The sequence below is a fragment of the Dromiciops gliroides genome, chromosome 2 (assembly GCF_019393635.1).
Source record: "Dromiciops gliroides isolate mDroGli1 chromosome 2, mDroGli1.pri, whole genome shotgun sequence".
Classification (NCBI taxonomy): Eukaryota; Metazoa; Chordata; class Mammalia; order Microbiotheria; family Microbiotheriidae; genus Dromiciops; species Dromiciops gliroides.
Window position 1 is genome coordinate 346,222,922 of NC_057862.1, and position 72,089 is coordinate 346,295,010.

The following is a 72,089-nucleotide window of genomic DNA, read 5'->3' on the forward strand; positions in this document are numbered from 1 at the left end:
CCAAGCTGATTACACATTAACTCTTTCTCATGCTTGCTTGTTCTTCAGTCTATTGTTCATTCTTAGTCCAGTCAGACCTTTTATCATTCCATTTTGGAGTTTTCTTGGCAAAGATAGTGGAGTGGGGGGCAGCTAGGCAGTGCAGTGGATAGAGCACTGGCCCTGGAGTCAGGAGAACCTGAGTTCAAATCCGACCTCAGACACTTAACACTTTCCAGCTGTGTGACACTGGGCAACTCACTTAACCCCAACTGCCTCACACACACAAAAAAAAAAGATAGTGGAGTGGTTCGGCCTTTCTCCTTCTCCAGCTCATTTTACAGATGAGGAAACTGAGGAAAACAAGGTTAAGTGACTTATCCAGGTTCACACAGCTAGTATCTGAGGCCAGGTTTGAACTCATAAAGATGAGTCTTCTTGATTGTGAGGCCAGTGCTCTAGCCACTGCACTACTGAGCTGTCCAAGCTTCAGTCAAATCCACCTATTTGCCGTTACCCATTGGACCTGTAGTCAGAAAGAATAGAATTCAACCAAGTCATTCCCCAATTGAGAAATGGCCAAAGGATATGAACAGGCAATTTTCTGATGAAGAAATCAAAGCTATCTATTGCCATATAAAAAAAAAATGCTCTAAATCACTATTGATTAGAGAAATGCAAATTAAAACAACTTTGAGGTACCACCTGACACCTATCAGATTGACTAATATGACAAAAAAGGATAATAATAAATGTTGGAGAAGCTGTGGAAAAATTGGAACACTAATGCTTTGTTGGTGGAGCTGTGAACTGATCCAACTATTCTGGAGAACACTTTGGAACTGTGCCCAAAGAGCTATAAAGCAGAAATACCACTATTAGGTCTTTTTCCCAAAGAGATCATAAAAAAGGGAAAAGGACCCACATGTACAAAAATATTTATAGCTGTTCTTTTTATGGTGACAAGGAATTGGAAGTTGAAGGAATGCCCATCAATTGGTGAATGGCTGAACAAGTTGTGGTATATGAATGTAATGGAAGGCTATTGTGCTGTAAGAAACGATAAGCAAGTGGATTTCAGAGAAACCTGGAAGGACTTACATGAACTCATGCTGAGTGAGATGAGCAGAACCAGGAGAACATTGTATTAGCAATATTGTGTGTTGATCAACTGTAGTAGACTAGATTCTTCTCAGCAATACAATGGTCCAAAATAGTTCCAAAAGGTCTCATGATGGAAAATGTTCTCCAAATCCAGAAAAAAAGAACTGTGGCATCTAGATGCAGATTGAACCATACTATTTCTTTTTTTTTTTTTTTTGAGGTTTTTCCCTTTTGCTCTAATTCTTCTTTCACAGCATGACTGGCACAGAAATGTGTTTAATGTGATTATACATATATAACCTACATCAGATTGCTTGCTGTCTTGGGGAGGGGAGAGGGAAGAGAGGGAGGGAGAAAGATTTGAAACTAGAAATCTTATGAGGGCAAATGTTGAAAACTATCTTTACATGTAACTAGAAAATAATGGGATGCTTTTATGATTTAAAAAAAAAAGAACAGAATTCAAATTCAGCCTCAGACACTAGCTGTGTGATCCTGGGCAAGACACTTAACCCTATTTGCCTCAGTTTCCTAATCTGTAAAATGAGCTAGAGAAAGAAATGGCAAAACCACTCCAGTAACTTTGCCAAGGAAACCCCAAATGGGGTCACAGAGAGTTGGACACAACTGAAAACAATGGAGCACCATAGGCAGACATTCAGTCTTCACCTCCATGCCTTCACACAAGCAGTTCTCCAAGTCTATGACGTTCTTCCTCATCGCTTCTGCCTTCTGTAATGCCTAAAGTCCTTCAGGGCTCAGCTCGAGTGATGCTTCCTTGAAAAGGTCTTTTCTGATGGCCCAGTTGTTAGTCTGTCCCTGCCCCATCACTATGTATTGATTTTATATCTATCTTGTATTTACTTACTTGTAAATATGTTTTATCTCAGTAGAGCAGTGGTGTCAAACTCCAATAGAAACCGGAGCCACTAAACCATAAATGAGCATCCCTGAGGCTGCACACTGACTTAGACAAGTACATATTAATCTATGTCATGTTGTCTTTTGACTTATTTTGTTTAATCTTCCTCAATTACATTTTAAGGAGGACCTGAGTGCTGTGTTACCCTGGGAAAGTTACTTAGTCCTCTTGGCCTCAGTTTCCTTGTCTATAAAATGAGCTGGAGAAGGAAATAGCAAATCACTCCAGTATCTCTGCCAAGGACACCCCAAATGGGGTCACAAGGAATTGGACACTAGTGGGAAAAAAAACTGAACAAGAATAAAAGAAGAGAGGGTAGAAAGATCATAGGATAAACGATTTAGAGTTGGAAGGGAAAATGGAGATTATAAATCCCAACCCCTTCATTTTACAGATAAGAAAACTGAGGCACAGAGAAGTTAATTGATATGCCCAGTGTCACACAATAATTTTCTGAGTCAGAACCAGGTCCAGTGCTCTATCCCTGAGGCCACACTGGTCAGGGAAACAGAGAAAAGGATAATCTGACCTGTAGGTGCAAGCCATAGAGCTGGAACATTGGGCAACCTGGCCCATGTTCCTACTGGCAACCCAGAGGTAGTTGCACCACCTGGCAGTGTGGGCTGAGGAAATGTCAGTTTAATTAATCAGCCAATCGACATGCATTTATTAGCAACTACTGCGTTTGGAGTAATGTGCTAAGTACTAGAAATAAGAAGACAAAATGGAAATCAGTCCTGTCCTCATGGAGAATGGGGGCATCTTCTATTCACACAGATGTACAGCACCCCCTCTGAGCTATTCGCCTCAACTTGTACTCATTTTCTTGGGTTGAGCCCTAAAAGGTTGTCTGTTAAATAGAATTCTAGGGGTACCTTGTGGGTTGTTAAGTCATTTTTCAGTCGTGCCCAATTCTTTGTTACCCCATTTGGGGTTTTCTTGGCAAAGATATTGGAGTGCTTTGTCATTTCCTTCTCTAGCACCATGCCAAGAAACTGAATCGCTTCCATTTGAATTGCCTTAGGAAGATTCTGAAGATGACCTGGAAGCATAAGATACCAGACACTGAGGTCCTTTCTTGAGCTAAACTGCCAGGCATTCACTCTACTACAGAGAGAACAACTCCAATGGGCTGGCCATGTTGTTTGAATGCCAAATGTATGCTTGCCTAAAAGACTATTTTATGGAGAACTCACAGAAGGCAAGCACTCACATAGTGGTCAGAAAAAGCAATATAAGGACACTCTCAAGGTCTCTCTTAAGAATGTTGGAAATGATTGCATCACATGGGAGACCTTGGCACATGATCACCTAGCATGGCATGCCCTCATCAGAGAAGTTGTTGTGCTCTATGAGCAAAGTAGAATTGAAGTAGCTCAAAAGAAATGTGAGATGTGCAAATTTAAAGAATCCAACCCATGTTCACATGGATTATTTGTGCCCAACCTGTGGTAGAGCATTCCTAGCTCATATTGGTCTGATCAGCCACAGTCAGTCACACTGCAATTTGACTCTAACATAGTGATGTCATTTTGGTCCACTTCAAGAATGAAGGACAACTATCCAACCAACGGATGAGGAAACTGAGGCCAACGGGGTTAAGTGATCTATGGGTACCAATTCTAAAAATATCGACTATGATCTCCCCAACCAGTATGCTTCCACTTGTCAAGATAATGGAATGTGATAGATGAGATTTGGCAGATACTCAGGAGCCCACCTGAGTGGACTACTGGCTGATTTGACTGGATTAGTAGTTGACTAGATTCTAAGCACATCTGGCTGGTACTTGAGAGTATTTAAGAAAGCATGGTTCTCAGAATCTAAAAAAACTTTGAACTTCTGGCCCAGTCAACCAACCAGCTTGAAAAACCTCCCATTTCTGGGAGGGGACTGGAAGGAGGTAGGGGAGCCTACGCAGAGAGCAAGGTGGCTTTTTGGTTTCTGACTTCACCGTGGTGGCGGTGCAGAGACTCCTGAGTACTTCACAGGAAAATTGAGGAAAGATAGGATTGCCAGGCTGTAGGAATTCTGTTCTCAATCTTTCTCTTTCTATCTTTCAATAAACCCTTAAAAACCTAAACTCATTTTATCAGTGATTTTAGTCAGTTTCCCCCCAAACTGGGGGAACAGATTAGAACCCACATTTAGAATTTTAAATTACACACACTTAACAATAAACCAGGAGAGGGGGCAGCTAGGTGGCGTAGTGGATAAAGCACCAGCCCTGGATTCAGGAAGACCTGAGTTCAAATTTGGCCTCAGATACTTGACACTTACTAGCTGTGTCACCTTAGGCAAGTCACTTAACCCCCATTGCCTGCCAAAAAACAAAAACAAAAAATCCCACAATAAACAGGAGAAAAAAATAGATTCTTAGCAAAGACATTTATTAAGGTAACTAAAACCCAGGCAACTCACAACTCAAGTACCACAGGGTTCTAACCCCAGGTGCAAACCTCTCTGTTGGGTAGATTGTCCAGCCCAGCTCTTCTTTCCCTTCTTTTTCCCTCTCTTTTCCTTTCCCTTTCTCCCTTCATCTCTCTTCTCTCCTCCCTTCTCTATTCCTCTTCCTGCCTCTCTTATTCCCTCCCCACCCTCTCTCAGGGTACTTTTCAGCATAACCAGTTTCAGGTTTCTCCTCTAATGTCATCAAAGACAATGTTCATACTTTATGAAGGAGTCACTGAGTGTTAACACCTTGTTCATACGTTAGAATGCATTCTTAATTATATCCCTTATGAAAGCATATACAGAATATATGCAAAATCAATACAAAGTCATTTTGGAAGGGAAGGTATAAATGAATATTGGGAGGGGGCCATCAGGAAAGGTTGCATACTAAAGGTGGCATTCAAGCTTGTTTTGGGGGAAAAACCAGGAATTCTGAAAGACAGAGATAAAGGGAGAAAGAATTCCAGGTAGAGGGAATAGCCAGTGCAAAGATAGGCAGATGGCAGGCAGAATATCAGATGAGAATAGTAATTAAGCCACTATGACTAGTATTGTAAAGTTCATGAAGAGTTGTTGTTGTTCATTTGTTTCAGTCATATCCAATTCTTCATGACTCCATTTGGGGTTTTCTTGGCAAAGGTAGTGGTTTGTCATTTCCTTCTCCAGCTCATTTTACAGATGAGGAAACTGAGACAAAAAGGGGCACGTTATGCCCACGGTCATACATCTAGGAAGTGTCTGAGGCCAGATTTGAACTAAGAAAACTGAATCTTCCTTACTACAGGCCCAGGATTCTGTCCACTGTACCACATTACTGGTAGTAATGTGTAAGAAGACTAGAAAGCATGGAAGGGACCAGGTTGTGAATAGCATTAAATGTCAAAGAAAAGAATTTCTATTTGTTCCTAGAGGTAACAGGAGCCATTGGAGTATATTAAGTAGGGGGGATAAAAAATGATATGGTCATACCTGAGCTTTAGGGGAAAAGAATCACTTTGGTGATTACATGGAAGGTAGATTCAATTGGGAGGAAATCAATTCAGGGAGACCAAATAGAATGCTATTACAATAGTCTAAAATGGTGGTTCCCACTGGTTCTCAATGATGACCTAAGAGTTCTCACCAAAAATTATTCAATGGTACCATAAACAGTAAATAATTGCCCAAATTATGCTACAAATGGGGAGTGAGGTAGTTCAGTGGATAGAGTGCTGGTCCATCAGTCTTGAGTATATATTCTTGCAGTTTCTCAACCTGTCATCAAATTGTTTCCAAACCATCACAAGGGTTCAACATTTATAAATCAATTTCCAATGGATGGTCCAATGTATGCACTTACCCTCATTTGTTTTCTATTCATTGTACCAGAGTAGCTCCCCTTTCTTACCATCTCTTAGTCACACCTCATTAGCTGTGTAATCACATGATCAAGATGTTATATTCTTACAGAGGAAATATCAGGCTATTTGAAAACTATGATTACTGGACTTATGCATTACAAGTCATCTTGAAACCATCATAAACCATCTCATATTCAACAAAATGTGTAAGATAAATTTAATGTGGTCTTGCAGATAATAGTAAGGATATGAAGACTTACTGGATTCCTTCTTTTAATTCTTACAGAATGTTCCACATAAAATGCAGGGCAAGAAAGGTTAACAAAGGGGAGCTATTCTAGTGCAGTGCATAGAATACACATGAGGATATGTGCATACACCTGACCATCCACTAGAAATTGATTTACAAATGTTGAACCCTTATACTTTAATAACCCTTGAGGTTCACAACACATTTTTTGTTGTTGTTGAAAGGGTTTGCACAACAAAAACATTGGGAACCACTAATCTAGGCTGAGAGGTGACAGTGGCCTGAACTAAGGTGGCAACTATGTGATCAGAATCCAAGGGATTTGGAGAACTACCATGAAGGAAGAAATGAAAAGATGTGGCAACTGATTAGATATGTGGGGTGAGTGAGAATGAAGTGCAGAAGATGACACCAATGTTGTGAAATTGAGTGACTGGAAGGGTGGTGGTACCCTCTACGGTAATAGGGAAGTTCAGAAGAGAAGTGGGTTTTGGAGGGAAAAGATAACAAGTGCTGTTTTGGACATATTGAATTTAAATGCTCCTCAGACATCAAATTTGGGTGGTCAATTGTCAGTTTGTGATATAGGACTGGAGCTTAGGAGACATACTGGGGCAAGTTATGTGGGTCCAGAAGTAATATGCTTAGAAATGATAACTGAACCCATAGAAACTCATGAGGTCACCAAGAGGGAAGATGAAAGGAAGGGAATGAGCATTTCTGTAACACTTAATATGTGCCTGGTACTGTGCTAAGTGCTTTACAAATATCTCATTTAATCCAAGACCAAGAGTATAGAGGGAAAAGAAAAGAGATCTCAGGACAGAGCATTGGGGAACACCCATACTTAGTGGGCATGGTATGAGGGATGATTATGCAAAGGAGACTGAGGGCCAATTCTGTCTAACTCTCCATCTAGATTGCCCTATATATTGGCAGGGGATCCACTATAGACACGTGTATATTGTCCTATGTGCTAGAGTGTCCCATAGAGGAATTTTCATACAGGACAGTTTGGTTTCTCACTTAAGAGTGAGAGGCTTCTGTCCTTGTTTATGGGATTTTGTGAGTCCTTTGGGTGCCTCATATATTTTTGTATATGTTTATGATAGGTTGCTATTTCATGTTTTAAGTATTTGTCAGTACACACTTATAGCCTTTTAGGTTTTAAGCATTTTTTTTCTTGGTTGAGGAAATAAATACCTTTCCTATACTTGATATCTGCTTTATATATGGAGTGACTTTTCTAGAAAAGATATCACATCTGTTAGTCCCTTTTGAAGGGGCCTGCTCCTATCTCTCTGGCCCTCATTATTGACCCCGAGTTAAATATAGCTCTACTTCATACCACTGCCCAATGTGAGAGTCAAAATTGGATATATAGAGCATTAATCTCCCCCTTTTATATATATATATATATATATATATATATATATATATATATATATATATATATATATATATATATATATATATCTCCCAGGCCAATAAGAAAAGGAGCCTCTGAGCTTTAGTTCATAAAAGATCAGGTTTTATTGCTTGGGAATAAATTAGACCAAAAAGGTGAAACCAATTAAGGAAATAAGGAAGTAGAAATACAGATGAATAGTCTTAGATCTAAGCTTAGTCTATGGGATCCCAGAGATTAAGCTAGTTCAAAGGAATTTAGGATTTTCCTTTATAAAACTCACCAATCCCAAACTGACTGCCAGGCCGAGAACCAGCACACCCAAGACCTAACACCAAACATGTGCTTCTGAACTCCCTTCACCAAATCGCTGCCAGAGACTCTTCTCTAGGCCGAAGAACTCCACGACTAAGTCAACTGCCAGAGAGAGAGAACTTCTGTTCCCTCTGTCACTTAAGAGTTGGCATTCCAGAAATTCCTCATGTTTTTCTCCCCAAAAGGGGAGGTCCTTCAAAAGCCGCTTCAGTAGCATGTACAAACTTTTGATATTAATCTTTACCACAAATGATTTTCTTTTTGTGGGGGGATATGGGGGCAGGGTAATGAGGGTTAAATGACTTGCCCAGGGTCACACAGCTAGTAAGTGTCAAGTATCTGAGACCGAATTTGAACTCAGGTCCTCCTGAATCCAGGGCTGGTGCTTTATCCACTGCACCACCTAGCTGCCCCCCCCCACCCCTGCCCTCCCAAGTAGTCATAATAATGTACTACTCTGTTTATGTCATTCCCCTACTCAAAAGCCTTCAGTGGTTACCATTGCCTAATGAGTAACCCATGTCACTGATCCTAGCATTCAAAGGCCTTCCCAGCCTGGCTCCTATCTTGTACTTAGTTCATACTATTCCCCTTCATATACTCTGCATTCCTGCCAAACTGAGCTGTTCTCTATTCTTATCTTGCCTTAAATGGACTCACTCAAGTTCCTCCCTTCCTTTAAGGCACAGCTCAGATGCTACTTCTTCCCTTCTTCCAACACCCCAACAGAGAACTATCTTTCGCTCAGATTTCTCCTTGCCCTTGATCTGGGCCCTTTCTTTGCCCTTATCTTACTCTCTCTTGATCATAGTTTTTTGTGCTATTAGGTTAAAAGTAGAGCAGGAGCTGTACTATATCTATCTGTATATCTTTAATCCCTGTATCTTGCACGTACAGCAAACCTTTAATAAATGCTTATAGAATTGAATTGTTGAAGGAATCAACTGAACTAGAATACGGATTTTCTCCATCTAGGGTTCCAGGATTTTAAATTTTCTCTCTGCTTTTCCCCAGGACCTAGGCATAATCCATCAGCCTATTTGTTTACCTTAGTTGTGTCTCCTCTCCTCTCTCTCTCTCTCTCTCTCTCTCTCTCTCTCTCTCTCTCTCTCTCTCTCTCTCTCTCTCTTTCCTCTTTCTGTCTGTTTAAATCTATCTCTCTGTATGCCCGACATTCTCCAAGTGATTTTTAAAAACAAAAATTTGTTCAATGTGATGAGTTGACCCAAGAAACCCTTTACCCGCCTCTGAGCTCTTTTAAAAAGGAGTCTTTGGGGGCAGCTAGGTGGTATAGTGGATAAAACACCAGCCCTGGAGTCAGGAGTACTTGAATTCAAATCCGACCTCAGACACTTAATACTTACTAGCTGTGTGACCCTGGGCAAGTCGCTTAACCCCAATTGTCTCACTAAAAAAAAAAAAAAGAGTCTTTTGCTCATGCCTTTTTGCTCATTTTCTCTCTACCTACTTCCTTTTCCCACCCTCTTGCAGTTTGTACAATGCTAAGAACTTAGCAGGTCTTTGGTGCTACCTGTTAATCAATGTGGTTTGCTAAAATACTTCCCTCTTAATCAATCTATCAGTCATTCATCAAACATTTATTAAGCACCAACTCTTTGCCAGGCACTCTATAGGCTGCTATGGATACAAAAAAAAATCCCTCAAAGAGCTTATATTCCACTGGGGCAGGGGGAAGTTTCTCTCTGATGCCTCCGTCCAGTGTAGGGGTGGCCCTGGACTCTCCAAGGTTATGGCAAAGCTAGCTTGGTCCTACCAAGCTAGAAGAGTTTCAAATATAGACTTAGGTAGAGATTGGGTGTCTGTTATACAAGAACCAACCTAGGTAAGTGTGGACAGGGTCATCCTCCTAGGGTTGGTCACTAGCTGGTAGAAGGTTTGTGATTTTAATCTAAAACAGAGTAGTTACACTGACAAAATGAGTCCTTGAAGCACTGATGTAAGACTTTGAAATGCCAGTTTTGGGGAGGTAAATCAGCCTTTACCACTCAGATTCCAGACTACCAGGGCTTGAGCTAATATCTGAAGTCATCTTGCCGCTGGCCATTGACCATCCCTGAAGGTTTCCCTAGAATTTCCTTTGGTTTAGCATGGATCACTTCCTGCCTGAAATACCAGATTACAAGTTTCCCCTTAAATTCCTCAATCAACTTCAGGTTAGAGATAAGGAAAACAAATACATTTATGACAAGATAGTAAAGTCCCTATCTCCCCATCGCCTGCATGCTGATCAGCATTTCAATCACCAAGGAAACTTCCCTAACAACCCCCCTCAATATTTAGACAACACAGGTTGGCCAGCTGCCTTGTTCAGCAATAGCGCCAGCCTGGGCACATCAGTAATGAAGCAGAGGCGGGAACTCAAAGACTCATCTAATCAGCTGCAGGGCAGGAAACTCAGCATCCAAGGAGGGAAGATCTAAGGATTCTGGACCCAATTCCAAGACTCTTAAGCAGCACTGTGGTATAGTATTTCTACTAAATTTAGAATTAGCTTCAGACCTGAGCCCTGATGCGGCAACTCACAGTAGCTACTACCGCAGCTTCTTTGGGCCTCAGTTTTCTCACCTTTAAAATGGGAGCTAATAATCCTTGCACCTACAGAGTTATGGTGAAGAAAATGTTTTGTAAGCCTTGAAGCTCTATGAAAACGTGTATTGTTAGTATTTAGCAGATTAAGCTCAAGGTGGCTAAACATTTAGGGTTATTAAGAAAAATGTCTTTTCAGTTTCTGTCTGATCATTTAGAAAGCAAATTTCTTACAAGCTATTAACAGGTGCTGTGAGCAGGGTAGTAGCGCGTAAATAATCCTGGATTTGGAATCCAAGGACCTGGACTCAGATCCCAACTTATCCACTTCTTAGCTGACTGGACTTTGGCAAGTGATTCATTCTCTCTGGACTTAAGTTTCCTTATCTACAAAGTGATGAGTTTGGCCAAGTGACCCTAACATTTAGAACAACCCTTTGATTTTTTTTTTTTTTTTGGTGAGGCAATTGGGGTTAAGTGACTTGCCCAGGGTCACACAGCTAGTAAGTGTTAAGTGTCTAAGGCCAGATTTGAACTCAGGTACTCCTGAATCCAGGGCCGGTGCTCTATCCACTGCGCCACCTAGCTGCCCCTCTGTTCTTTGTTTTCAAAGAGAACCAATGACATCATGGGTGATGCTCTGACTTGCCCTCAAATTGGATTTAAGTGAGGCAGAGTTGTGAAAAGTCATTAACCTCACCATCTCTTCCAAAATCATTGAAGTCCAGTGGCAGGACAAAAGTCAAGACGACTGGTGACGGCCCAGGATGCAGTGGATGATGTTGGCATCTTTGATGTCTACCCAAGCCCTAAGTGCTCCACAGAGCCTGCATCAGCAGCCTTCGTGACTGTGGGAAGAAGTTGTCCTCATCTGCCCATTCTGCCAGAGGAAGTCTTCACATGCTCGGGGTAGACATCTCCCCTCGCTCTCTGATGAGTTTGAGACCTGTTAGTTTTGCTGAGATGTGGCCCCTGCACATGCTCCAGCTTCTTGGAGTCACAGGTGAGAGCTTGGATGACGGTGGACACCTACGTGGATGAGCAGCCCTGAAAAGGGCTCCACAAATGCTCACACCAGAGGTGCTAGTCCTCCCTGAATACCCCATACACTTTTGTTTGGGTTTTTGGTTTTTGGTGAGGCAATTGGGGTTAAGTGACTTGTCCAGCTAGTAAGTGTTAAGTGTCTGAGGCCAGATTTGAACTCAGGTCCTCCTGACTCCAGGGCTGGTGCTCTATCCACTGTGCCACCTAGCTGCCCCCCCCATACACTTTTAGGACCAGAGAAGGTCAGGGGTGAGCTTGATGTCAAAGGAAAGAACCCTGGACTAGGACTCAGGAGTCCTAGGTCTGAATCTTGGATGTGCCACTTACTATCGTTTGACTTGGAGCCACACACTTCACTTCTGGGGGCCTCTGTTTCCTCCACTGTAAAATGATGGACTAATACTGCATGATCTCTAAGATCCCTTGGATCCCTAACAATCTTTGAAACTAGACTGAGATCAGTGAGGGCTAGAAGACCGAGAGAGCTTCATTCGGGAGGCAGGGCTTGAGTTGGTTCTAAAGGATAGGAAGCTAAAATGATTACAGGGTAAATAAGTGATAGGATATCTATTCATAAAATAGGTGACTCCAGTAGAATATTTTTTCCATGAAAACTCAACTAAAAGGATGGGTCACTAAAATAACCCAAGGGTCAAACAGACCTAACGTGTCTATTCACACCAGGGTTATTCCAGTAGAGTTTTTGCTGAAGTTCAGGGCTTCATATCTACACAATGGGAGTGTTTATTTAGCTAAATCAGGAGGGGAGCAATCCAAGTAAGTAATACTCTGGAGACCTGGATTCTCCAGGCTGCATGGTATAGTGGAAAATAACTGAACTTGAGTTGGAAATTTGGCTCCGATACTTTATAGTTAGGTGACCATAAGCAAGTCACTCCCTATCTGAGCCTTGATTTCTTTATCTGTAAAATGGGGATGATTAACACTTGACTACCTACCTCATAGGGTAATGAAAGCACTTTGTACAGTAGAAATATGAGATGCTATGGAAATAAGAAATGTGAGTTATTGTTATCTATTTGGGGGGGGGTTCCTAGATTTGTGAATCTATCATTGTAGGGGATTCTCAGTGTAGAAAGTGCCTCTAGGTGAAGCTAGGTGGTGCAGAGGATAAATCACTGGGCCTGCATTCAAGAGAACCTGAGTTCAAATTCAACCTCAAGCTAGTATGCTAGCTCTGTGACCCTGGACAAGTCACTTAACCTTAATCGTCCTGCCCAAAAAAAAAAAAGGCCTCTAATGACAAACCAGCAACTCATCTGTAACTTAAAGACTTAAGAGAGCTGCTTAAGGTTTATTCCTTGCCCAAGATCACACAGAAGCAATAGTTGAACCCAGGTCTTTCTGCCCACAAGGCCTACCACTCTACATTATACTATGCTGCTCCCCATGATAATCACCATTATTCTTCTTATCTGTATACTAGTTCTTGTCCAGGCCTTAGTTTTCACTTCCTGATGCTGTCACCTGTCACTGATAACCCTTCTCACCCCCCAAAAACAAAGGAATCAGCATCAGTGGATGTGAGCTGAGGAGTAGGCAGGAGCAGACAGACAGAGCTGGAGGGGAGCCAGAGAGGGTGGGTAGGACCTGGAGGCCACCAGAAGTAGAGAGGCAGAAAAAAGGAAGTAAGGATGGGCAGGGCCAGACAAGGCAAGGCTCCAGCAGGGTCTATACTTCCCCTGCTCCTGTCCAAAAAAGAACCACATAATCAAGAGAACCAAATAGGTGGGGACGGGAAAGGGGAGGGTCTGCCTTAGTTCCTTGTTCTTTAAAGAGTTTACTTCCTCTTGGGAAATCTATGCTTTTGGCTCTGCTTAGTAATAATAATAATAATACCTCACATTTCTGCAGTGTTTTCTATAAATTATCCCACAACAGCTCTATGAAGTAGGTAGAATAAATATTATTGATCCTTTTTACAGAGGAGGAAACCGAGGCTCAGAAAAAGAAACTTTTTTCAGGTCACACAGGCATTTATTTAAACTGTAGCTAGGTGGCACAACACTGGGCCTAGTGTCAGGAAGACTTATCTTTCCGAGTTCAAATCTGGCCTCAGATACTTACTAGCTGTGTGACCCTGGGCAAGTCACTTAACCCTGTTTGCCTCAATTTCCTCATCTGTAAAATGAGCAAGAGAAGGAAATGGCAAACCCCTCCAGTATCTTTACCAAGAAAACCCCAAATGGAGGCACGAAGAGTTGGACACAACTGAAAAATGACTCAACATCAAGATCTCAAAGTCCAGTCTTCCAACTCCAAGTATAGCACTCTTTCTACCATATTTTATTCTAAGATCTTCTAACTCTAACCTTAACTATTTTGAGCCAGACTGGTCTATCTTTTGTTGTTATTTTCTAGCTGACTACAACCAAGCTACATCAAGGTAAACCATGATTTTAGTATTTCAGAGGATCCGGATCTGACTGTTACTTACTACCTGGGTGATCTTGGGCAATTTAAAATTGTGTTATTGTCTTTGAGCCTCAGGTTCCTGATCTATAAAATGAGTGGTTGGGTTAGATCTAGGTCATGGATCCTCTTTGCAAACAAAGGACAAGGGGCAACCAGATGGCACAGAGGATAAAGCACTGGCCCTGGATTCAGGAGGACCTGAGTTCAAATCTGGACACAGAAACTTGACACTAGTGTGTGACCCTGGGCAAGTCACTTAACCCTCATTGCCCTGCAAAAAAAAAAAAAAGGAAAAAATAGAAAACAAAGGACAAGCAACAACAACATCAACAATACTGACTACAATGGCTGGACCCTTCTGGCTCTAGATCTATGACCTCATGAGCTCCATTATGTTCCTTCTGCGTTGCTTCAATTGGTCATGATAATAACTACCTGACCCAGATGTCACAAATCCTCCAATTATATGGGCATGGTCATTGCTTTTTTGCTTCCAGTCTATCACAAGATTTTAGTCTTAGATTTTAGATTAGTAAGGAGCCTTAGAGCTCATATAGTCCCTCATTTTTACAGACGAGGAAACTGAGGCTTAGAGGGAGAAGTGGCACTTCCCCAAGCACAAACCAGGAATCAGTGGCAGAACTGAGTTTTGAACCCTTGTCTCCCAACTCCAAATGAATTTCTCTTTTTCATTCCAACATGCTGCTTCATTAGTATTTTATTATTCAGTCATTCATTCATTTAGTTAGTCATTCATTCATTTGTTTGTTTATTTTATTTATTTGTTTGTTTGTTTGTTTTTGTGGGGCATGAGGGTTAAGTGACTTGCCCAGCATCATACAGCTAGTAAGTGTCAAGTATCTAATGTAAAATTTGAACTCAGGTCCTCCTGAATCCAGGGCTGGTGCTTTATCCACTGTGCCACCTAGCTGCCCTGCTTCATTAGTATTTTAAGGCTATTGTTAGTTATCCTGCCCTTTGAGAAGATATTTTAAGTAACCAGTTAAGTAGTCCAGAAAACCACATATCTGCCATTTTGGCAGGTTCAGCTCCCACAGTAACCTAGGAAGTTGGATATGACCCCTGTTTCATAAGCTTTTTTTGATACCTTCTTTCTTGCTCTCTGTCTCTCTGTCTCTCTGTCTCTTCCTCTCTCTCTCCCTCTTTCTCTCTCTCCTTCTCTCTCTTGAATGCAGCAGACACTGTGAAGTCCTTTCTATCTCTTCTTCCATCTAACTTGAAGCATTTCTCTATTCTGGGCTGAGAACATACTTGATAAGATCATGAAACAAGGTAAGAAAGGGGATATATAGACCATGTCTACACTGAATTCCTCTTCAACCTTTGGAGCACTGATGAAATTTTACCAGTTATTAAAGGTATCACTAGTGCCTTCTGCTTCAACAAGAAGAGATGAGAAGAGCAACTGTGGAATCTGTATGTTTCTGCTCTCCATTGCTACAAAGAGCCTGGGTAAATTCCTCTTAGATCAACCCCAGGAATTTAGGGTTTCAGAATCACAATCTGGATTTGTGGCCACAACACTCCACAACGAACCATATCAATCTCTTTAATGTCTAGTGATTCTCAAGAGCACATCTAGCAATGTTACCAACCCAAGGTTCTGGACACCATTAGATAATTTGGCTTCTTTAAAAAAAACTCCCAGGATCTTAAAGTCTCTCTATGTTTGTGTGGTTGGGACACCAAATACAAGGTGTCCTGCCTAACTTCTTTCTCACCATGAATAGAGATAAACAGAGAGAAAAGATAAGGAAAAGAAAAAGAAGATCAAACCCAGATAAAACCCTAGTATCCCAGCCCACAGAATAATTCCAAGCTTACTCAATGTCAACCAGGCCTATGAAATCAAGGTACTTAGGAGCTTGAATACTCTAAAGGATTGGTGAGCTCATTCATTTGGATGTTGCTTCCAAAGCTGCAGGTCACAACCCGTTTTTTGTTCCTACCTATCCCACATGTCCTCCCATATATTCACCACAGGGAATCCTTTCATCATGCTGAAGTCCTTCCCCTCCCAACATTAGAAGTTCACCACTGGACCACTCATCATCCACTCTACAGATATCCCTCACTTTTTTTTTTTTTTTGGTGAGGCAATTGGGGTTAAGTGACTTGCCCAGGGTCACACAGCTAGTAAGTGTTAAGTGTCTGAGGCCAGATTTGACCTGAGGTACTCCTGACTCCAGGGCCGGTGCTCCATCCACTGTGCCACCTAGCTGCCCCCTATCCCTCACTTTTGCCACATGACCAGCCCCTCCTACATTTCCCTGATGACCTCCTTTATACCGCTTCTTCTTCAAAGCTTTTTTGTTGTTGTTGTTATATTTTACAGCCCGATCATCCTGTTAATGAATCTTTCTACTGCCCTCTTGGTGGTACTCATTCTTAATTCTTCAGAGACTATAGAAGAAAGAATATTGGTGCCAGAATCATAAGATCCAGGTTCAAATCTCATATGGGACATTATCTGTGTGACCTGGGGCAAGTCACTTCATTTCTCAGGGATTCAGTTTTCCTAACTGTAAAGTGAATGCATTAGATGAACTGGCCTCTGAGGTCTCTTCTAGCACTAGAGCTAAGACCCCAAGACCACAGGACTACATTATTCATTCAAAACACCATCTAGATATTGGTATTTTAAAATGAGCCATTGGGGCAGCTAGGTGGCACAGTGGATAAAGCACCAGCCCTGGATTCAGGAGGACCTGAGTTCAAATCGGACCTCAGACACTTAACACTTACTAGCTGTGTCACCCTGGGCAAGTCACTTAACCCCAATTGCCTCACTAAAAAAAAAAAAAAAAAAAAAAAAAAGAGCCATTGCTTCTGGGAGATGTTTGGGGATCATTCAAGAAGCTGCATGTATCCTGAAGAGAACCAAACTCATTCCCTTCCTCCTGTTTAATTCTAGGTTTAAGTCCTCCTTTCATACTGGCTGTCACATATGTGTGTATGTATGTGTATGTGTGTATGTAGATGTGGATATATGCTCACATGCACGTACATGTGTCTGTGTATAGACTCCATATCTGTGTGCATATATGTACTTACAAGTATACACACATGTATATACATATATATGTATACACAGAATGCAGAACAAGACTAGAAAAGTATTTGAGGTCAGATTGTGGTCTTTAAAACACCTAAGTAGAATTTTAGATTTGATCCCAGAGGAAATAGGGCAACATTATAATTTATTGAATAAGGTTCAGATATGTATATGCATGTGTATTCTTTTAAAACTTAGTGATATATTAAGCTATTAAAGCTTAAAACTGCATGAAAACTTTTAGGACAAGGGGCAGTTAGGTGGCACAGTGGATAAAGCACTGGCCCTGGATTCAGGAGGACCTGAGTTCAAATCTGACCTCAGACACTTGACACTTACTAGCTGTGTGACCCTGGGCAAGTCACGTAACCCCAATGGCCTCACCAGAAGAAAAAAAAAAACAAACACACAAACAAACAGAAGAAAAACCAAAAACTTTTAGGACACCCCATAATGAATGGTCATAGCATGTACAGACCCCAGCCCACCCCACCATTAGCTAGCATAGTACAGGGCTTCTTAAATGTTTTCCACTTGTGACCCCTTTTTGCCCAAGAAATTTTTACATGACTCCAAGTATATACATATATAAAATAAGTATACATAACCTTTTACTGTTGCCAAATTTTTCATGACCTCCATATTCAGTTACATAACCCCACATGAGGTCACAACTCCCAGTTTAAGAAGTTTTGGCATAGGAGACTCTAGCTACTTCCAGGAGAATTGTGACAATGTATGGGAGAAGTACACATATGGACATTCTGTAACTTGTTCTTGGCCTATGTCCCCATTGGGAGGAGCCTTTTTTTCCCATTGGTTGCACAACCAGAGCTGTTGACATCTTCAAAAGTGCCTAAATCAGCTCAATCTGTCTCTTAGCTACATTCTCATTTGTGAAAATGAGGTGATTTCTTCACTCACTGTATCTGGAGAGAGTACCATGCTAAAAGGGGAAGGCCCTTTTGAAGATATTTACAGTTCCAGCTACATGGCCAACGGGAAAAAGAGTCTCCCAACCACATGGTAGGACAAATGGAACCAGTTACAAAAATCCCACAATTTCCATCCCTGGCACATCATGATTCTCCTGGCTACAGCTCCCTAGTATCTTCCATTTTAGCTGATGGGTTCTTCACATAGACCAGAACTTATATACACTCACACACACATATACACACACGCACACACATATACACATGCACACACACACATACATACTTAAGGACAAACTCTATATATGTCATAATCTGGGCAATGGACATTCTTCAACCATTTGGTCTTTCCTGATTGTAATCACTCTTTTGAGTTATTACCAATCTCTTCCAAAACTCTCTGCAATATTCTAGGGCTTGATGCAGCCATAACAGTGTCATCAGAAAACAGGAATATCCTGAGGACTTTACCATCCACAGAGAATCTGTCTTCAGCTTGGACTCTGAGCCGGATCCCCATCATGATAGTAGCAAAACCCTTTAGCAGGATATGCCTCCCTTCCTTGTGCCTGTCCTGGTATTCATGATCAGAGTGTCATTAAAAAGGTCTATCTCTGTTGTTTTGTGTTCCAAAGAATCCTGAATGACTAGAATGCATGGATGGGAGACATCTAATTGAAAGAGAACCTTTGGGTCTCTGTTTTGTTCTATCAAATAAAATACTTAAAAAAAAAATCAACAGGGGCAGCAGTGGATAAAGCACTGGCCCTGGATTCAGGAGGACCTGAGTTCAAATACAGCCTTAGACACCTGACACTTACTAGCTGTGTGACCCTGGGCAAGTCACTTAACCCTTGTTGCCCTGCAAAAAAACAAAAAATAAAAAATCAACAAACAGTATGAACAGTGGGATCTGGAATTTTCTGCACCTTTCCCTTAATAGACAACAACAATAACCAGTCCCCATAACTTAGAAATTCAGAGCTGGGAGCCACTTGGCTAGGCCTCAAAGTCCCAGCACTCTGACTTGGTATAGAAGCCCATGACAGGACTCAGAGGGCAGAAAGATGCTAGAGCCAGCTCTAGCCAAGTGAGAGTTGATTGTTAAATTTTCAATATGAGCATTTATACCTCAGAAAATAGCAAATGCTACAGATAAGGCCTTGATTAATTGTTTTGTTCAATGTATAAACTGAAGAAAGTGATGGAGAAAATGTTACAGATGCAGATTAAACTTTTAAAGTACCATGCTTTTCTGAGAGCTACTTATTAGACATTTACCAGCAAACCATTGCCCCAGAGGATGAAAGACCCCCAAAGAACAACTTGGCCTCAATTGTGACAAATGCCAGTTGTCCCTCACAGGTCACTTACCCTAAATAGATAAACCTTTTATAAACTATATTGAGCATTTGAGCATCAACCAAGTGCTAGACAACATACCAAATGCAGACATGGCTCCTTCCTTCAGAGCTCATGCTATGAATGAGTGAAAGCAGAAATCTCAGGCAGAAATAGGGGAGATCATACATGGATCAAATGAGATAATATGCAGAATGCTCCCGGCAGACCTTAAAGCATTAATATAAATGTTAGCAATTAGGATTATTCTGGAGACAGAAGACCTTGGTCCAAATCCCAAGTCATTAACATAACACCTGTGTGACCTTGGACAAGTCATTTTCTCTCTCTAGGCCTTAGTCTTCTCTGTAAGATAGGATAGTTGGACCAAATGACCGACCTGTAAGGTCCTTTTAACTCTAATTATTTTTTTTTCAGTGATACTTGTCACTCACAGTAAATTGGGCATGTGTCCTATCATAAATCCCAACATAAGGGACAGATTGGTACTGAAACAACTCTATTCTCTTATCTTGATTCCCCTTGAGTCCAAGAGGACTCAAGTTGATTGCAAGTTGATTTGCTCAGACTAGAGGTACCATCTGTGACCCTGATAGCCAGAGTTCACTGTCCCACACAGGGTTTGAAGTCACCACTTCAGCCTCATTTGCCCAGACCTCTGACCAATTGCATTCTTTGAATATGGGGGCAAAGGGGGAGGGACAATTGAAAAACAGCCAGCTGGGTCAAGCATAAGGACAGGGAAATTACAGGCAACTGAGAAAAGGTTTCGTGCGGCAATTTTCTCAAGCTCATTCGACACCAAGTTGTGAATATGGAGAGAATTGGACATAATGACTCATTCCTATCTTTATATTTTATGCTGAAGAACATTCCCTTTTTTTCTGCCAAGGATGACAATCATCACCATTGAGAATTGTCAGTTATTATTTCCCTCGTGAACCCTTCCTTGGAAGCATGATTACTATAGCAGACAGTCTCAGGGGAATAATCGTGGTTCTTAAGGGCCAAGATGAAGCATCCACTGCTCCTTTTAGATGAAGAATGGGTTACATTCTAACTGTTCTAGTGGCCCCAAGAGAGAACCAACAAAGAAATAAAGTACAGTGATCCCTTCCACATCACGATTTTCCCCATCGTGGTTTCGTTATGTCAAGGGTCAGCCTAAGAAATTAAATGGGAATTTTGGGGGAGTTTTGCGGAAGCTGCAGATGACACTCAAAGGCCAACAGATGATACAGAACCTATGACCAAATACTTAACCCAAATTTTACAATAAGATACTATAAATACCCCATAAAAGACAAAGAAAAAAAATCAGATTTCTCTGGTATGAAGAGAGGGCCAAACGATTTTATGTGGACTTTCCACATCACAGGCGGGGGGGGGGGGCACCATGTCCCTAACCCCCCAAGATGTGGAGGAGATAACCGTAAATGCCCATCAATTGGGGAGTGGCTGAACAAACTGAAGTATGTTTTGTCTCTTTGCCTACCCCAAGAGCTCTCCAGCTGGGGTAGGGGTAGTGACCTGAGCTCTTGATTGGCAGGAGTTCTCCATAATTAGGCCAACCCAAGTCTACCACACTGCCTTCTGCACTCTGGATATCTGCATTTCTCCTTCCTTTACCTTCTCCTTCTACTTTTCTATGTCTAGCTCTGAGACCAGTAATCAAATCACCATTATCATTTACCATTCCTGAATTTTTTTTTTTTTTGCTGGCTCCACTCAACTTTCCAATGACTTTTCAGTGCAAAAGACCTCTCTCTAGCCTCCACTCTCCTGCATGTGCTATCTTCCCATACTCAGATATGTTCTTTATTATTTAGTAATAATAGTATTTAGCATATAGATAGCACCTTAAGGTTCATAAAGTGCTCTACAAATACTTTATCCAGTCTATCACCACAATGACTCTTAAAGGTAGGTGCTATTATTATGCCCATTTTATAGATGAGGAAACTGAGACCAACAGAAGCTAAGTGATCTGGCCAGGGTTACACAGCCAACAGGTACTTTAAGCTGGATTTGAAAACAGGTCTCTGATTCAGAGCCAGCTCTCTATCCACTGTGCCAACTAGCTGCCATGGTGCCCTGAAATTAAGAACTAGCTTAAATTTTTGTATAGGTATTCCTAGCATTTAGGACAGTGAGTAGAAGATGATAATAATAATGTAATAAATCCTTTTTAAAAATTAATTCATTCATATGAATAAAATGGAATATTAATAAAACATAAGGAAGAATAAATATGAAGAATTGAGGTGAAAGACTTGGATGAACTGATACAGAGTAAAACATGTAGGACCAGGAGACCAATATACAAAGTTAGTATAAATTAACAAAAAGAACACTCAAATGAAGCCAAATGTTAAGTAATCCCCATGACCAAATTTGACCCTAGAGCAGAAATGAGGCAGGGGCTAGGGGTGGTGGAAAGGGCATAATAGGGGTCAAGATTATATATACAAAGTCAAATAAGGTCAGTACCCATTGGCTTTGCCTAACTGTTTTTCTTTGTTATAAGAGGGCTCATTATGTTTATGAGGGGAGAGTTGATAGCAATTAATGTGATTTTTTTTTTTGGCAATGAGGGTTAAGTGACTAGCCCAAGGTCACACAGCCAGTAAGTGTCAAGTGTCTGAGGCTGGGTTTGAACTCAGGTCCTCCTGAATCCAGGGCCGGTGCTTCATCCACCATGCCACCCAGCTGCCCCCATGTGATTTTTTTTTTTTAAGCACCAATAAAACTAGAAAAGAAAAATAGAGAAAGAATCTAGGGCCCTCTCAGCTCAGGAGGCTAGGTACTTATGAAATGAGCCTTTAAATATAACTATTAGAACTGCTGCAGTATCGGATGTCCTCAAGGAAGCCTTGTTGGTAGAAGCCCAAGAGTCACAACCTCTTTTCAGGCTTCAAAGATTCACTGCTCTCAGACTAAGATCTTCTGACTTTGAGGCCAGGCTTCAATACCTACCTGTTAGTTGAGTGGCCGTAAAGAAGCCCCAGACCACCCTCTGCTCAAAGAGGAGAATCTCTCTATCCCGTAATGTCACAAAGCTTTTGTGAGGGAGGTGCAGCAAAGCTTTAAAAATCACTATATAAGTGTGACTGTTATTACTAGCATTGTTATTATTTATTATTTCTGACTCATCTGAGCTCTCTAGCCAAAGCACCCTGGATTTAGAATCGCAGGACCTGAGTTAGAGTCTTGGGAATTTGCCACGTACTATGTGTATAATCTCAGCAAAGTCACTTCTCTTTTGGGGTCCTCAGTTTCCTCATCTACAAAATAAGAGAATTGGATTAAATGATCAATAAGGTCCCTTCCGGCTCTTAATTTATAATACTATGTACTTTATTTTATGCATTTTAAAAACATTAAAGGGGCAGCTAGTTGGCGCAGTGGATAGAGCACCAGCCCTGGAGTCAGGGGGACCTGAGTTCAAATCCAGCCTCAGACACTTAACACTTACTAGCTGTGTGACCCTGGACAAGTCACTTAGCCCCAATTGCCTCACCAAAAAACAAAACCAAAAAAACAACAACAACAAAAATTTATGCTCCCATGATAAGTTGAACTAGACTGCCAGATAACAGCGGGTCATTGTTTGGGGTAGGAGGACAGACTCCTGCAGGGTAGCAGGAAGCAGGCTAAAACCTCGGGAGCTGAGAAGATGTGATGGCAACGACCACAAGAAAAGCCCCTGAGCCCCAGGGCCAGATTTCAGTTCTCCAAAACTGTGCTCTGCATTTGGGAAAGCACCAACGCCATGAGAAACAGGTTCTGCCGGCACTCTTGTTGTGCTGTTGCTATGTCCCTTGCTGATCAGCCAAGGCCCTATTCCTCATTACATGTTCTGACGGGAACTGTGCAAATCTGGAACTAGTTAAGCTCGGCCTCAGCATTCCAAAGGGTGTTACTCGTCAAGTTCCTCCTTGGCCCAGAGCATGCTCTGTGATTGTTTCCTCCGTCCCTCCCCCACGTTGGCCTGAGAGTAGGACAAAGGGAAGAACCTCATTTACAAACCCTGAGAGAAAAATTGTCACCAAGAGCCTTGAGAACAATTCTATGGCTTGATGTTGGGAAATAGCATGTTTCAGTAGAACCCAGCATGATCTCAGCAGAGAAGGACTGGGCCAAAAGAAATATTTGTTCCAAAGGCCCCTCTATCTGGTATCACAGAAACTCAGAGCTGGAAGAGACCTCAGCAGGTACTGAGTCCACCTCATACCCAAAAAGGAACCCTTTCTACAATGTCCTCAATAAGGGGCCTTGCAAATTCATAATAAAAGCCTCCAGTGGTATGATTTCCCAATGAAACCCATCCTTTTGGGGACAAGTTTAATTGCTGGGAAGGTCTTCCTTAAGTCAAATCCAAACACTCCTCTCTCAACTGCGCACGCACACACACACACACACACACACACACACACACACACACACACACAAATTCTGCCTTCTGAGGCCAATGAGAACTAATCCAATCCTTTTTCCCCTTGATAGAACTTCAAATAGCTAACTACAATGTATCCTCTAAGCCTTCACTTATTATGTATCTACCATATACCTTTTAAGTCTCTAAGAATTGAGATTTCAACAGGATCTCACCAGCCCTTCAAGTCTAATCCATACACAAAAGGAATCCCCACTGTTCCAATGACAAGTGGTCATTGAGACTACCTGAAGACTTCCAAGGAGGAAAAACCTACTTGAGGCAGCTCATTCCACTTTGGGACAGCCCTAATTAATTCTAAGTTTTTCCTGACATCAAGTTCATATTGGACTTCCTGCAACTTCCTCCCTCCTCCATATAACAGTCCTTTAAATGCTTTCAGACAACTATCCTGTCACCCTGAGTCTTCTTTGCTCTAGGTTAATCATGCTCTGTTCTTTCAACCAATCCCCACATGACAGAGATGCAAGGCCCTTTACCATCTCATTATCTCTTCTCTGGACCCTGCAGCTTTTCCACATCCTTCTTAGACTGTGGTGTCCAGAACTGAACCCCATCCTCCCTACATGAAGTCTGATGAGAGCAGAATACAATGTGATGATCACCTCCCTGTTCTTGGAAACTATGGCCTCTTAATAATGCAGTTTCCTCTTAACACAGCCCAAGATCAAACAAGCTTTTTTTGGCTACCACATCACAGCGATGAATCATATTAAGCTGTCAGTCCATTAAAACCCCTAGATTTTTCTGAACATTTTTGTCCCCCCCCCATTCCTGCACCCCTATTTTATACTCATGAAGTTGTTTGTTGTTGGGGTTTTTTTGGTAGCAACTGAATTTCATCTTGTTAGATTCAGCCCAATGATCAAGCTGGTTAAGAGCCTTTTGGAGCCTGACTAGGATCTAGTGTATTAGTGCGCTCTTCTCTCTCTCTCTCTGTCTCTGTCTCTGTCTCTCTCTGTCTCTCTCTGTCTCTCTCTCTCTCTCTCTCTCTGTCTCTCTCTGCTTTGTGTCATCTGTAAATCTGATGAGCATACTATCTTTGCCTTTATATCTGATCCATCGATAAACATGTTAAACAACACAGGGCTGAACACAGATCCCTAGGGTATTCCACTGGAGACTTTCTGCCACACTGACCACTAACAATTTTGAGTCTGGCCAACTAACCACTTCTGAAACCATTTAACTATATCAGATGGTCTTTATCTTTCTTCATCTTCTCACAGAAAAGCATGAGATTATCAACAATTTTGCTAAAATCTAGGTAAACTATATACAAAATATTCCCCTTCTCTAGTAGTTTAGTAATCTTGTTACAAAAAAGGAAATGAGGATGGTCTGGTATGACCTGTTCTTTATGAAATCATGCTACCTCTTTGTAATTACCACATCCCTTTCTACATGTTCACCAGCCATCTCTTTACAGAAGCATTCTAGACTTTTCCCAGGAATCAAAGTCAAGCTCGCTGGCCATAGTCTACAGACACTACTTTCTTGCTTTTTTTTTTTTGAAAAGTGAGATGCCATTTGCTTTTCTTGAATCTAATGGTACCTCTTCCATTTTCCATGTTCTTTCAAATATCACTGATGATAGTTCAGTAGTCACATCTGCCAGTTCTTTTAATACTCAAGGCCATAGTTCTTTTGGGCCAGGTGACTTGAGTTCACCAAGAGTGGTGAGGTATTCTCTATCTCCAGACTTCTCTTGGGCATCAACTCCTTATTGTTCATTTTTATTCTCTCACTCCCAGTGTAAAGGTCTTTCTTCTTTATAAGAAAAGCAGTAACAAAATAAAACTTGAGTAATTCTACCTTGTCTCTGTTTTCAGTTATCATTGCCCCATCTGCCCAAGTAAAGAAAAGATTTATTCCTTCTTTGATACTCTCTTTTCCCCTAATATAAAAACTAACAAAAATACAACCCTTTTTTGCTGTCTTTGTCATCTCCTGAAAGCCTCAGTTCATTCTGAGCTTTAGTACTCATAATATGTTATGGGATCCCTTGTTTGGTTAAAAACTCTGCTTATAGAGGCAGTTTGGTGGCAGAGGGGATATAGCACCGGCCCTGGAGGCAGGAAGACCAGAATTCAAATCCAGCCTCAGACACTTGATACTTATTAGCTGTGTGACCCTGGACAAGTCACTTAACCCCAACTGCCTAGCCAAAAAAACCACCTCTGCTCATGTAGCTCCTATTTCATAAAGCCTTTCCTGATCTTGCTCTCCTCCCCAAATTACCTTGCATTAATCATATATATGTATGTATGTATGTAATCTTCCTGTATAAAATGTAAGCTCCTTGTGGCATTTTTGAGTTTCTCTTTCTAGGGCCTGACATACAGTAGGTCCCTAATAATTGCTTTTTGGATGATTGATTGACATTCAGGGTCCTTTAACAAGCCATGAGATAACATGAGTAAAGTACTTTGTAAACCTTACAATGTTATATAAATGCTAGTTGCTGTTGTTATTCTTGTTGCTGTTGTTGTTACTGATGTTGTGACCATCTACGAATTTCATCTCTTGAAATTACTTTATTTAGACCATTTGGGCCCCTGACTTGCTAGTTTCCAAGTCCATTTTCTTTCTCATTCTATTGCTTGCACCTTTCCCCTCCACTTCAGGTTGTCCTGTCCCCTTCTCTCTATCAAACCATCTTTTCCTTCAGTTTCCAATTTCAGAACTCACCTCCTCCAGGCAGCCTCCCCTAGTTAGCCCTTCTCTGAACTTATACTCATATATTCAAGATCATTCTAACCCTTTCAATTTAGCTCTAAAGAAATTCAACTTCAGAGAGATCAGATGAATTGTCCAAGGTTACTGGTGGTGACTTTAGTGGCAGGATTGAGATTTAATCCCAGGTCTCCTAAATTTCTTGTTTAGTGATTTTTTTTTAATTCAGATCTGAATGAGATCCATGAGAGCAAGGAAAATCTTACTTTTTCTATTTGTACTCCCAGCACTTAGTAGAACGTTATGTACATAGTAAGTAACCACTCAATAAATCCTTCCTTCATTCATTCATTTGTAATTTTATTAATGCAGAGAATTCCCACTGAGGAAACCAATGTAGGTCTGAAGCTGTTCTGCAAATCAGTCTTAGAGAGTTGCCAGACCACCAAGAGATTAAGTGATTTACCTATGGCCACATCTTGAATATGTCAAGGACAGGACTTGACATGAACAGACTTCCTGACATAAAAGTTAAGTCTCATACTCAAAAAGCTCACATTCAGTAGGGGAAAAACAATTTGTACATCTAGGGATATATAAAAAATAAATGGAAAAAATTAAAAATAAATAAAAATAAATAAATGGAAGTTTCCCAGTGGGGAGGGCACCAACAGGTCCTACCCATTGTGCCACATTGATTCTCACTGGTGATTTTTAAGTTTTTTTTAGGTTATATATGGACAATCATATTTTTACACATACAATCACATTTTTATATGTACAATCATATTTTAGGTTATATATGCACAATCATGCTAAACATATTTCCACATTAGTCATGTTGGGAAGAAAAAAAAATCAGAACAAAAGGGGAAAACCTCAAGAAAGAAAGAAAGAAAAAAGTTTTTTTCCCCACTACAGAATTCAACCAGAGGGGTCAGCTAGGTGGCTCAGTGGATAAAGCACCGACCCTGGATCCAGGAGTATCTGAGTTCAAATCTGGCCTCAGACACTTGACACTTACTAGCTGTGTGACCCTGGGCAAGTCACTTAACCCCCACTGCCTTGCAAAAAAAAAAAAATTCAACCAGAATTGTTCTACCTCCAAGACCTTGGACTCCAAAATTCCTTTTTCTGAAAACAATTCCCTATCCTCATACCTCTATTGTTGTTGTTATTGTTGTTGAGTTGTTTTAGTCATGTCTGACTTTTTATAGCCCCTTTTGAAGTTTTCTTGGCAAAAATACTAGAGTGATTAGCCATTTCCTTCTCTAGCTCATTTTACACATGAGTAAACTGAGTCAAAGAAGGTTAAGTGACTTGCTGAGGGTCACACAACCACTAAGTTTTTGAGGCCAGACTTGAACTTGGGTCTTCCTGACTCCAGGCCTGGTGCTCTATCCACTGCACCACCTAGCTGCCCATTGTACTTCACCTCCTCCCTTATTCCTATTGAACTTGCTCTTCACCCTCATCTTAACCCTCAGTCTCTTGATTATCTATCATTCTGTCCATCTATTTCTGGCTTCACTTCCTTCCCAGACAATTCTGGACCTACCATGTCAACAAGGCTCTTGCTAACCTTCACTCGAGGGTCATTCCTGCAGCCCCTTATCCTAGTGACACATCTGTCTAAGGATCACGGAGCTACAGCTGGAAGGGGACTTAGAGGCTGAGTTCATCCTCCTCATTTTATAGAAGAGGAAGCTGATGGGGCAGCTAGGTGGCGCAGTGGATAGAGCAGCAGCCCTGGAATCAGGAGGACCTCAGTTCAAATCTGAGCTCAGACACTTGACACTTACTAGCTGTGTGACCCTGAGCAAGTCACTTAACCCCAATTGCCTCACAAAAAAAAAAGAAGAAGAAGAAGAAGAGGAAGCTGAGGCCCAGAGAGGTTAAGTAACTTGCTCAGGGCACTACCCCTAAACACGAGTTAAAAACCTCCATCATTTTTTTTTCTCTTCCTCTTGTTCCTGGGATGGCAACTGAATAAAGTTAGAAAACTAAAAAGAAAAAAAAAATCTTTCTACTATAAATCCATGCTTTCTCGAGCTTTGGTGCCAATTAGAAGACCTTTTATTCATCTTTAGCAGATTCTCCTATTATTTTTTCCACACTAATATTCGGACTTCATATGCAAGACTCTTCCCACCATATCACAACTGACTTTTGTGGGGCTACATTTCATAACCCTTTGTTAGCTGTCCTTGTGTACATGTGGGTATATGCATGTAGGTGTATGTGTGTTCTTGGTCTTCCCCAAACAGACTATAAGCCCCTCAAGGACAGGGGCTTTGAATTTTATCAAAACCCCAACCTCTCCACAGTAGCACCTAGGACAGTGCTCTGCAGACCCCTGAAAGTTCAGTATTGAACTTATTAGGCTGACCTACATCATAACAGAACTATCCTACTTATCTGCCTTGGCTTTTGATTGGCAGCCTTTGGCCAGCTGTACGGATGAGTAGTGAAGACAGATGGTCACTCTGAGGCAGAGAATGAAAGGGGATCATGTGAATGTGGCCTGAACAGATGGATAGCAACCAAGAAGCACCTGCAATTAGTAAGATGCAAGCAAGCTGGTAATGATGACGAAAGACTGAGCATCAAAAGTGAGGGAGACCCAACAAAAGGCAGAGCCATGTTCTCATCTTGCATCTGTTAAATCCATTTGGGTGCTGATATACTAAGATTTTTGTCTTTTTGTAATGACTTTTTTCTAGAGGAAACATGCTATAGGGTACATATAGCATGTTGTTTTGGGAGTCAAAAAGACCTGGGTTCAAGTCCCTACTCTGACAATTCTCAACCATATGACCCAGGGCAAGTTACTTAACCTCTATGTTGTTCAATCAACTCTCTAGGTCTTCTCTACTAAAGAAGGAAGGGGGAAAACCAAGCACCTACTATGTCCCAAGCAGTATGCTAGGTGGTTTGCAAATATTATCTCATTTGATCTTCATAAAAACCCCGTGGGTGGGGGGAGGATGGAGGGGGGGAGGAGGAGCTAGAAGACAATTTGTAATCTGCCTTGGTGGAGAGAGCTCCCATATGGGAGGTTTCCCAGCCTAACAAAACCACAGATCCTTCCTTCATGTATAAACCTTCTTAAATGGCATCTCTCTGGGCCTTGTGATGCCCCACCACTTTGGTCCTGATCCTAAGAGCAGCTGCCCTCTTCATTTGGGTATGTGGTTCCTCAGCAGCATTGTGACCTGGGCTTCAGGTGTCATAGCATTGTAGAATTTGGAACCGGAAGGAAACTTCATTGATCATGCAGTCTAATCCCTTCATTCCATAGATATTAATACAAAGGAAGAAATAAACATTTATTAATCACCTACTATGTGCCAGGAACTGTGTTAAGTGCTTTAAAAATACCTCATTAGGGGTGGCTAGGTGGCGCAGTGGATAGAGCACCGGCCCTACATTCAGGAGTAACTGAATTCAAATCCAGCCTCAGACACTTGACACTAGCTGTGTGACCCTGGGCAAGTCACTTAACCCCCATTGCCCTGCAAAAAAAAAAATACCTCATTCAATCCTCAACAAATCCTGGGAGGAAGGTACTATTATTATCCCCATTCTACAGATGAGGAAACTGAGGCAAACAGAGGTTAAGTGACTTGCTTAGGGTCACACAGAGAACAAGTTTTTTGATCTAGATTTGGATTGAGGTCTTCCTAGTTCAAGGGCAGCGATCTATCCACTGTGCCACTTAGTGGCCTAATAATATTTCACATTAACACAGGGTCCTTCCTTACAGTGACCAAAGGAGGCAAGGAATGCAAGTATTATTATCCCCATTGTACAGATGAGAAAACTGGGGCCCAGAGATATTAACTGACTTGCCCAGAGTCTCACAGGTAATACACAGTGAAGCCAGGATTTTAACCCAAATCCTCTGATTCTATGACTAATGTGCTTTCTACTGCATCTCTCTGTCTCTCTCTGTCAGACTTGTCTTCAATTCTGGGTAGATTGAGGTTTGTGCTGTAACCCCTCCCCACCCCCAGCCTCCCAAATACTATACTCTGCATTTTAGACACAAGCCCCCCGGGAAACAATTTTTGTTAATTTATGCCCTCGGATATCTTTCTCCCCACAAATCATTTTGAAGCCCCAATTTATGGGATTTCTGAACACAGGAAAATTTCATGATATGATAAAACATAGTTACATAACTCCGGGTTAATATGTCACTTCATCAAATAGAACCTTTAGACACTTCATCTTTTAGGCAGGACACCGGAGAATCATTTTTTCTAAAGCCACTGGATCCCTCTGTGACCACTCCCCTTAAGGGCTCTCCCTCCCCATTCCCACCCCACCCCTTCCCCTCAGACTTTCCTTCTCTTAGGGAGATTGATCATTCTCCTAATCCCTTCAGAGCATGAGGAAAAAGGGGACTAATCTTTGTTGGATAAATCAAAGGCCCTCATTCTAATTATTTCAAGGGAAGAATCCTTCCAGGGCTAATCAGAGAAATGGGAAGCAAGGCATTATTTCAGAACTGATAGCCAAAGAAAGACTGATAAGGATTTCTCTTTCCGATTAATCCAAAGGCTCCAGACTAGGATCCTCTTAAAATGTTTTATTAAGGGAGGAAGATGGTGGCTCTGTCTGCTCTCACACAGCCCCCAAGTCTACCCTCAGTGCTGGTGATCTAAACAACCTGTGGCATTCTATCCCATAGAGTAGATGGTATCTAGTTACTTAAGATTGGGGAAAATGTCATCCCTGATACCACTTAGCAAATGCCGTTTCTTCTCTCCTTCAACAATAGGGGAGATTCTTTTTGAAGGAGACCTAAGGCTAGCAAAGTTTTGATTGGTCACCTGGAGGATGGTCTCGGACCATCCTTCTCATCTCGGTTTGTTTTCCTGGAGCCCTGAGGTCCAAACCTAAGCCAGTTGGCAGAATGGAGCATGTTCTAGAGATTCTCAGCTGTCAATGCCAGCTGTCAGTTAATTGCCCAAATTCCAGGAGCCCTTAATTTAGAACCATTTATGTAGGAGTGAACCAGACCCCACCATAATAGCTTTACCCCACTTCCCCCCATGGCTCATGACCTCCCGTGGTTAGCTAGGGTGGAGGGCATGGAAGCTTTGGGTTCAGGGCTCAGACTCTGGAACTTAATACCTCCAGAGAGGTATTATGTCCAAACCTCATCCTATTAAAGGGAGCAAGATGCTTTCCTGACCTTTCCAAAATATCTTTCTTGAAGGTGCCAACACCTCCTAAATCAGCTCTCAGAATCAAGAGCTCTCTAGTTAGTCCTCATAAGAACCTCTGGCCACAAGTATAACCTATATCTGATAGCTTACTGCCTCAGGGAGTGCGGAGGAGAGGGAGGGAAGAAGGGATAGAATTTGGAACTCAAAACTTTAAATTAAAATATTTATTATTATTATTTTTTAAAAAGAACCTCTGGCAATTGTAGATTGCAAACTCCTTGAGGACAGGACCTGTCTTTTGCCTCTTTTTGTATCTCCAATGCTTAATAAATGTTTATTGATTGATTGATTGATTGGTAATGAGAGCCAGTAAGAAGGACAAAAGTTAATGACAAGTTTCCTGTGTGTCTTGCCTGTTTAAAAGCAATATTGATTAATGTCCATTAAAAGTCCAGATGATGGGGCGGCTAGATGGCACAGTGGATAAAGCACTGGCCCTGGATTCAGAAGGACCTGAGTTCAAATCCAGCCTCAGACACTTGACACTTACTAGCTGTGTGACCCTGGGCAAGTCACTTAACCCCCATTGCCCCACATAAAAAAAAAAACATTAAAAAACCCCAAACAAAAGTCCAGATGATTACTGAGTTTAGATTTTTTTTTCATTCCAATCAGCTGGTCCCCTCACACAGATGTGGGACATTGACAACCACCAATAAGAAGGGTATCTATTCCAATGAGCTTCAGGACTTGGGTTACAGTTATTTGGGACATTCTCTTATCTTTGGCATGAAACACTTTTGAGTACATGTATGACCAAAATAAGGATGTGAGCAGGTCATCAGTGAGAGTGAGAGACACCAGAGAAATAGTCCAAGCAATATATTATTATCCCTAATATACTATAATAATAGTGGTTTTGTCCTGGGCCTCTAATTTTATTGGTGTGGGGAATTCCTGTTATGAAAACTCTCTCCACCCAGGTAGGTCAGGAACTCATCTTTAACTCATCATCTTACACAAAGGCCTCTGAGGTTTTTTTTGTAACATGCTGTTTACCCTCAATAGAATATAAACTCCTTGAGGATGGGGACCCTTATGTTTTTGTCTTTGGATCCTCAGAACCCAGCACAGTGTTTGGCACATAGCTGTGACTTAGTACATGTTTGAGGAAGGAAGGAAGGAAGGAAGGAAGGAAGGAAGGAAGGAAGGAAGGAAGGAAGGAAGGAAGGAAGGAAGGAAGGAAGGAAGGAAGGAAGGAAGGAAGGAAGGAAGGAAGGAAGGAAGGAAGGAAGGAAGGAAGGAAGGAAGGAAGTGATGTGGGCAGGAAATTTGGGGTCTAATTGATCATGAGTTGTCCCAAAAGACTCAGTGACTCAGTTTACCAAGTTTTATTGCAATGCTGTGAGTGATCACAGGGAGAGAACCAGAAAAGTGGAAAGGTATCTCTAGAATAGTGAAAGAAAAGACAGTTATATTTATAGTATAGATAAATTGATTATCAGTCTCATTATAATAATCTCCACCTTGGGGAGGTACAAGGGAGGGCCTATCCTAATTTGGAGTTCCTGGGGTCCTAAGCCAACCCCCAAGGCAGGTACCTTTTTCAGTGGAGGTGTGTTTTGGGGTTTACATGTCATAAGGTGAATCTGGGGACAAATTTGGCCTTTTCTGTGCATGTCTCTTTCTTTTTTTTTTTTAGTGAGGCAATTGGGGGTTAAGTGACTTGCCCAGGGTCACACAGCTAGTAAGTGTCAGATCCCAGTTAATGGATAACTTATGCTAGGTTCTCATACCCACAGTGATCAGCATCCATTTTTCCTTTTTTTTTTTTGTGAGGCAGTTGGGGTTAAGTAACTTGCCCAGGGTCACACAGCTAGTAAGTGTCAAGTGTCTGAGGCCAGATTTGAACTCAGGTCCTCCTGTATCCAGGGCTGGTGCTCTATCCACTGCGCCACCTAGCTGCCCCTTCTGATTCCCTTTTAGAGCTAATATCTGTATTAGAGCTTGGGTCTTGGGTTTTTCTATTAACCCCTTTTTTGCCTCCTACATCAGAAGAAAGGAAGGAAGGGAGGGAGGAAGGAAACGAACTTATTAAGTACCTACTATGTGCCAGGCATTGTACAAAGTACATTTATCTCATTTGATGAGATAAATGAAATACCAACCTGGGCCAGATGCAGGGTCATCCCTCTTCTCATCCTTCATGCCATCAGAGGAGCATGAAGCTCTAGTGCTGAAGCTTGGAGGGAGAAACCACATCCTTAGCCTATAAATCTTTATTACTCTTAGGGGAGATGCTGAACATGGAGGAGTGAAATGAAAGAAGAAGCCCCCAGGACTCACCTTGGAGTGCCCTGCTCCAGGCCTTCAGTTTGGGGCACCAAGGAAAAAGCGACTTTGAAAGTCATTGTGGGGGTGGAAAGAGCTTGTAGCAGGGTCCAAAGCCTGGGAGTGACTATAGGCCAGTCTAAGTTCTCCTGCATCAGTTTTCTCATCTGAAAACTGGGGACAGTGACTTCTCCCCTCACTGTTTCCCTAGGTTATAGGATCAAACTAAATGAAGCTCTTCAAATTCTTTGTAGATTCCAAAAACAAAATAAAACCTTATACAAATCTACAATTATCCCCTTCCTCCCTCTGGCCTATTTGGCTTTTTATTTTGGAATAAACAGGGTGGGGGAAGGATTGGGGGGGGGGGGTTAAGCCTTTTAAATAACTAAGTTTCATAATCCAACACTTCAATTTTGTTTACAACAGGAATTTTCCCTTTTTTTTTTTTTTTTTAACAGTTTCTTACTCTGTTCCTTGACCTCGTTTTGTGTATGTCCTCACCCGGCCTCCATCTCAACCTTTAGTGCCCTCCTCTTAGTCCTCTGGGCCCCATAAGTCTGTCTTGAGCCCTCTCTCCTACTTTGTTCCTTGGCCTCAGCCTTGTTTCCCCCACCCCCACTAGCCCTCTCCTTCCCCAACGGCCCAGCCCCCTCTGCATTACTCGGGGCCTGCCAGCTCCCAGATGCCGATGCTGCCACCTGGCCCCAGAAGACTGCCCAGGCCCGAGGTTTTGTTGTGTGTTTGCAGTGTGCTCTTTGCCAGGGTTACTAGGGTATTCGGGTGACTAATTCAGTCTGAATTTTCAGTTTCAGCCACATGTGCTATTTTCTCCAGAATCTGGAATCTATTTACTGTACAGGGAGAAGCTGGCGGCCAAGTGGAGGATATGCCAGAGTAGAGCCACACTTTCCACCCCCCAACCCAACCTCAATCCCCCAGAAAATCCTTTGTCCTGGGTTTAGAGGGGAGATGGGCTCAGTCTACAGGGAAAGAAACAGAATGCTTTTTCTCCATTTGGCCATTGGCTCCCTGATTAGCCTAGACCACAACTTGGAAGGCCCTAGAAAGATACAGAGCAGAGAAACAGAAAAGGGCAGGACCATTGGTCAACAATAATGACATCAACGACGATTCCTATTTTGTAGGCCTTAAAGTTTGCAAAGCATTTTCTTATAACAAATCTCTGGGGTAGGGAGTCTTAGAGAAGTCAAGGCACTAGAAGTATCAAAGAAACATAGACTGAGAGTGGGGAGGTATCTTTAGAGGTCACAAAGCTAGGAAGTGTCAGAGCTAGTATTGGAACCTTGATCATTCAAATCTGAAGGCAGCTGGATAGCTCAGTGGATAGAGCACTAGGCCTGGAGTCAGGAAGACCTGAGTTCAAATCTGACCTCAGACACTTACTGGCTGTGTGACCCTGGGCAAGTCACTTAACCTCTGTTTGCCTTAATCCAATGGAGAAAGAAATGGCAAACCACTCCAGCCTCTGCCAAGAAAACTCCACAGACAGTATTGGCATGCCAGGGTCACAAAGACAACTGAACAATGACAACATTCAAATCCAAGACCAAAAGCTTTCCATCATACCATAATGCTTCACTTTTTTAAAGTTCTCCTGTGTACAGAGACCCATGCTCCCTACACCCCCACCCCAAACAGGCACACCTGGTGCTGGCCTGCTTTTTGTCCACCCAAGCACTTGTGTCACATGCCTTTGCCACTTCCACATTTGCCATAGCCTAGCCAGCCACCCTAAAGTCCACATGTCAAAAAGCTGAGGCCAGTTGGAGCCCGGTTCCTAATTTTCTAATAGCTAATTCCCTTCCTGAGTTTTCTAAATACATTTTAGTCTTGAGCTGATTTTGGGTAGGTCTCAATTCAATTCAATTCAATTCAGAGAACATTTAAGTGTTGACTTTGTTCACATAATCATGGGCTTTTAGAACTCAAAGAGAACTCTCACATTGACTAAAGAAATTGAGGCCCAAAGAGGATAAGGGATATGCCTGATGTCATTACAGGTAGCAAGCAGGAGCACTTGAGCCTCAGCCCTGTTCCTCTGACACTGTATTATAGTAAAAAAAAGTCAGAAGACCTAGGTTTGAATTTAAGTTCAACTACTACCTGTGTGACCTTAGGCAAGTAACTTAACCACTCCAGGCCTCAGTTTCCTCATTTGTAAAATGTTAGACAAGATGAGCTCTCAGTATCCTTCCAGCTCTAAATTTGTGACCAAATTACTTCAAATCCAGTGTTTCTTCCTCTGTTCCATACTATCTCATTTATGCTGGGAATACAGAGATAAGATTCAAAACAAGCCCTGTTCCCAAGGAGCTGATGGTCTAATGGGGACAAGATTTTAGGGACACTTGCCTTCCAAGATCCCATTTTTATCCTGCTATCACTTGTCTTCTTGGGAGCTCATTCCACCCCTATCTCCACTGCCACGTGACAAACCAGGGCAGGCAACAGAGGTCTCAGGAGATGAGACTGTTGGGGAAAGAGCTTGGAACAGGGTCCTCAGGACCCCAGAGACTTCCTTTGTCACATGACCAGAGATATGAGGCAAGGTAGCCTAATGGAAGGAGCACTAAATTTGTAATCAGAAGAACCTGGCTTGGAATCCCACCTCTTATCCTAAGTAGCCATAGGACCAAGGAGAATAAAAGAAGCAACTATCTCGGAGGGTTTTTGTGAGGGCCAATATTGAGGGCAATGTGTCAGTTACTAGGGAGAAGTGTGAATCAACCATGTGGAAGAAACCCACTAAATAACTATGCTCAGAGTAATGGAGGGTTTGGGCAAAAGTGATGCCTCTTCTTACTCTCCTCTCCCCTGACCCTTATCCACAGCCAAGATCTTTTCTGACCCTATAGCTACATCATCCTCTTCCCCACTACCACAAAATCCCATAGACCTGAACCCAGGCCAGGAACCTAAAACTTAAGAGTAGGGGATGGGAGGGTAGAAAATATCTCCCCTTTAATCCTAGCTCCCTCCAAACACATCATAAACCCATATGGTTCATGTCCTGACTTGCCTATTCCCAATGCAGGAAAAACAGGCCTGTTCTCATCTACAGTCGTGATGAGCCCCAAGCCCCAGAAAAGACAGACTCTGCCCAGGATTCCATCTGAAAGGTCATAAGGCTAGCATTAAAGGTAGCTAGATGGCTCAGTGGATAGACCGCTGGGCCCAGAGTCGGGAAGTTCAAATCTGGCCTTAGACACTGACTAGCTGCGTGACCCTGGGCACACATATAAGTGACTACTTAAACCTTGTTTGCCTTAATCCATGGGAGAAGGAAATGGCAAACCTTTCCTAAGAAAACTCCATGGACAGGATGATTTCACAGGATCACGAAGAGTTGGACTCAATTGAACAATAACAAAGCTAACAGGCCATGGCCTTTTGCCATCAAGGATGAGACTAGAATGGAATTGGTCACCCAAACTCAAAGATTTTCCCCCTCCTACTAGAAACTTCTAAGAGTACCCCGAGACAACCATATCAGCAATGGCCCAATGGAAAGAGTACTAGTCTAGGACAGGCAAGCCCTGGGTTTGTGACTGTTCTAGTACTGCTTAATTATGTGCCTCACCTTGGACCTCATCCCCATGGCCTATGGTTTCATGACTTAAAATGAGGGGATTGAGGCATGATTCAATGGAAGTAACACAAACTCTAGAGTTAGAGGAGCTGGCCTGCCTCTGATACTTGTCTGCAAGTCATTGAACCTCCCTGGGCCTTGGTTTCCCCATATGGAAAATGAGCCTCTGGGGACCCTTCTAGCTCTAGATCTTATGACTAAATACCTTCTAAGGTCCCATGTGGGCTGAAATCTGTGATCCTGTGATCCTGTGATCTTAATTCACTTGCTCCCTCTAGGTCTCAATTTTCTCACCTACAAATTGTGGAAGCTGAACTAAATGATGTCCACATTTCCTCCCAGCTCTGATCTTTTATGTTTTTCCTGAAACCATCTTGATTCTCTGTTGTTGTTCAGTCTTTTCAGTTATGTCTGACTCTTCATGACCCCATTTAGGGTTTTTCTTTGCAAAGACAATGGAGTGGTTTGCCATTTCCTTCAGCTCATATGTACAGATGAGGAAACTGAGGCAAACAGGGTTAAGTGACTTGTCCAGGGTCACACAGCTAGTAAGTGTCTGAGGCTGGATTTGAACTCAGAAAGATGAGTCTTGCTGACTCCAGGCCCAGAGCTCCATCCACCTGGGAAGGCTAAGGAGTTTGATATTTGTTTGGTTGGTTCTTATTTGTGGAAGTGTCTATGCAAAAAGAGGAAGATTGTCCAGCATAAGGGGTGGATTCTCCATGAAAAACTTAATGGGAGCATATAGACAAGGTCCACACAGCTTGGGCAGAGACAGATAGATCTAGATCTTCGCTGTCGGAAGGAATACCCACAAAGATGAGATTGAAGCTCCATTGGAATCTTGGAATATAAGTAGGAACAGTAATAATAGTTAGTACTTATATAGCATTTGGCAGCGTGCAAAGCATCTTACAATTATCATCTCATTTCACCCTCATTACAACCCTGGAAGGTAGGTGCTACTATTTTTTTTTTTTACATATACGGTATTTTATTTTTTCCGTTACATGTAAAGATAGTTCTCAACTTTTGTTTATACAAGCTTTACAATTTCAGATTTTTCTCCCTCCCTCCCCCCTCTCCTAGACAGCAGGTAATCTGATATAGGTTATATCTATATATCTATATACCTATAGATATATATATAGCTATACACACACACACACACACACACACACACACACACACACACACATATATATATATATATATACACATAATAACATTAATCCTATTTCTGCATTAGTCCTGTTATAAGAGAAAGAATCCGAGCAATGATGAAAAACCTCAAAATAGAAAAAAAAAACCAACAGCACCAAAAACAAAAGAAATAGTATGGTTCATTCAGCATCTATACTCCACAGTTCTTTTTTTTTTTCTTAGATTTGGAGATCCTCTTCCATCATGAGTTCCTTGGAACTCTTCTGTACCATTGCATTGGTGAGAAGAATCTAGTCCATCACAGTAGATCAACACTCAATGTTGATGATACTGTGTACAATGTTCTTCTGGTTCTGCACATCTCACTCATCATCAGCTCATGTAAGACCCTCCAGGTTTCTCTGAACTCCTCCTGCTCATCATTTCTTATAGCACAATAGTATTCCATTGTATTCATATACCACAACTTGTCCAGCCATTCCCCAATTGATGGGCACCCCCTCAACTTCCAATTCCTTGCTACCACGTAAAGAGCAGCTATAAATATTTTTGTACATGTGGGTCCCTTTCCCCTTTCCATGATTTCTTTGGGAAAAAGAGGTAAGTGCTACTATTATCCCCATTTTACAAATAAGGAACAATACCTGAAGTCAGATTTGAACACAGGTCTTCTCATCCCCAGGTTCAGAGTGCTATCCACTGTTCAGGGCCTACTTTGCTTCTGTAAAGTTTGTGGGAACAGCATTTGTGTTTCCCATGAGGCAACACGGCAAGGACTCTAACCCTGGCACCAAGAAGTTGTGGGTCCAAGCCCCAGCCATGCTGCTCTCTATCTGTATGGCTGTAGGCAGGTTACTTACCCTGTCTGCATTTCAGATTCCTCATCTGTAAAATGGGTTTGTCATGCCTATCTTCCTTCCCAGGGTTGTTGTAAAGATCGAGTGGGATGGTGGGTGTAGCAGTGCTTTATATATTAGAAGACTAGTGTTAAGCACCACGTGACCATTGACTGACCTGTTTTCTATAGTTCCCATTTCTAGAAGCCCCCTTCCTTTTCCTGCCCTCTACTACCAGTAACTCCTTAGCTTTTTTCCCTCCTGATCAAATTGGTTGCTTCAGATTATGTAAATGTGTAAAAAAAGGTAGTTATCCAAATATGAAGTACTAGTATTCTTTTGTCACTGGGAAATTTGATAACATAGGACAAGCTATAATTGGGTTTCAATTAGTTCTGGACCCAAAAACTGAATGTGCCGTTCTGTTCCTAGACAAACTGCTTGGCTAACTTCTCCTTCATAGGTAGTCAGAAGACTGCGTATGTAACTGTGTGAGTCCATTCTCTAGAGGAAGAAACTGAGGCCCAGAGAGGCAAAATCAATTACTATATAATACAAAAGCTCTCTGAAGAAAATAATTGCCTAAGAATTAGGATGGAACAAATGGAAGCTAGTGACTTTATGAGAAACCAAGACACAATAAAGCAAATCCAAATGAATAAAAATCAATTACTATAGTCCTGGAGTGGCCAAGGTTGGACCCAGATGTTCTGATGTCAGTCTAGTGCTTGTCCTCCTCCCTCTCTTTACTCCCCTTACCCCTGCCCTCACCTGCCTCCAAAAGGGTAATTAGAAGAGTTTGCAACAGAAGTATACTAATGGTCAGGTCAAGTTATTTCTTGGGTTGGGAAGGGAAGATGAGCACGTGATGTTCAAAAGTATATGGATGGAGGGGCAGCTAGATAGCACAGTGGATAAAGCACTGGCCCTGGATTCAGGAGTACCTGAGTTCAAATCCGGCCTCGGACACTTGACACTTACTAGCTGTGTGACCCTGGGCAAGTCACTTAACCCCCATTGCCTCACTAAAAAAAAAAAAAAAAAAAAGTATATGGATGGAAAGGAAGTATGAAATAGTGAGTAACTAAAGAACAGCTTCCTTAGAACCAGGAAGACCTGGATTTAAATCCCACCTCCAACACATCCTATGTGACCCTGACCAAGTCATTTAACATCTGGGTGACTCAGTTTCCTCATCTGTAAAAAGAGAATAATAAGAGTACCTACCTCCCAGGGCTGTGATGAGGATCAGATGAGATAATATTGTAGAGATCTTTGCAAACCTTAAAGAGCTATATAATCAGTAGCTATTAGTATTATTACTGACAATGACAATAATAAATTGTGAGATAGGTGTCAATCTGTCTACATTGATAAAGGGAGTAAGTCATGGAAAGATCACTATCCTGATTAAATCATAAGTCCTATCCAAAAAAAGGAGTGGGAGTGGGTTTATGAACAGGTCAGCTCCTAGTGTCTTTCTTGCTCCCTTCTTAGTGAGGACTCTAATGGATATTGGGGCGGGGGGGGGGGGGGAAACGGACAATTAATTATTTAATTTAAAGTATTAGAATTATCTTGTCATTGGGCCACTTGAGAGCCATTATTGTATTTCAGCAGGGCAGCAAAAAACAAAAACAAAAACAAATAGCCCCCAAATCCTCTCCACTTGAAAATAAGATAAGGTTGTGTCTCAGCAAATCAGGAATCCTCCAGCTGCTTCCAGCCATCAGCTCTCAGCTCTCAGCCATCCACACAGATCCATTTTCAGATATTTAGAATTAGTTGTTTGCCCAGTTTCCAGGGACCCACTTTGCCCAGTTTGCCATATCATCGCCTTGTTCGAGTGGTCTAATTTTACCCGGTGTCTCAGCAAGATAGACCAAGAAGGCAAGATGCTTCAGCTATATCTGATATCCGGACTCTAAAAAAAGATGACACTGGCTGCCCTAAGGGAGGACAGACAGGACAGGAGCTGGCAGAGGAAAGGGCTCCCCTTGCTGGAGCCAAGCTTGGGGACAGATTGAAACTTAGATGACGACTAGGTGTTACACATGCCAGGGAAGTTACAGAGCCAAGAGCTCCCCAGAGGAAAAGGCAATGAGGTGTCTTTTTTTGGTGGTTAAGGGGGAATGGATTTGCCATTTTAAGACATGCTGGGAATGGAGCCTGGGCCTGAGAAGGTAAGAGAGGAGAAGAGGAACTTGAGAAGGGTTAAGAGAACGGGGACTAGGAAAGTGGTAGAGGATTTTGTGAGATCAGGCCCTTATGAGGACAAAGAGCAAGTAGGGAAGAAAATTAGACCCAAAGAAGAGAGGCCTGGCCTAGAGACAAAGGAAAACGCGGTATATATAAAGTTCTAGCCTGGGAGTCAATAGACCTGAAAGTCCTCAGCTTTACCTGAATTCTGTGGCTTTGGGCAAGTTGATACTTGGGCCTCAGTTTTCCCATTTTAGGATCTAGACATGGATGCCGCTTCAGACATAATCTCATTCAAGTGCCTCATTTTACAAAGGGGACACAGTCACAGAGAGGTGAACCTTCCCTGGGCCTTAGCTTCCTCACCTCTAAAACGAGGGTGTTAAGACTCAATAGCCTCTGGGGCAGCTAGGTGGCACAGTGGATAGAGCACTGGCCCTGGAGTCAGGAGGACCTGAGTTCAAATCTGGCCTCAGACAGACACTTACTAGCTGTGTGACCCTGGGCAAGTCACTTAACCCCAATTACCTCACTAAAAAAAAAGCAAACAAAAAAGACTCAATCGCCTCTGAGGTCCTTTCTGGCTCTAAGTCTATGATCCTAGGAATTCTTTCTATAGCATCCCCAAGATGGGGAGCATACAGCCACCATCCCTTGAAGACCTTTAGTGATAGGGAACTCCTTCCCTCCCAAGGCAGTCAGCCCACTCCACCTTTGGACAGCTCTGCTTGTTAGGGAGGGCAGCCAGATGGCACAGTGGATAGAGTGCCAGTCTTGGAGTCAGGAAGACTCCTTTTCCTGAGTTCAAATCTAGCCTTATTCACTTACTAACTGTGTGACCCTGAGCAAGTCACTTAACCCTGTTGGTCTTAGTTTCCTCAGCTGTAAAATGATCTGGAGAAGGAATTGGCAAACCATTCCAGTATCCTTGCCAAGAAACCCCAAATGGAGTCATGAAGGGCTGGATTTGATGGCAAAATGACTGAAAAACAAGGGCAGTGAGAAAAGTGTGTGTGTATGTGTGTATATATATATATATAGAGAGAGAGAGAGAGAGATAGATGCATTGATGTATTACCAAGTGTATGTATATATGTATATGCGCATATGTATGTGTGAATGTGTGTATATATGTTAATGTGTGTCTATATGTTAATGTGTGTCTATATGTACACACATACATGTGTGTGTGCATATGGGAGTAAGTATTACCAATGGAGTCAGAGGGTATTATGTGTGTGTATGTATGTATGTGTGTGTGTGTGTGTGTGTATATATATATATATGACATGGCTAATGTGGTAATCTGTTTTGCTTGGCTATACATATTTGTATTGGGTATCATTTTTTTCACTTTCACTTTCTCAATGAGTAGAATTAATAAGAAATCATTTAGACCTGAAAGTAATAATAACTTGTACAATAAAAATAAAATATGACATAATAAATAATATATAATATATTGACAATCTATTATCATGATACAACATATTATATGATACATTATGATGTAATATATAATAAAAGTATCTATCAATATAGTAGCAACTTAATAAAAGGTGATAAAATTGCATTTTAAAATTTTTAAGTATTACAAATTTAATAGCCATCTACAAAGACTAATGATGAAATGGGCAGATATCACAAGGAATAAACCCTTAGCACTTAATAAAGTAAAACCAGACAAATCCTAGCTCTTGGTAACCTTAGGGTGGTCACCATGCCTGGGCTACAGTTTTCTCAGAAATGTGAAACAAAGGCATTGGACTAAATGATCTCTGGGGTTCCTTCCAGCTCTACATCCATGAGCTTATGATTTACTTAAGCGAACAATCACCAAGCAACTAAAAACAAACGTGCTTACTCTGTGTTCTAACTCCCAGGCCTGAAGGTCTGCTACCTTCGTCTTTGTATTCTCGTCCCTGGGCTTTCAAAGTTTCTGCCAGGGAAGCTCAAGTTCTGACAGGTCCTAACAGGCTGGAAAGGCTTCAATAGATTATACTACATAGTTGTATTCCAAGGGCCTAAAGGAGGAAGGTTCATCACTAGATTGTGGGCCACCAGGGAAGGAATCTTTTTAACCACAGCAAGTCATGTAGATCATCTATCAGGAGACAGCATAATGGAGTGGAGAAAGTGCTCTGCCTTTGGTGACCAGAAGTCAAATCTTGTGGGACCCAAGTTTGAATTCCGGCTCTGCCATTTTGTACTTGGGTGACCATTTAATCTACCACACAAGTACAAAATGGCAGAGCCGGAATTCAAACAAAATAAAGAAAATATATAATAGAATTTAGATAATGTTAACCTGTGGTTTTCTAAGTCAATTTGCAACCCACAGTTTGGTGGCCCCCTTTCTATGTGTTTCATGCCATGGCTCTATTCCAAGCCTCTCATTTTCGGGGGGCGGGGGGTCAGGGCAATGAGGGTTAAGTGACTTGCCCAGGGTCACACAGCTAGTAAGCGTCAAATGTCTGGGGCTGGATTTGAACTCAGGTCCTCCTGAATCCAGAGTCGGTGCTTTATCCACTGTACCACCTAGCTGTCCCCTCATTTTTTTTAGAGATAAGCAAATAGTGAAGCCAGGAAATAAAGCAAGATCAAGTAGTAGTGGCAGGATTTATTCTTTTTTTTTTCATTCTTAAAACTAATGGATCTCTGAAGTCCCTTCCAGCTCTAAGATTCGGTCATTTTGCAGGTTTTGGTCAAGGAAGGGAAGCACCTGCACTAAAGAGAGAGCATCATAGATCATAGGATTATAACTCTGGCCGTTTAGTCCACCCCCCTCATTTTACAAATGGGGAAACTGAGGCCCAGAGAGGTTAAGCAACTTTTTTTTTCCTTGGGGCAATGAGGGTTCAGTGACTTACCCAGGGTCACACAGCTACGTGTCAAGTGTCTAAGGCCGAATTTGAACTCAGGTCCTCCTGAATCCAGGGCCAGTGCTTTATCCACTGCACCACCTAGCTGCCCAGAGTAGCAGCGGTATTTGAACACAGGCCTTCCAACTTCAAATTCAGGGCTCATAGCCCTGGATCGTGCTGGTTCTAAGTTTTAAAAAAATCATCCTCAGTTCAATTCCCCCTTCTTTGTTCCCTTCCTAGAAGATATCAGGAAAACCAGATGCTGGGGCCCAACCTAGCTTTTCCATCAGATTGCACCTGATGTCCCTTCAGCCCGGCCAAGCTGTTCTTCATACGTCTTTATCTGCTGTCTACATGCCTTTGTGCTAGCTCTCCCCTCCTGCTTAGAATGAGAAACTCCCTCCTATCAGTCTCTCAGAATCCCTCATTCCCTTTAAGACTTAGTTTCCACACTACCTTCTTTATAAAACTTTTCTCAATTCCTCTATTTACGTTCACTAAAAAAGCAACTTCTATCTATCAATTCATCTATCTCTCCATCCATCGATCTATCTACACCACATATGCATATATGTACACATACATGTGTATTATACTCATGTAATGGGAACTTCTCTCACCCTGAGCTAGCATAATTCAAAAGTATGGTGACTTTAGTGGAGTACAAGACTGAGAAACTGGCCACTTAGCCCAGACTTATGAGCATATACAGAGTATTTAACTTAGGCAATCTCCATAGGGATTTTGGAGCACGTTTTGACTTTCTGTAACTGGTTCGGATCTTCTAACATGTGGGGTTTGCATCAGTCGAGCTGCCCAGCTTCACTCTCCCAGAGTGTCTTCCTGGGGTTCTAGGGCACCCCAAGAGGTGATGCTATTAGCTCAAGCCTCCATTACAGTGTAATTGACTGCCAATGATTAAAATTCAAATTCCACTGAACCAATGAACATCAACCAGTTTTCACAAAGGGCTATTTACTTTAAAGCTCTAGCAAGAGTGGGAGCACAAGCAATACCGCCCCTCTTCCTTAACCCTTTGAGAACATATTTTCCCCTGTACCATCTTGGTCCCTGGGGGGTGGGGGTGGTTCAAGAGTTCCTACATAGCATTGGCCCTACCAAGTTTACATCCAAATGCAGCAATTAGTCAAAAAACATTTATTAAGCACTACTGTTGCATAAGTCTTGGTCTCAACTCCCACTAGCCTGGGTCCTGAAGGTTGACCCTTGCAAGTCTCAAAGCTACACTGGCTGCAAAACCCAACCTGGACTCCACTACTAGACTTTTATCTCCAGTATCATTCATCTTCAATAAAAAACCAAGGAAGCAAAGAAAGACTAAGGCCGGGGGCAGCTAGATGGCACAGTGGATAAAGCTCCAGCCCTGGATTCAGGAGGACCTGAGTTCAAATTTGACCTCAGAAACTTGACACTTACTAGTTGTGTGACCCTGGGCAAGTCACTGAACCCTCATTGCCCAGCAAAACAACAACAACAAAAAGACTAAGGCCTCTCCCTATTCATAGATCACATATCTATCTCTGATGGAGAGAGCTTTGAGGTCTCTCCTGGCAGCATTGTCTCATTACACCATGGGTCACACCAAGAGAAGGGACCAGCCTCTGGACAACTAATGGCTCTTGAAAGTACCCCTATTTCTAATTATCAGGCAATCAGAGGCTCCTCTTCACCAGGTAGTTAGCAGACTGCAGCCAATTACAGAATGTCTATGCACTCTCCAAAGTCCATGTGATGGTTTCCTCAGCCAAGCACTCCACACACATTCTTGGATAATTAGCCAGGTTCATTGGTCCATCCCCAATTAAACTTGCAATGTGTTTGTGGCCTCATACTAGCTCATGATAAGAAAAGGCCAATCTTCATTACACCTATATAGGTACACGTTGTCTCTCCTGGCTAGACTGGAAACTCTTGAGGGCAGGGACTATATTCCCTTTTGTCTTTATGTCTTCCATTGCCAGCACATTGTCACAGCACTTGGTTGATGCTAGACTGAAAAGTAAAAGCTCAGGGCAGCTAGGTGGTGCAGTGGGTAAAGGACTGGCCCTGAATTCAGGAGGGCCTGAGTTCAAATCCGACCTCAGACACTTGAGACTTACTAGCTGTGTGACCCTGGGCAAGTCACTTAACCCTCATTGCCCCACAAAAAGAAAAAGGGGAAAAAAAAAAAGAATGAAAAGTTAAAGCTCCTTCTTGGCCTTACCTATGTGACCCTCCTTCTTCCTCTTGACATTTTTTCTACAGCCTTCTAGGACCAAATCCCTAAGTCCTTTCACAACCCCTTTCCTGTCCCCATCTGAATCCTGGGAACCCCTCAGAAAAGATGCTACTGTATCAGTCCCAGCCCTGACCCAAAGTTGTCAGTGCAATTGGAGTTAATCTCCCAGAATTAAAAAGCCAAGTGATCTGGGGAACCAGAGACCATTGTTCCCTGCACTTTCCGCTGCCCTGGGCTCCTGAAAGAAGGGATTGTTTATGGGAGGGCAAAGCAAACTCCATTGCAAAGAAGGGTGGGAACCTGAAGGCCCTAGCCTGCCCTTCCTGCCTGTGGGTTGGTGTGTTTTTTTCCCTTTTTTTTTTTCAGGGAAGCAATGACGTTACTACCTCAGGAAGGAACAGCTCGTTCCTGGAGGGAGCTGTATACATTCCATTCATAGCTAAGCCTGCATCCTGCACGTCCTTACCTCCTGAGCCCCTTCCCCTGTGGCTGACCCACTCTTGGCTGTAGGACCATTCTCAGCAAGAGCTCCCAGGGGCAGTAGGTCGAAATATTCTTTTTTCTTTTCTATTTTTTTTTTTTAATAGTGAATCTCTACATATGGGACCTTCTTGGGAAAGAAGGCAAAGTTGCAGACGGTGAAATAACTCTATGGTTAAATGCAGCCAAGCCCTGAAGCATTTGTCAGCAGAGTCGGGTTCAAATCAGGATTTGTCCTCTTTGACCTTGGGCAAATCACTGCCTCCCTCAAAGCCTCAGTCCTTTGTTCTACAAAACTGGGAAGGTGAGCTACATTACCTCAAGGCTGTCTTCCAGCTCTAATTCTGCTTCTATAAGGTGAGGATACCTAGCTGAAGCCCTTAGAAAAGGAGAGAATTTAGGGCTAGAAAGGGATAGAAACAAATTTGCCCCCCAAGTGCCTTCATTTTACACATCAGGAAACTGAGGCACAGAGAAATGAAAATGATTTGCCTAAGATCACACAGGTACTAATTAATAATTGGCAGAACTGGGATTCAGAGACAGGAACCCAGGCCTTCTGACTATAAATCTAGTTATTTTCCCACTATGCCACACTGCATCAAAGTCAAGAGAATAACAACAAAAAGATCCAAGGGGATAGAAAGAAAAAGAAAATAATTCGTGTTCATTCATCTAGAAAACAAGACCTAAAGCAGAGTATAGACAGGGCAAGTGTGGGTAAGGTAAACATGGCCTTGTTCATCAAATCCCAGAAGTAAGTTATTATCTCCTCAAAAGAGGTAGAACCATAAAACTACCCAGCTAGCAGGGTATTTGGAGGCCACTTATCCCAACCCCTTCATTTTATTAGTGTTTTTCTCAGTTAATAACTTTTTGGGTCCAGACCTGCCTGTGATTCCATCAATTTAGAATACTAGCAATGCATAAACTCCATGTACTACAACAGATCAGCAACTCTTCCATAATTTATAGTCTTGGAGAATTTCCTGGAACACTGAGACATTAAGTGACTTGCCTAGGGTCACACAGTCAGCATATGTCAGGGGAAAAACTTGAACTCAGATAGCTCTGACTCCAATTCATTCAGCATTTCTGAGCCTCAGTTTCTTCCAAAAGTGATGCTCTATCCACTATTACTAAGCCACATTGCCTTTCAATAGTTTTAATTTGGAGGGGCAGGCAGAGGAACATAAGTGTCTACTATATGTCAGGTACTGTGCTACATATTTTACAAATATTTTCTCATCTAATCTCATTTGATCCTCAGAACAACCCTGGGAGGAAGGTGCTATTATTATCCCCATTTTATAGATGAGGAAACTGAGGCAGACAAAGGTGAAATGACTTGCCCAGGGTCACATAGTAAATATCTGAGGCTGGATTTGAACTCAGGTCTTCCTGACTCCAGGAGCAGGGGGTTGGATTGGAACATATTCCATGAAGCATGTTTGAAGATGGGTCTGTGCTCTGGCTACTTCCAATCACACATATGTTCTAGCTCAGTATTTCCCACTAAACTGAGCCTTCAGCCTGGCATGTCTAGTGACACATGAGCTGTGTTCTGGCTCAACTCTGAAGGATTTGTGCTTTGGGGTAACATACTGAGTAAGCCCCTTGAGGGTTCTGTTAGTCCCTGTAGCAGGGGAGGGATGTGGTAAGGTGGGAGTACAGGGTTGGGAAGAAGGGACTTTGCCAAAGTAAATCAGCCACTGAACCAGGAGAGCCACTGATTCAGCAGTCTTTAAAACAGGAGTTCTTCAAGTTGTGGTATATGATTGTGTGAAACATTATTGTGCTGTAAGAAATGACAAGCAAGATGGTTTCAGAAAAAAACCGGGTAAGATTTATATGAACTGATACAAAGTGAAGTGAGCAGAACCATGAGAACATTTTAAGCAGTAACAATATTGTAACAATGATCAGCTGTGAAAGACTTGGCTACTCTGATCAATACAATGATCCAAGACAATTCCAAAGGACCCATGATGGAAAATGCTATTCATCCCCAGAGAGAGAACTGATCTACTTTGGGTGTAGATTGAAGCCTAAACTGAAGCATTTTTTAACTTTCTTTTTCTTGCTTCCCCCCCCCCCCCCAACACAGCTAATATGGAAATATGTTTTTACATGACTTCATATATATAATGAGTATCATTATTTCTTGCCTTCTCAGTGGGTGGGCAGAGGGATGGAAAAGGGAAGAAAATTTGGAACTGAAATAAAAACTAAAGAAAAAAACCTTTTAAAGAGGGGGTCTGTGAATACATTTCATTCAACCAAGGAATTTGTATAGGGAAAAACAATTACATTTTTATTTCAACATAATTTGTTTCCATATTTACTCCTATGAATTTAATTTTATGCATTTAAAAACATTTTCTTAAGAGGTCAATAGGCTTCACCACACTGTCGGAGGGAGGCCATGACGTGAAAAGTTTAAGAACTCCCTGTTTTAAATGAATTGCTCTACTCCTTTACATACCTCTCTCTTCCCACATCTTGAACCAGTCAGGATTTTTCAAGTTCCCCTTCCTACTTCAAGCAAAATAAGACTGGGGCGGGGTGGGGGTGGGGGGCCGGGGTGGAGGGAGAGGGAGGTGCAGACAGAGTGGTGAACATCCCAGTTAAAAGGTCAAAATCCTCTGTAGGCCAAAAGGGTTCTTACATCTACCCAAAGTGTAAGTTCTTTCACAATGAGTCAGCATATACGTGTCACTGGAATTGGCAAGGGAACCGGCACAGCTCTCTGTATATTCTATGGGCCTGCTCAACCTTTGCCGGCCGATCCTTACACATGCTCCATCCAACTTCTTCCTCCACAACTTCTACCCCTCCCCCCCTTCCATCCCCTCCCCCCCATACAGTTGTGTCTTTTTTGCAGCATCAGAATCATTTCCCAAAATACCTTCGCGCGCGCGCACACATACACACACACACACACACACACACACACACACACACACACACACAAACAAACACACATTTGGTGGTATTTGCAATACTCTCCACCTATAATCTCCTACTACTTTATCAAGGAGAAGACTGAAGATTTCCTCTTCTTTTCTCTAGGACCAGAATTGGTTATTACAATGAATCTGAGTTCGGCTCCATTTTAGCATTGTTTATTTAGCATTTTATGTTATTGTCACCATTGTGTATATGTTGTCTTAGTTCTTTCTTTGCTCTACATCAGTTCATGCATTTCTTCTCATGTATTTCTTGGCTCCTTGACCTCATAATTCCTTTCAGTGTAATAATATTCCATTATATTCAAGGTTTGGGTGGCATCAGCTTGAATCTCTCTCTATAGAACTGGTGGTTAAGTTTTCAGCATATACAGTTACATCTCAGAAATGGGCAAACATTACAAATCAGAGCTTGATTTGCTCCTTTGTTGATTGTCTAGATTTAAGAAGGTGATGGAGAAAATGTCAATAATGCAAATTAGATCTAAAAAGAATATTTTTCTTTTAAAAAGAGAGTCAATTGCTAAACATTTATTGGAACACCCTTGATTAAATTTATATACCAGAATTTATTCAGCATTCCCCAACTGATAAACAACCACTTTGTTTCTATTTTTCTGAAACCACAAAGACTGCTGCAATAAATATTTTTTAAAATACATGGGAGGGGCAGCTAGGTGGTGCAGTGGATAAAGCAATGGCCCTGGATTCAGAAGGACCTGAGTTCAAATCCTACCTCAGACACTTAACACTAGCTGTGTGACCCTGGGCAAGTCACTTGACCCTCATTGCCCCACAAAATAAATAAATTAATTAAATATATGGGACATTTTTGTTGTCATTAAAGACCTACTTGGGGTATATGCCCAATAATTGTAGTACAAAGTTGAAGGGCATAAACAGTTTGGTGACTTTTCTTGCATAATTCCAAATTGTCTTCTAGAATGATTGGGCCAATTCACACCTTCATCAACAATCTGCATACCTATTTTAAATGTAAACACAGTGGGCAAATGACTGGCCCAAAGCCACACAGTAAATTAGTGGTAGCTCTGAAGCTAGACGTTTTGATTCCTAAGCCAGTGTTCTTTCTACTATACCACAGTATGCTGCTCTTAGCCAGGGCAGAGCAGCCATCTAGGCCGTGGAAGAGGGTGGGCGTGGTTCCATATGATATCATGGAAAATGCTCTGGACTTCGAGTCAGAAGAACCGGGTCCAAGTACCAGTTATGCTCCCTACTAATAATCTGTGTAACTAAAGTAGGGCCACTCACTGTAGCAATTGGAATGAGGGCTCTGTGAGTTTGAGTTTACAAATGAGAAGGAGACTTGACCTATTTCTCCTATCCATTTCAACTCCTACATTTGGTGGCAGATGACTCTCCAAATGAATGATAATGTAATAACCCTGTGCCTGCACTGGAGAGAGAGAAGGGAAAAGGCCTACGCACAGAACTTACATGTCCTAAAGGATATTCTTTACAGTTGTTTAGAGAAAGGAATGAGATCAACATGACTAATATGGAAATATGTTTTACATGATTTCACAGCTATAACCTATATAGAATTGTTTATTGTCTTAGGGAGAAGGAAGGGGAGGGAGGAAGGGAGAAAAATTTGGAACTCCAAAGCTTATTTAAAAAATGAATGTTAAAAATTATCTTTACATGTAACTGGAAAAAATAAAATACCATTTTTTTAGAAAGAGAGAAAGGAGTGAGATGTTATAGGTCTCCAAATCTGCATTCAAAACGGGGTGAGGGGAGCAGCTAGGTGGTGCAGTGGATAAAGCACCAGCCCTGGATTCAGGAGGACCTGAGTTCAAACCCAGCCTCAGACACTTGACACTTACTGGCTGTGTGACCTTGGGCAAGTCACTTAACCCTCCTTGCCCTGAAAAAAAGAAAGAAAGAAAAGACAAAATGGCATGGGATATAGTGTGGAAGTGTGGCAGCTCTGAAGATGAAATAGGACATATTTGACTTGGAGAGAGACAGAAGAACTGACACTGAGTCAAACTCCCCTTTCCCCCACCCCATCTTCTTCTAGATTTCCAGTTACTTCAATTATTCTTCATATGGAGTGATCTTTTGGCCCTTCAATGTTCTACTTCCCCTTCTCTCCATGGAGAGAAAGCAAACATGCCCAAGTTTGTGAATGTTCTTCCTAAAATGTGGTATCCCCAAGTGCACACAATACTCCAGACTAAGCTGACCACACAGCAAAGCAGAGTTGGAGCCCTCAGAGAAAAAGACAGACTGACCCCATTTGTCCTAGGCAAATAACCATGTACAAACAAGCCATGTACAGGATAAATAGGAAATAATCAGCAAAGGAAAGAAACTGTAGGGAAGAGGGATGGAGAAAGGTTTCCCAAAGACGGTGGGATTTTTCCTGGGACTTGAAGAAAGCCAGGAAGCCGAGTTGAGGAGCAAGAGAGAGCACTGGGGACAGCCACAGAAATTCCTCCGAGCTGAGAGGTGAAGTATCGTGTTCAGGGAATAGCCAGAAGGTCAGTGTCACTTGATCAAAGAGAACATTGGGGGAGGGCTGTGTAGGAAGACTGGAAGCCTGTGGGGGTGGAGGAGGGGAAGGTGATGAAGGGCTTAGAAGGTCAAACAGAGTGTTTTGTACTTGATCTTGGAAGTGATAGGGAGCCACTGGAGTTTATTGGATGTGGAGGTAAATGTGGTTGGAACCTGTGTTTTAGGAAACTCGCTTTGTCAGCTAAATGGAGGATAGATTGGAGTAGGGACAGATTTTTAGAAGACAGACCAACCAATAGGCTGATGAATAAATAGTTCAGCTGTGAGGGGATGGGGGCCTGCACCAGGGTGGTGGCAATGTATAGGAAACATTTCATTCCTGATGTACTAAAGATGCTCACTCCTTTTTAGGGATCCCAAGATGGTTATTTGTGGGGAGGAAAATTTTATTTGCTCCCTGTGCTTCCAGATCTCTGCTTTGACATCTTCCAGCACTGTGATTGGTCAAAGAGAACATCAGTATGTGATTGGAACGCTTCCCAATTTACTGAAGGTTCTACAGCCCTAATGGTACTTGCATGGCCTTCTCTAAGGTGCCGGGCGTTATGTGTTCATCTGGGCCTGGATGGACTCTTATCTATGAAGTTATAATTGAGCAAAGAGAAGCAGTCCTCAGTTGGTTTTGAGGCTAAAAGTAAAGAAAGCAATAAACAATTCACGTTCATAGGGTCCTAGCTAATTGATATGGAGTCTTCCCAAACAGTTCAGGAATCTAGCCTTGGTACATTTTCATGAATGAGAATCAAAAGTCTTATGGAGGTGCTTATTAAAGGTTTGTATCCCTTGGAGTTCTATATGTGAATGCTAATGCATTCCATAGGAAGAAGAAATTCTAAGATACAAAGATCCTAGGGAGAGGAAAAGGGGGGGGGGGGCTTTATTCATATGACTGTATAAATGTGTGTATGCATTTGTATATTCTATACCAAATAATATTAATTTATTTACATTCCCCAGGAGAAGAATGGTGCTTATAGTTATGAAATCCAAAGATGCAAACATATCCTTAATACATATGTAAAGAATTGACCTATTGGGACCAGTCCTTGGAACATGCCCAGATATTTCCTGCCTGGTTCCAGTCCTAAGTGACCACATGGAAACTTGGAAAAAGAGGGGGGCCATGTGGGACTGGGGAACTTACACTGCACAATAATAATTTTTAAAAAGTCTTCTAATTGGCTGCAAAACCATAAGATCTTAGGACTTTAGAGTGACCAAGCCAGAATTTAGTGGGTATACAAAAGGAACGGCCTGGCCCCTTTTTTTGCTCTCTTTCCTTCGCAGCTGCCAGGAGACAGGACTACTTTGAGCTGCCTCTGAAGGTGATGGAAAGGTTGTGGGCCCCATCTTCAAGAAGGCCAGCTGACTCGCTATCAAGAGCAACAGTGCTGGAAACACAGCCCCTCAGAGTTACCCCTAAAACCCAATGAGTCTCTGTTGCTCCTCTGACAACTTCGAACCACAAGCATAAGGCATAAGTTGGGAGAGTAGATGCACGGGGGTGCTCCATACATAATATGAAGCATCACAGAAACCGTAAAACAAAAGGCAGCAGTCACAGGTCCTGCAACAGTCATTTGGATAAGTTTTGCTTTTCTTGTATGTTATTGGGGAGACTAGCACTTGAACCCATAGAGTTTTGATGATTAAATAAGATAATGTAAATACATTTTTTAAGGTAATAGGGATTAAGTCACTTGTCCAAGGTCACACAGCTAGTAAATGTCTGAAGCCACATTTGAACTCAAGTTCTCCTGACTCCAGGATCAGTGCTCTATCTACTGTGCCACCTGCTGCCCAGTAAATGTCTTTTTTTTTTTTTTTTAGTGAGGCAATTGGGGTTAAGTGACTTGCCCAGGGTCACACAGCTAGTAAGTGTTAAGTGTCTGAGGCCGGATTTGAACTCAGGTACTCCTGACTCCAGGGCCAGTGCTCTATCCACTGCGCCACCTAGCTGCCCCTAGTAAATGTCTTTTAATGATAACCTTATAAACAATAAAGCTGTTAGTACTCATTAATATTCATTCCTCAAGAAGCTTATAGATAGATTAAATAGTAGGGTCACTGAATTTTCTACTTCTCTTGATCCTTTAGAATTCAAATAGCCCCTATGGGTATGGTGACCAGATGTGCTGCCTCCAGAAAATAATAGATTTTCCATCATTGGAATTCTACAAGTGGAAGCTGGATACCGCTTATTAGAGATGCTATAAAGGAGACCCGTATTCACATACATGATGAACTAGATAACATTTGAAGTCCTTTCCAGCTCTGAGATCTCTAATTCTGTGTTTTCAGTTCCTTCTTCCTGGAAAGATACTCTAGAACTGGAATATAGTTTGTATTTCAAGAAATCCAGGGGGCAGCTGGGTGGCACAGTGGATAAAGCACCAGCCCTAGATTCAGGAGGACTTGAGTTCAAATCCAGCCTCAGATACTTGACAGTTACTAGCTGTGTGACCCTGAGCAAGTCACTTAACCCTCATTGCCCCGCCAAAAAAAAAAGAGAAAAGAAATCCAAACAAAATTATCCCTTCTTCTCTGCCCCTCCCCCCCATCCTTCTCAGTTCCCAAGGAGCAACTGTGAAATGAGTGATGGGTTTGTCCAGGAAGCCTAGGTACTCCATCCCTTTCAGCACTTCCCTATCTCCCTCCCCTATCTTTGTTCTACATATCAGGTGGTTTCTCTCCCCATTCACTGTTGCCTTGAAACCAAAGAGAAAGTGGACATTTTTAACATGAAAAATTTCCACAACCTTTAGAATGATCTATTGGTGCCAGAAATAAAGTGAGCAGTATTTGGGAGCCAGCCCAGACCTATTAAAAATAGCTCTGAGTGAACCTCTCAAAGCCCCACATTCGCTCTGCTCCCAAAACAGGATGGTGACTCCCACATCCAGCTCCCCAACCCAGGTCCAATGACAATTCTCCCATTTGACCCTGAGTAGGCAAATGATGCTGATGCAAGCCCCCTTCTTTCATTTAAAACTGCCAGATTGATTGACCCTGGATGGTCTGTTTCTCCAAGTGATCTTTCCTCCTCTACACTCCTTCAGCTACTCCATTCTACCCCCATTCCACCCCTACCCTCCACCCCCACCCCCACCCAAGCAATTCATGTTGTCTTTTGCATTCCATGGACTTAAGGAATGTACAAGTGCCAGATGAGACTACCACAGACCCAAGTGTGAGGGCTGATGACGTCAATGCTCTCCGGAGCTTGGAAGAAGAGCTATAAACAGAAGAATGAAGTGAAATTATAAAAAAGCCATTTGCTTGGGCTTTACCATCAAGGAAACAGTCAAGCACCATCAGGAAGGGGATGGTTAGGGATACAAGAGAAAGACCAGCAGGGTCTAGAGATGGTGTGTAGGTGTCTCAGTTTATAGAATAGGATCAGAACATTTTTAAATGAGTTTGTAAAGAGCCTTAGAGAACAACCAGCCCACTGCCTGTCCATTTTACAGAGGAAGAAATGGAGACCCAAGGAATTTAAATGGTTTGCTCAAATCATGGTAAATTGTTGGCAAAACCAGGGCTGAAAGATTTCTTGTCCAATGCCCTTTCTGCTATAGCATGACATGGTAGACAGAGCCCTGGACTTGGATTGAGGAAGACCTGGGTTCAAATATTGCCCCTGACAACCACATTAACCACATTTGTATAATTGGAGTGATAATAGTGATATATATAGTACCTTCCTCATGGGGTTGTTGTGATGCTCAAATGAGGTATGATGCCTGTAACATGCTTTCCAAGCCTCAAAATACCATATAAACATTATCTACTATACCATCTGCATCCAGAGAAAGAACTGATAAATAGAAGTATGTGTAGAAGTCTGTATAGAATTATATATACACATATACATATACATGCATATATATATGTGTGTCTAATGGTAGCCATCTCTAGAGTGGCAGGGGAAAGGGGGAGGAGGGAAGAAATAAAGGGTAAAAAAAGAAATCTCCATGATAACTTTATTATATATTTAAAAGGAACAGCAAGCTGTACATAATAGATCTGCAGTTTCGTGTGCAATTATCTTTTTTTTCCACTGTGTTATGGAAATGCTTGTCTTATTTCATAAATTTAAAATAAAATATATATGTAAAATATATAAATGTAAATTATATGCAAAATTAAGTGTATATGTGTATTCATACATATGCATACATACATCCTGGATGTGTTGTGTATATCATATATATATATATATATATATATATATATATATATATATATATATATATATATATATATATATATATATATATATATATATACACCATGCTGTCTAGTGTTTTCTGATCACCCTAGGAGCTTCTAACATGAGGATGAAGATAAGCACATTGACCATGGACATAAAGGCTGAAGTCTTGCCTTGTATTGCTCTGCACACCCTGTCCCCCTCCTTTGTTGAGAAGTCCAGTGGGGGCATTGTAGGTCAGAGGCCAAATAGAGAGGCAGGGAGTCCCTTGCTTTACAAGCGGAGATTACACTAGGGCATTCTGAGATGCCAAGGCTGCCACCAACAACAAAGTCAGTAACAGCTGATTGCCCTGGTGAGCCAGATAATGCAGCTGGTGTATTTTAGCTCTAATTGACCTTTTTGCTGAGAGGAGAAAAAAATGATGTGATGAGGTTAAGTGCAGGGGAGTGATTTGACTGAGGCACCGCACAGAGCCACCCCACTCAAAGTGTTTACTACTGGGCCCTGCTACCCTTCTGATGTGTGGGTTGAATAGAAGTGGTCTTGGGCATCTGTGTTGGTCTGGGGGGCTGCTCTAGAACCCATGCCCAACATACTTCAAGAACTAGACTAGACAATGAGAAAATCAGCTGAGAGCTGCCTATCTGAACAGCACCATCTGACCTCATTTACAATGGCCCATCACTAGAGAAGAGAGCCTAGTGGTGGGCATGGGGCATGTAATTCAACAAACAGTTTAATATGACAAATATTGACATCTGCTAGGTACAAAGCTCCATGCTAAATTCTAGGGATGAAAAGCAAGCTGGATATGGAGTTAGAGGACCTAGGTTCCATACTGGCCTTGCCATTTACCCTTGTGTGATCTGGAGCAATTAAAATGAGGCTAGATGGCACTCCCTTCCACATCTAAAGCTATGAACCTGTGACCCTAACAACAACAAACAGTCTTGTCCTCTAATTGTTGCATTCTTTTAGGATATGGTGTTTTGTGACCCAGAGATGATCTAGAAGAAAAGTGGTAAATTTGAGGGATTGGAGATTAGGGAGTAGAATTGTGATTTTTTTGGCAGAGGGAAATCTTGGCTGAAAAATTCTATCAATTCAGATTGGTATCTCATGAATTGTACCAAAGGAAGCCTTATATGGAGAAGCCAAGATTGTACAAAAAACGTAAAAACTCTCCCAACTCTGGGATTTGAGCAATAGTATAAAAAGAAAATAGAGAATTGTGTTGATTTGGCTGAGGTGTGAAGTCACAGACTCTTGAAAATGGAAGGGAATTCTGTGGCCACCTAGTTCAACCATTATCAGACCAAGAATTCCTTCTACAATGTATCCAACCAATGAGCATCTAGCTTTTGCTTGAAGACGTCTAATGAGAGGGATCTCATTCACTCACAAGGAAGTCATTCACTTTGGAATGGCTTCTACTTTTAGAAGTCTTTCCTCACCACAAAACTAAATTTGCTTCTTTGTAATGTATTCCCAATGCCCCAGTGTCTTCCCTCCGTCTCCCTCCCTCTTCCACATGACAGCCCTTCATCATTTTAAAGATTGCTATTGTGTGCCTCCTTTCCCTCAAGTCTTCTAGGTTTCCAGTTCCTTCCAACATTCTTTGTATGGTGTGAACTTTTGCCCCTTCACCATTCAGGTTGCCCTCTTCTCCATGGAGAAAAAGCAAACATGATCTAGTTTATGGGATATTCTTCCTAATACATGGTGCCCACAACTGCATACGTTATTCCAGATGTGGTCGACCCACGCAAAAGCATAGTCAGAGTCCTCAGAGGAAAAAGACAGAATAAACCCATTTGCCCTATCCGCATCAATAAGATGGAGCGACACTTCAGGATTATTCTGATAATTAAATGTTTTTATTATATTCCAGAGAATTGGCCCTAAAGAAGTGGGATCACTGTGTTTGGATCCTGTGGTAATTAGTAGCCCTTGTTCTCCTGCCTTATACAAATTAACCAACCAAACTTCTCTACTCCCCTTCCACTGCTACCCTCCTTTGCCTTTTTTTATGGTAAGGGGAGGAGGAGGATGTTGGAGAGTTTGCAAAGGGAGATAGTAGGGCCAGGTCAGGGGAAGGAGGGATGGTATGAAAAAACTTCCCTGGCCCATTCTGTCACTACCTGAATCCTGAAAATCAGAGGTGGGAGGGACCTTAGAACACAGAACATCAGAACTGAAAAGGATCTTAGAACTGAAAATTTCAAAGCTAGAAAGAAGCCTTAGAACAGAGAATGTGAGAACCAAAAGATCTTAGAACATTAGAACTAGAAAGGCTCTTAGAATACACAATATACAATGTCAGAGCTTCAAGGGACCTTAGAACATAGAATGGAGAAGGGAGAGCCGGGTGGGACATCATCAGTCATCTAGCCCAACCACTTTACAGATAAGGGGCCTGAGGCCCAGAGAGAGGAAATGGTGCATCCAATATAACACAGCAAATTACTGGTAGAGGACAGGTCTCCCAGCTCCCAGTCCTGGATTCTTCTTGATGTGCCAGGGCCAGAAAAATTTGGAAGCATTGACCAACTCTCCTTCCACTTCCAATCACCGGGGCAAATGGGATTAAGAGCCACACGCAGCAAAGGAAAGCCAGGGCTTTCCCCCAGGCGCCAGCAGCCCTGAGGCCATGCTTCCTTCTCCATTCTTTCATTAGGAGCACCAACCAGGTCCTAGGGCATCCCACCCCCAAGGGATTCTTAGCTTTCTCCTGAGGCCAGCAAATCTCTTAATGCTCATTGCTGAGGTATTGCCCCTTTTATCACACACAAAGCCAGAAGGAAGAGTGTCCAATTTCTTACCCTCCCTCTGCCACCATCATTGAGCTACACCTCTATGCCTTTGAAGTCCCATTCCATCCTGTCCCAGATCCTTTGTTTCTGTCATGTATGGACTTTGGGTCTACTTTCTTTTGCCTCAATAAATTCAGCATCTGGCTCACAATTTTTCTTACCCCAAGCCCAGATTTCTTTGAACATCCAGGTCTTTCCAGTCTTCAGTTTCCTAAATTCTATTTATTTGTTTGTTTTGGCTATAAATGAGGGTTAAGTGATTTGCCCAGGGTCACACAACTAGTAAGTGTCAAGTGCCTGAGGCCAGATTTGAACTCAGGTCCTCTTGAATCCAGGGCCAGTGCTTTATCCACTATGCCACCTAGCTGCCCCAGTTCCTAAATTCTAATTGCCCATAAATCTCTTCTACATATGCTTATTTATGTACCACAAGGTAATATCTTGAGCCCCTAGACCTGAATTCAAACTGGACTGAAAACTTGCACACACACACACACCACACACACCAGAACTAGTTTAGAAAACAGTTTCACAAAACGCATGAAGTTTTCTGGCCTCAGACACTTGACACTAACTAGCTGTGTGACCCTGGGCAAGTCACTTAAGCCTCATTTGCCCTGCCCCCCCAACCCAAAAAAGCCAAGAAGCTTTGGGACAACTGCCCTCCTCTACACTGGAAGCAGAGCCCCACTTTAGCATAGTTAAAAGTCAAGAAATAGGCTGGGAAAATGAGCAAACAGCAGAAAAAAATCCTGACTAAAGAAAGGTATTGTGGTGGCAGGGAAGCACAAAACACAAACTCAGAAGACAACAAAGTAAAAACTGCTACATCCAAAGAAAAATACAAATTGATCTCAAGCCATGGAAGACTCAAAAGGATTTAAAAAATCAAGTAAGAGAGGTAGAGGGAAACATGAGGAAGAGAAATGAGAGTAATGCAAGAAAAGCATGAAAAAAGGTCATCAGCTTGGTGGTAAAAGAGGCACAAAAATATACTAGAAGAACATAACACCTTAAAAAATAGAATAGGCCAAATGGTAATAAGAGACACAAAAATTAAATGAAGGGAAGAATGCCTTCAGAGGAAATAGAGGCCCAGTGATTTGCCAAGATCACAAAAATTAGTCAATGACAGTGGCAAAATATAAACCAAGGTCCTGTGACTCCAAAAACCAATGAGGTGTCCCCTGAAATTATCAGACTGATTCTGTCTTTTGAATTGCTCCTATTTGATTCATTGATTTTGCCCTATAACTACTTAAGTCATGGCTCTTTGTCTCTGACTTAGTGCAGAAATTCAGCTGACGTGTAATGAGTCAAGTTTAAAACCCAGTTCTTTTGTTAATCACTCTTCTGTTCTTGTGTCAAGGAAATATGTGTTACCCTTGAAGTTGAAGGAGGCAGATGGACACTAGAGAGTCTATTCTGGTATCTTTATTCCTGAGTCCTACCCCTATAAGAGGAATCATAATCCTTACACTGGCTTACTTCTCAGGATTGTTAGGAAGGTCTCAGGAGATGCAATAACTTCACTGTTTATATAAGCTATCTTTCAAGATGTCTAGTTTGTTATCCAAAGAAGTTGGTGTGCTATCTCTGTCTTTGAAGGTGGACTCAAACTATGAACATTTCTAGTCACATGAGGGAAAGAAGGGGATTACTGCTAGCTCCTCATTCTCAGTTTTCAACCAATCATGTTGTCCCCACCCACATGATCATATCTACTCTATAACCTATGGCATTGTCTTCCCCACTTACCCAACTCTGTACTCCCCAAAACTATATTAAGGCTGGTAAGCCCTTCAGGTCCTTAGTCATTAAGAGAGGCCATTGACCCAATTTATTGGTTTGTTCAGTTGTTTCAGTTGTGTCTGATTTTTCATGACCCCATTTGTGGTTTTCTTGGCAAAGATACTGGGGTAGTTTTTCATTTCCTTCTCTAGTTTGTTTTACACATGAGGAAACTGAGTCAAACAGGGTTAAATGACTTGCCTGGGGTCATAAAGCTAGTAAATGTCTGAAACCAGATTTGAACTCAGGAAGATGAGTCTTCCTGATTTCTGGTCTGACACTCTATCCACTGCACCACCTAGCTGCCCTAATTTATTGGTTAAGCCTAGCCTAACTAATAAATGGATCATGCTCAGACCACCATCTCTCAGTTTACCTTAATTTTCAACATAACACCCCTATATCCCTCTGCCTCTCAGCTATTTCCTTTTACCCCCCAACCTAGGAGAGTGCTTTGCACATGGTCAGTGATTAACATTTCATTGAGTGAGTGAATGAATGAATGAATGAATAACCATGGGAATAAAGTCCCAGCTCAAACACAATTGGGTGTGTGATCTTGGGCAAGTCACTTTAACTCCTTAGTCTCTTCATATGTGTAAGAGGAATCATAATCCTTGACCCTGTCTACTTCTTGCGATTGTTGAGAAGGCTCAGTAGTCCCAAAGCTTCACTGTTTATAAGGCAATTCACAGATGATGTCAGTTTAAGGGTAATTCATATCTTGAATTCTGGGTCCTGATCCTGAGTTGCAGGTTTTATTTCTGAGTCCTACCTCTGGATTTACTATACTATTTCACATCTGCCTCACTTTCTCCCACCCTTAAATGGAAATTAATGAATATTGTGAGGATCCAATGAGACCATAATTCTCAAGTTGTTTTGAAGCACTTTAGATAAGAGACACAACAATCTTCCTGATTTAAGGTTAAACTTCAAGATTTAAGGTTAAAGTTAAAGTACCAAAAGTTGTATGGCCTGGTGAGTGGGTTAGCTGCAGATTGTCTAATTGCCTTATAGCTGAATCTAACCAGCTGGCTCTACCTACCAGGTCCACCTATGATTTCTAGATCCAGCTTAAGAGACAGCAGGTAGCTGCAATATAATAATCACTGATGACATTTATATGGTGTTTTAAGATTACACAGTGCATATTAGATCACTGGATCCTCAAAAGGACACTTTAAAATAAGTATTATTATCTCCACTTTACCGATAAGAAATTAATGCTTAGAGAGGCTGACTTGTCCACAGTCAAATAGCTAGTAACAGTAGAGGCAAGATTGAGCCCATGTCTCCCTGAATTCAATTTCAGCTGTATTTGAACTACACACCAATGTCATGAAAAAGGCTACATCTGAGAAAAATCACACAACTACTGACCTGCTCCAGAGGAACCCTGGGAATAGAGGTCCAGTCTCTGATGTTCCCGGAATTTGATTCAGAGCAAGACTACCTTGACCCCTCTAACTCCATCTAACACCTACCCATAATCTAGCTCTGAAAACAACATGACATCATCATCATCATCATTGCCAACATTTGTATACTACTGGAAGGTTTGCAAAGCCCTTAACACATGTTATTTCATTTGATCCTCACAACAACCCTTGGAGGTAGGTGCCATTATCATCTCTGTATTATAGATAAGGAGGCTGAGGCTGAGGCAAGTTAAATAAGTGTCTGAGGCAGGACTGAAATGTGGGTCTTCCTGCCTTCACTCCAACACTCTATCCGCCTACCTGCCTCATCCTTCCTACTGGAGCCAACCTGGAAGTGAGTAGCCCCTCTCAAACTATGACTATAAGGCACCACAGGTCCTTGTACATGTTTCCAGGAGATTATTAGCAGGGATTTAGAATTCTGTTGTTAGGTCAGGATCAGTGAATCACAGCAACCCTGCCAACTTTCCCATGAATCACTCCACTCCATCATCTCCACTCTAAATTACCCAGCATGGGGAATTCTTTTTCAGACTAAAAGGAAGGAAAGGGGAGGTGAGAGGCTTGTGCCTGGGAACCAAGTAACAAAGGCAGTTTCCCAGGGTGCCAGAATCTTTTGGGGTCCCTCTTATTTGAAAGCTGCCTATTCCTGCTTCCAGGCTTGCATCCTGGATCACAAAGACTAAAGCCAGGGAAAATCAAGCCATCACTGTATGTTGTTGGAAATTGTCCAAGGGGGATTTGGTATTGTGAAATGTAGAGCTAGTGGTGATGCAAGAAGGGCTTCATTTCCCTCCCAGTCAGTACTAAGCCCCTCCAGAGGTCCCTACTCTCCAGTACTAAGAAGGGAAGTCATCACCACAAAATGAACCATCTGTGCAAAGCCCACAACTGGCCCTACCCAGGAATTTTGTGAAGTACCTTAGAAACCTCACCACAATTCGCTTCAGAGTAAGAAACTCACTTTCCTCCTTTTGAATAAGAGGTGGGGGGCTACAAGTGGACATGATGCATACACTATTTGATGCATTATCTCCATCATTTGCTTAAATTTTTTTGTTGTTATAAAGGAGGACTCAGATTACAAAGGAGAGCACCCCAGGAAATTACTGACATCAAACCAAAAGGCAACAGTACACATATATTATTTTAGAAACTACCACCTCAACATTCATAGTACAAAATGTCATCTCAGAGGAACAGAAGTGAGGACTGAAGAAAGCAGTAAGGTTCCTCAGAGGATTTGTGGGGGCTAAGGACAAGTAAGGAAGCTGTATGTGACTCAGCTCAACTTCCCTGAAAGGAAAGGTGCTTCTTCCCTAAAGCAGGCTGGGCACCTCCCTAGGATGCCAAGAACTTTGGTCACTCCATTGCTGTTCCCTTTCTTTACCCTTCCTGACCCGGAAAGTACAGATGGGGGTTCCTCCTCACCATCACCACCAGGGGCCAGCCACTGGGGAAAAGACTTATTTGTCATCTGGGGTTCCTGGGGCTGATGTGGTCTGAAGGTTTGGGGGAAAGTGAAGAAAAAAAACATTTAAAATTGTATTGAGGACACAGAAGAAACAGGGGGTGGGAGCTGAAAGGCGTGGAAGTGTGCCAACCTTTAGGCACTTCTTCTTTAAAGCTTCCCCTTTCAAACTGCTTTCTGCTGTTGCCTTTTAATTTGAAACAAGCAAAGTCAGAGCATGCAAGAGCAGGAAGTTCCAGGCAGATGTGGAAGCATGGAATTATTTATGGCTTGGATTTCATCTTTGAAAGCTGCCTCTTCATATCCTTTGACCATTTTCCTATTGGGGAGCAACTATTGTTCGCATATAGTTGAATTAATGCTTTATATATCTTAAATATGAGACCTTTATCTAACATCTTATACTCCCTTCCAGGTCCTCAACAATCAATAATACTGCCCCTTCTTGTAATGACATGGGGGCAGTTAGATGGCTCAGTAATGAGAGTGAAGGCCTGGAATCAGGAAGACCTGAGTTCAAATTCAGGCTTAGACACTTAGCCGTGCAAACCCTGGGGCAAGTCACTTAACCTCTGTTTAAACTCAGTTTCCTCATCCATAAAATAGGTATAATAATAGCGCCTATTTTCCAGAGTTGTTGCAAAAATCAAATGAGTGGCTCAGTGGATAAAACACTGGCCCTGGATTCAAGAGGACCCAAGTTCAAATTCAGCCTCAGACACTTGACACTAGCATATATTGGGGCAGCTAGGTGGCGCAGTGGATAGAGCACTGGCCCTGGAGTCAGGAGTACCTGAGTTCAAATCTGGCCTCAGACACTTAACACTTACTAGCTGTGTGACCCTGGGCAAGTTACTTCACCTTTATTGCCCTTCCAAAAAAAAAAAAAAGAAATCAAATGAGATTCTCAACCTGTGGCCAGCACATATTAAAGCACTATATAAAAGTTATTATGATTGTTCTGCCATCTCCAGTCTCAATACACTTTCATTAGCTGTCCCCCACTCCTGGAATGCTCTGCCTCCTTGTCTGCATTTCTGGCTTCTCTGTCTTTCTTCAAGTCTCAGCTCAAAGCCCATTTTGTTAATGCTGGTGTCTTCCCTTTGAGATGATCTCCAGCCTATTTTGTATAGATTTTATTGGTACATAGTTGTCTGCATGTCATCTCCCCCATTAGACTGTAAGATCCTTGATGGCAAGGACTATTTTGGACTTTTTTATATCCCCAGGGTTTAGTTCAGTGCCTGGCATATGGTAAACTCTTAAATGCTTGTTGATTAGATTTTATCAGAGAAATGCTGCAAAGATTTGTTCCTCCACACACACACTCCCCAATAAATCACTGTTTCCCTTCTAATTTTTTAAAACCTCCTTGGTTTTGTTTATGCAAAAACTTGCAAATTTAATAAAAATAAAAATGTTTCATTTTCTCTTCTGTGCTTCTCTCAATCCCTTGTTTATTAATAAGCTCTTCCCCTATCCAAAGATCTTAAAGGTAATTTCTCCGTTGTTCCTCATTATGATGTCACTGTTATTGTGTAAGTCAGATAATAGGGTAAAGGGCTAGAGAGATCTTCAGATATCTAGTTAGTCATTCATTCAATCAACCAACCAACCAACACGCAATTATTCAATCTCTGCCATATGCCAGGTACTACACTAGGTTCTGGAACTACAAAGACAAAAAGCAATAGTCCCTTCTCACAGTGAGCTCACATTCAGTTGGGTTGGGGGTAGGAGGGGAGGTAACATATACATATAAATATATATGTGTAAATATATACAATATAAATAAAATTAAAATATAGCATAGTTCAATACAAAGTAGTTTAGTTTGAGAGGGTGGACACTAATATTTAGTTGGGAGACTCAGGAAAGATTTCTGTAAAAGGTAGTACTCAGGGGCAGCTAGGTGGCACAGTGGATAGAGCACCGGCCCTGGAGTCGGAGTACCTGAGTTTCAAATCTGGCCCTCAGACACTTAACACTTACTAGCTGTGTGACCCTGGGGCAAGTCACTTAACCCCCAATTGCCTCAACTAAAAAAAAAAGAAAAGAAAAGCTCAGTACCCCGAACACAAACAATCCTTGCCTCCATTCCCAGTCCATAATTCCTCTCCCCATTTGCAAAGCCTGCCTTCTATGTTTTCACTCTGACCTTTAGATTTATGGCTAAGCCTATACTTTTGCTCAGTTCAACTGATTAATAAATAAATGCCTGCTGTGTGTAGGCATGGGAGATGCTGGGGATACAGAGACAAAAATTAAACGACCCCTGTCCTCAAGGAGCTTACATTCTTCTGGGTAAAACAACATATATTGTTCAGTCATGCAGTCATGTCAGGCTCTTCATGATCCCATGAACCACAGCAAGCCGTTCCACGTCATTTCTTTTAACATTTTAATACTGTCCGTGGGGTTTTCTTGGCAAAGATACTGGAGTGGTTTGCCATTTCCTTCTCCAGTGGATCCTTCTGTCAGAACTCTCCACTATGACCGTCCATCTTGGGTAATCCATCACGTCATGGCTCATAGTTTTCACTGAACCACACAATTCTCTCTGTCACAACAAGGCAGTGATCCAGGAGGGGATGTAATTATATAGGTAAATACATAAAAGATTCAAAGCAGATGCAAAGTGATTTAAGGAGAAGCACTGGAAGTTGGATGGGTCCAGAGAACATCTTCTGTGAAGGATGGTACCTGAGTAGAGCCTGAAGGAACTAGAGATTGGGGGGGGGGGGAGGGAGGAGGGAGGTGAGGAGACAGTGAATTCTTGGCATGGGCACAGCCTCTGAAGAGATATGGAGATGGGAAATCATGTATGAGGAACAGTAAATAGGCCACTTTGACTGGATCCTAGAGTATGTGAAGGGGAGTGCTGTAATTAAAGGGATGTAATGAGTCTGGAAAGAATTTGGCATGAATGCACCCCTCCCTAGTTGAGTGTGTGCGATAGGCTCAATATGTGCCTCTCTGACCTTAACAAGGTGGGTCCTTGGACAACTGTTATAATCTGCTACTGGTTCTATACTCAATATAGTATGGTGAGATGGAAAGTATTATAGATTTGGAGTCAGAAAACTTAGGTTCAAATTCTGATTCTGTGACTTGCTCCTTTTGTGACCTTGAGTAAGTCTTATGATTTAAAGGCAGCTGGGTAGCATAGCGGATAGACCACTGGACCTGGAGCCAGGAAGACCTGAGTTTAAATACAGCCTCAGATACTTATTGGTCAGGTGACCCTGAACAAGTCACTTCATTTCTATCTGTCTTAATTTCCACATCTATAAAATGGGGATCATAATAGCACGTATTTCTCAGGGTTTCTGTGAGGCTCAAATGAGATATTGGTTGAGTGATTTGCAAATACTCATCCCCATAATACTACATGAATGCAAATTATTATGATGATGGGCCTCAGCTTCTCATTTAAGAAATCAAGGGACAGCTAGGTGGCGCAGTGGGTAGAGCACTGGCCCTGGATTCAGGAGGACCTGAGTTCAAATCCAGACTCAGACACTTGACACTTACTAGCTGTGTGACCCTGGGCAGGTCACTTAACCCCAATTGCCTCACAAAAAAAAAAATCAAAGGGTTGTTCTAAATGTCCTCAAAGGTCTCTTCTAGCCCTAAATCTGTGACCTAGTAATTCAAAAGACTTTCCATCATTGTAGGACTTAACAGAGTTTTCACTCCAATGGAATAGTCTTTGAGAACCCTGGTTACCTCTGTGCCCTGATGAGGTATCAGAAGAAGAGGAAGCACAACATACTAAATAGAATGCTGACCTGTATTCAAATCCTGCTTCAGACACTTTGTAATTGTGTGCTGTTGGACAAGTTGCTTAGCCTTTCTAAGCCTCAGTTTCCCTATGACCTTCCAGTTCCAAATCTATAATCAAATGATCCTGTAACCATAGCAAAAGTTCATTACAAAAAAAAAAGTTCATTACAGATTCTAAAGTCTATAATAATTGGCTCATCTCCTTGGAAAGAGATGGCCAGGAAACTCAATTCTTCAAGGAACTGTGATTTTCCTCATTGTTAGAGGGTATAGTCTCCATTCATGCAGATGGAATCTGGGGCCTCTTCTAGCTCTAAGTTGACAATTCTGTAACAATTCATCCATGACTCATGACTGCTTTCTGGTGATAAGCATCACCAGGCTTAGCTAGGCCAATCCTAGGATGACAAACACATGGTCTGTTGTTGGTGTCTAAACCACACTCAAGATCTTTCTACACAGAGAATGTCTTCTGCTAGCAAGGACTTCAAGAAAATCCAGGGTCATCTCTAGGACATAATGGGAGATTAGAGAAGGACTTTAATGGATGAAACTTTATAATGCAGAAAAAAGGAAAGATGTTGGGCCCAGATTTGCAGAGTGGGAAGAAGTATGAATAACAAGAAGAACTAAGGATTAGGTAAGTTGAGACTAGGAATTTAAGAAAGCCCTTGTTTTCTCCAGGACCAGAAGAGATGAGAGAGATCTCTGGAAAAAGGAGAGATTGAAACATGATAGGATTAAAAAGAAAAAAATAGAGTTCTCAGACCTTCTCGGGATTGAAAAGAAACCAGACTCTCATGCCATATACACCAAAGTATTTACAGCAGTACTTTTTGTAGTAGTAAGCAAAGTGATATCCATCAATTGGGGAATGGCTGAAACAAGTTGTGGTACATGAAAGTAATGGAATAGTACTGCTCTGTAAGAAACAAAGAATATGGGGGCGGCTAGGTGGCGCAGTGGATAAAGCACTGGCCTTGGATTCAGGAGGACCTGAGTTCAAATCCAGCCTCAGACACTTGACACTTACTAGCTGTGTGACCTTGGGCAAGTCACTTAACCTTCATTGCCCTACAAAAACAAAATAAAAACAAAACAAAACAAAAAAAGAAACAAGGAATATTAGGAATATAGAGAAGAATGGAAGATATGTGAACCAATGCAGACTCTATTTCCCCACATTATCCCTTACCATCATCTCTATGTTTGCTCTACTGAGCCCAGCAAGAAAGAGATCGACTCTTGTTATACTGACTCTATTACTAAATACCTCCTCCAACTACTTCTCTCCCATTAGCCAAGAGACTTACTTCCAGGTTTATATCTCCATACCTGAGGACTGGCATACCTGGGCTGTTGTTATTACCATCAAGCATCTTTCCCTCTCAGAGTGATCTCATTATCTATATTTCCTCCAAGGCATAGTCACTAACTATGCTATGGCACTATCCCCAAAAGCATCAAAGCCACAGCCAAACTACCAATGCCAGGGTCCAAAAAACATACAGGTAGGTTTTTCCTGAAACTCCTACTGGGCCATGGCCACAAAGGATCTGGCCCAAACACTACTTATTTCTTACCTGGTCTATAGCAAGTAGCCTATGGTGCATCCTACAATCTGTTGCTTAAAAGTTTCAATTATCCATCCTAGAGATAAGTCAAAGGACATGAGTTCAGTTCCTAGCTTGGTCTCTAATAGCCCATATTCACCATAACCCCCATATCCAAACAGTTGCCTAACCCTATCAATCCTACTTCCACAACACCTCTAACCTTCAATCCCTTCTCTCTACTCACACAGCTTCTCTCCCAATTTGAGTCTTATTGCCTCTTATCTGAGCAGAGCCTTGCATGTAGTGTTTTACAAATCTGCTTGATGACTTGTCTTGACTTATTAAGGAAACCTCCTAATTGGTCTCCCTGCCTCCAATGTCTCCCTTCTTGAAACCATCCTTGATACAACTGCCAAATTAATATTATCTTAAAAAAATGAGTCTGACCATGACATCCCCCCACCACACACACACACCATTCAAAAATCTTCAGTGGCTCCCTCATACTTCTAAAATAAAGCAAACACCCAGCTTAGTTCCTATCTACTCTCTCCTAGTCTTATTTCACATTAGTCTCTTTTATGCCCTATCTTTTCCAGTCAAATTGGCCTTCTAGGTAGCTGTTCCCAATAAAACATATTCCATCTCCTGGTTCCTTGCCTTTATATAAGTGTCCATCCTGTACTGAGTGTGCTCCTTCCTAGTTTCCTTCAAAGCATAACTCCAGGACCACCTCCTACAGAGAGCCTTTTCTCATCCTCTAGCTATAAGTTCCCTTTATCACTTGAAATTCTTATTTTTTTATATTTACTTACTTGCATACACATTTGCATATTACACCTTCCCTTGCCCTTAAGGGCAAAAATTATTTCATTTTTTTTTTCTGTATCTCTAGCACCTAGTACAGTGCTCAGCACATAATAGCTATTTAAGTAATTATTGAGATAGTTTGGTACCAGTTAAAAAATAGCAGTTGGTCAATCAATAAGCATTGATTAAGCCCCTATTATGTATCCAGCATTGTTCTAAGCATTGGAGATACAAAGAAAGGAAAAAGACAATACTTGCTCTCAGGAAGCTCACATAGTCACACAGAGGAGACAACACAAAAACAATTACATACAAATATGAAATATATATATGTGTGTGTGTATATATATAATTATCCTATACATAGGATAATTATATGTGTATATGTGTATATATATGTGTGTGTGTGTATAGATATATATATACTTATCCTATATATATAGGATAAGTTGGAGATCACTCACAGAAGGAAGTGACCAGCATTAAGTGATCATGGAACAGATTAGATATATAACATATGAAAGCAATTGAACATAGTAATATAGTGTTTGATGAATTCAATGACCCCAGTCTTGGGGTAAGGACTCACTGTTTGACAAAAACTGCTGAGAAAACTGGAAAGCTATTTGGTAGAAATTGGGGAGAGGCCAACATTTCATACCACATACCAAGATAAACCCCAAATGGAGACATGACTTAGATAGAACAATTGACCTGATAATTAAATTAGAGGATGAAGGAAGAAATTACCTTTCTCATCTATAGACAGGGGAAAAGTCTATGACTAAGATTAATAGAGGGAGGGGCAGCTAAGTGGTACAGTAGAAAAAGCACTGGCCCTGGATTCAGGTAGGACCTGAGTTCAAATTTGACCTCAGACACTTGACACTTGCTAGCTGTGTGACCCTGGGCAAGTCACTTAACCCTCATTGCCCTGAAAAAAAAAGATTAATAGAGAGGATCCCAGAAAATAAAATGGACAATTTTGATTTTATAAAATTGCAAAGTTTTTTATACAAATAAATACAATCCTGATAAAATTGGAAGGAAAACAGATAACTGGGAAAATTGCAATAAATTTGTCTGATAAAGGCCAGAGCAAAATGAGTAGAACTAGCAGAACAATTTACATAGTGACAGCAACATTACAGAGAAAGACAATTTTGAAAGTCTTTAGAACTCTGACAAATGTAATGATAAACCTTGAATCCAGAGGACTAAAGATAATCATTCTACCTACCTCCTGCCAGAGAGATGATGGACTAAAAATCCAGAATGAGACATGTATATTTGGACATGGCCAAAAATGGAATTTATTTTGCTGGACTGTATATATTTACTGTGAGCGTTTTTCTTTTTGTTTTTAATTGTTGGGAGGTGGGGAATGGGAGGGAGATATAAATGTTTATAACTAATTTCTTTTTCTTTTTAAATTTTTTTTGGTGAGGCAAATGGGGTTAAGTGACTTGCCTAGGGTCACA